At 46.5% G+C, this 72,089-nt stretch overlaps 4 non-coding genes across 4 annotated transcripts; all 4 read left to right on the top strand.

Moving 5' to 3' along the window:
• The first annotated feature begins 752 nt into the window (after positions 1 to 752).
• Positions 753 to 825, top strand: TRNAM-CAU (transfer RNA methionine (anticodon CAU)). Its single transcript has one exon. It is a non-coding gene; the product is annotated as a tRNA-Met (tRNA).
• Positions 826 to 37,279: 36,454 nt separating this feature from the next.
• TRNAM-CAU (transfer RNA methionine (anticodon CAU)) lies at positions 37,280 to 37,352 on the top strand. Its single transcript has one exon. It is a non-coding gene; the product is annotated as a tRNA-Met (tRNA).
• Positions 37,353 to 60,604: 23,252 nt separating this feature from the next.
• On the top strand, positions 60,605 to 60,677 carry TRNAM-CAU (transfer RNA methionine (anticodon CAU)). Its single transcript has one exon. It is a non-coding gene; the product is annotated as a tRNA-Met (tRNA).
• A 1,788-nt stretch (positions 60,678 to 62,465) lies between these two features.
• On the top strand, positions 62,466 to 62,537 carry TRNAE-CUC (transfer RNA glutamic acid (anticodon CUC)). Its single transcript has one exon. It is a non-coding gene; the product is annotated as a tRNA-Glu (tRNA).
• The last annotated feature ends 9,552 nt before the right edge of the window (positions 62,538 to 72,089 follow it).

The raw sequence follows: 72,089 nt of genomic DNA on the forward strand, positions 1-72,089 counted from the left end.
GCTTATCAGCTCTGGTGGCGGCTGGATATTAATGTTGATCAGAGCTGCACTGCACAGTTCAATTGTGGATTTAGCAGCCGCTCCTGTGCACTGCTTGTGGCAATAGCTTTGTGCGTTTTTGTTTTTTCCTAGTGACTTTTTCAAAGCCAGGGGTTAACAAACCTCACACCTCGTGATAACTTTTGCACAAAGTTAGCTAGAAGAGTGACAACTTTAGCATAGCATATAGTAACATAGTAACATAGTAACATAGTTAGTAAGGCCGAAAAAAGACATTTGTCCATCCAGTTCAGCCTATATTCCATCATAATAAATCCCCAGATCTACGTCCTTCTACAGAACCTAATTGTATGATACAATATTGTTCTGCTCCAGGAAGACATCCAGGCCTCTCTTGAACCCCTCGACTGAGTTCGCCATCACCACCTCCTCAGGCAAGCAATTCCAGATTCTCACTGCCCTAACAGTAAAGAATCCTCTTCTATGTTGGTGGAAAAACCTTCTCTCCTCCAGACGCAAAGAATGCCCCCTTGTGCCCGTCACCTTCCTTGGTATAAACAGATCCTCAGCGAGATATTTGTATTGTCCCCTTATATACTTATACATGGTTATTAGATCGCCCCTCAGTCATCTTTTTTCTAGACTAAATAATCCTAATTTCGCTAATCTATCTGGGTATTGTAGTTCTCCCATGTGCCTCTCTGTTTGAAATTTTGCATAGTAAATGACCTCTAGGATTCCTGATACCAGTTGCCTCGTTAGCGCAGTAGGTAGCGCGTCAGTCTCATAATCTGAAGGTCGTGAGTTCGATCCTCACACGGGGCAAGATATTTTTTATTTGTTTTTTTCCTTTTAGACATGCTACGCTTATACATTAACACAAAATTCAAGAATTGACAGCCCCTTTAAATGAAGCGTGTCTTAGAACTTGGTAGATATGGAATTCTTTTATAAAGGACCTGTGATTGCAAATGCATTCAGTTTATATTTACTTATAGCTGGTAGCAGGTGTTGCTGCGCATAATCTGTTGACAGAAGATTAGGAAGAAAAAACAACCTTAGTCAGGGCCGTATTTGCCACTAGGCACTTGAGGGCACGTGCCTAGGGCGGCGGGATGCGGGGGGGCGCCCTTGAGCTAGGTTTTTTCCTTTTTTTTTTTTTTTTTATTTTATAAAACTCCGGGGTCAAGTTTCCGCCCCCCCTCCTTCCTCCCCCCTTCCCGCCCCCCCCTCCTCCCTCCTTCCCGCCCCCCTCCCTCCCTCCCTGAAGACGTAATACTCACCTTCCTCCAGCGGTGGCTGCAACTGCGTCTCAGCGCCGTCCTGTCTTCAGCGGTCACATGGTACCGATCATTAAGGGTGATGAATATGCGCATATTCATCACCCTTAATTAGCGCTACCATGTGACCGCTGAAGACAGGAAGGAAGACGCTGAGATGCCAGGAAGTTCTGTGCTGCGCGCCGGTGAGAGGTAAGTATTACAGGGAAAAAAGTGGGGTGCCGTGCACACAGGGGAGGAGGATGGGGAGCCATGCATACAGGGGAGAAGGATGGGGAGCCGTGCATACAGGGGAGAAGGATGGGGAGTCGTGCATACAGGGGAGAATGATGGGGAGCCGTGCACACAGGGGAGAAGGATGGGGAGCCGTGCATACAGGGGAGAAGGATGGGGAGCCGTGCATACAGGGGAGGATGGGGAGTCGTGCATACAGGGGAGAAGGATGGGGAGCCGTGCACACAGGGGAGAAGGATGGGGAGCCATGTACACAGGGGAGAAGGATGGGGAGCCGTGCACACAGGGGAGAAGGTTGGGGAGCCGTGCACACAGGGGAGAAGGATGGGGAGCCGTGCACACAGGGGAGAAGGATGGGGAGCCATGTACACAGGGGAGAAGGATGGGGAGCCGTGCACACAGGGGAGAAGGATGGGGAGCCGTGCACACAGGGGAGAAGGATGGGGAGCCGTGCATACAGGGGAGAAGGATGGGGAGCCGTGCATACAGGGGAGAAGGATGGGGAGCCGTGCATACAGGGGAGAAGGATGGGGAGCCATGAACGCAGGGGAGAAGGATGGGGAGCCATGAACGCAGAGTGGGAGGATGGGGGAGCCATGAACGCAGAGTGGGAGGATGGGGGAGCCATGAACGCAGAGTGGGAGGATGGGGGAGCCATGAACGCAGGGGAGAAGGATGGGGGAGCCATGAACGCAGGGGAGAAGGATGGGGAGCCATGAACGCAGAGTGGGAGGATGGGGGAGCCATGCTTGCAGGGGAGAAGGATGGGGGAGCCATGAACGCAGGGTGGGAGGATGGGGGAGGCATGAACGCAGTGTGGGAGGATGGAGTATAAATATGGAGTATAAATACTGGGCCCTATAAGGGGGACACAGTGTGAGAGGACAGTGTGAAGAGGGGACTGGTATAGAAAGGAGAGGACAGTGTGAAGAGCATGTACCATAAGAGGGACAGTGTGGGGGTCATACTTTGTGCAGACAATATAGTGAGGGGCAATTTTTTATTTGGGAGCATTATAATGACACTTGTATCTTTAAGGGCGTCATGTGGAGACTTTCTGCAAAAGAGCGGCGAAGATGGAAGTCTGCAGAGACGGCTGTGGATGAGAAAACTCATCATGGGATCTGGACAAGATGAAGAAAAGGAGAACGGCTCCAGAGGCGACGTCATCTATCAGGTACCTGGATGTAAATGTTATTTGTGATGCTAACTCTCATGTTTTTATATATGTTAGGAGATTTAAAGGGACACTGTCACCTGAATTTGGAGGGAACAATTTTCAGCCATAGGGGTGGGGTTTTCGGGTGTTTGATTCACCCTTTCCATACCCGCTGGCTGCATGCTGGCTGCAATATTGGATTGAAGCTCATTCTCTGTCCTCCGTAGTACATACTGTACCTGCACAATCTGCAATCTTGCCTTGCGCAGGCGTGTACTATGGAGGACAGAGAATGAGCTTCAATCCAATATTGCAGCCAGCATGCAGCCAGCGGGTAAGGAAAGGGTGAATCAAACACCCGAAAGCCCCGCCCCTATGGCTGAAAATTGTTCCCTCCAAATTCAGGTGACAGAGTCCCTTTTAAAGGGGATGTCCAGGCTTGTGATGAGTCTGCAGTCATTCTTTGTGACTGCAGACTTCTGAATTCTCACAGTGCACACTGCACGCTGTCAGGATTCTCTCATGCTGGGGATTTACATTAATGCGATCACGTGCTGACTAGACATGCGTGACCTCCGTCAATGAAAATGAACTGAGCGAGGCCGGGCACATCTAGTCAGAATGTGGTCAGAAGTCTACAAATCACATACTTGTGCTGACATGACTGTCCACCGGCAAGGGAGAATCCTAAAAGTGCAGTGCATGCGTTGTGAGAATTCAGAAGCTGCGATGTCAGGATTCAGCTCTGCAAGTTCCAGTAGTCGTCACATGGACACGTCACTCATATGCGATTTTTCAGACTTAGGGTGTGTGTCCACGTTCAGGATTGCATCAGGATTTGGTCAGTATTTTACATCAGTATTTGTAGCCAAAACCAGGAGTGGGTGATAAATACAGAAGTGGAGCATATGGTTCTATTATAGTTTTCCTCTAATTGTTCCACTCCTGGTTTTGGCTACAAATACTGATGAAAAATCCTGACCAAATCCTGATGCAATCCTGAACGTGGACACATACTCTTATGGTCCTGTGAGTGACAACGAGCTTCTCTTCTGCTTCTCTTAGTTTTTCACTGAACATTGAGAGCATTAGGGAGAGGAGCTCGTGGGCACATGACTGAGTGTGCAAATCACATATGTCCTTGGCGGAGGGGGGGCACCAAAATGAATTCTTTCCCCGGGTGCCAGAAACCCTAGATACACCTCTGCTGGTATGCTACTGCGAGCGGTGATTACCGGGTGCGGTGGAGGGAGGTCTGTGCACAGGCAGTGAGGCAGGGACTGAGGGTGTGCACAGAGAGGATGGAGACCCGGAGACTGCCCGTCCCAGTCTACGCCGTAGCCTAGAGCCCTCATTATCATAGGAATATGGCAGTTAATAAATTGCTTTTCTGAAGCTTTATAGTGTAGTTTTAGGTCAGGGAGGGTTGGATAGGGATGAGCTAGCAAGGTGCAGGGACAGGTAATGATGGCTACTTGCGAACATGTGCGGCAATTGCGGTTTTGCACTTACGATGATACATAAAACACTGCTAGTAGTGTTTTTTCTCATTGCTGCAAGTACCGCATTTGCCGGATGGCGGCAAAACCGCAAGAGCCGCACATGTCTGTAAGTCCCATAGGGAATGAATGAGGCCGAACGCAGTGTTGCCCTAAGTGATCCATTACGCGGCAGATGCGGAAAAACTGTCGGATCTGCTGCAAAAGGCGACTTTCACATCAGCGATTTTTGCCAAAGTCACTGCCGATAGTGTCATACTCACCAAAGGGGGAGGCAGCACTAAAAGTGCCTAGGGCAGCAGAAACTCTAAATACGGCCCTGACCTTAGTCCTTTATTGCATAATAAAGATCATGGACAAGGTATTACGGGTAAAACAAGTGCAGGTCATGCAGGCAAATGAAGCAGGACGACGGCCGTTTCACGCAGTATGCGCTTCTACGGGTCCAGATACAGAGAATGGTAAGTCAGTTCTTTTAAATACACACATGTGATCACATTTGCATACAATTAAAAATCAGGAAAAACACATGCGGCGATGTCAGCATAACATACAAGAAGAATGTGCATTTAAAAAACTGTTCCTCAGAACAGTATAATCCAGAATGACAAAACATTCAAACATTGAATGCAAATACATAGGCTGTTTAGAGGTGATAAACCCATGTGAGACAAGTAATCTGAAAAACAGAAAAAGAAACATCAAAAAAAAAAAAAAATGTTTTCTTCAAAAAATCTTTTTTTTTAAATTCTACAAAAGATTCTACAAAAAACAAGAATAATCCAATCTCTCATTCAGTCCCAATGGACCTTGGGCATTTGCTTTAATAATCCATTTAGCTTCACGCCTTAAAAGGATTTTATTATGATCCCCCCCGCTTGGTAGTAATTTAACCACTTCCAAGCCTGCAAAACGCAGGCAGCGAGGGTTACCATCATGTTTTTCTTGAATATGCTTAATGAATCTAGGGGAGCCTTTGCCCGTTGTGACTGAATGAAAATGTTCACGGAATCTAATGAAGACTTATAGTCTTACCTATATAATAGAAGGAACATGGACAAAAAATGATATACACCACATATTTGGTTTTACATGTTATCAAGTCTCTTACATGATGATATATAGAGCCAATTTGTAACGATTTGCCTGTTTGATGATAAGAACAGAAATTGCAATCCCCACAACGAAAATTGCCTTTTGGGGTATTAGTGGAAAGCCAGTTAGTATTACGTTGAGAAATACGGTGTTTCACTAACATATCAGTTAGATTAGTCGTCCGTCTATAAGAAAAACGTGGAGCGATTTCACCGCGTTTGTGCAAGACCCCATCTGAAGCCAAAACGTGCCAATGTTTACGTATAGACGAATAAATCGCCTGATCAAGAGAATCCCGCACAAGCTTGGTATAGCAGCGGTAGAGAGAATTCTATATAACTCAAATAAATCGTCCGCATTCGTTTCCTTTATATTAGAAGGGCTTGATTTTGTATTAACTCATAACGCATTCAAATTTCTGGATCAGTGGTACCTACAAGTGGTCGGTACCGCAATGGGTACGCCCGTAGCATGCGCTTTCGCCAATTTGTTTTTGGCAGCTTTTGAGGAGAAGTTTATTACTGGTATAAAGAATCCCTTCTTGAAGCATATAAAATGCTATTTACGTTATGTGGACGATATATTTGTTATCTGGGATGGTGATATTTCTGATTTTGAAAAATTTGTGGCGTATTTGAACAACATCAATGATGAAAATATGCGCTTTACTTCTAATTTTGGATATAACAATTTGTGTTTTCTAGACATTGATATAAGTGTCAAAGATGATGTTATTATAACAAAAGTCCATAGAAAACCCACAGCTTCCAACTTAGTGTTACATTATGATTCTGCCCACCCGCACTATACGAAAAAGAGTTTGCCTTATAGCCAGATGTTGCATCTAAGGAAAATAAATAATGATGAAAGTGTGTTTCAACAGCAATTAGATGATTTAAAAACGCGGTTTGAGGCGAGGTTATCCAAAAAATGTGTTGAATGCATCTGAACGTGTTAAAAAAATATCGCAATCTGCTTTGTCGAGGAAGAAATCAGGCCGCTCCTCAATGCGTTCAGGCAGTTCACAAAGGATTTTTAACTTTTGTTTTGAACACACCTCTCTTGATCAGGCGATTTATTCGTCTATACGTAAACATTGGCACGTTTTGGCTTCAGATGGGGTCTTGCACAAACGCGGTGAAATCGCTCCACGTTTTTCTTATAGACGGACGACTAATCTAACTGATATGTTAGTGAAACACCGTATTTCTCAACGTAATACTAACTGGCTTTCCACTAATACCCCAAAAGGCAATTATCGTTGTGGGGATTGTAATTTCTGTTCTTATCATCAAACAGGCAAATCGTTACAAATTGGCTCTATATATCATCATGTAAGAGACTTGATAACATGTAAAACAAAATATGTGGTGCATATCATTTTTTGTCCATGTTCCTTCTATTATATAGGTAAGACTATAAGATCTGTCTTCATTAGATTCCGTGAACATTTTCATTCAGTCACAACGGGCAAAGGCTCCCCTAGATTCATTAAGCATATTCAAGAAAAACATGATGGTAACCCTCGCTGCCTGCGTTTTCCAGGCTTGGAAGTGGTTAAATTACCACCAAGCGGGGGGGATCATAATAAAATCCTTTTATGGCGTGAAGCTAAATGGATTATTAATAGTGTTGAGCATTCCGATACCGCAAGTATCGGGTATCGGCCGATATTTGCGGTATCGGAATTCCGATACCGAATTCCGATACTTCCCGCGTATCGGATACCGGAATCGGAAGTTCCCAGAATTCAAACTGAACGCAGCAGCCAATGAGGAATGATTGGAAGTGTGGGCACATCCTGTTTAGCATGGTGGGCATGTAAGTACTGGCAAGGCTGTGATTGGCTGCTGAAATGATGTCACTCTGCACTATAAAAAACGCTGCCGCCATTTTGCGCTCACTCTGCTGTGATTTCAGTTAGGGACAGGACGCTGTGTTCTAACTGAGGGCCAGTTGAGATAGCTAATTGCTTTATTTTCCTTTACAAAGGCTAATTTAGCAAAACGCTGTGTGTTCTTCACTGTTCACCTTGCTCTTGCCTTGCAGCGCTGTTTTAACAGCGTTCTGCAAGGTCTCTGTGTGTGTGTGTGTGTGTGTGTGTGTGTGCAGCTCTCTCTGTAGTCTGTGTGCAGCCATATACCCGGTTGTATTCAGCTCAGGGGGGGTTCACACTGCCTCACACAGTTGTCCTTTTTTGCTCATAGTGCAGCCTGCTGCACATTTTTTCTCAAATTTCCTATTAGTGTTTTTCCACCAGTCTCCAGCTAAATTGTGGAAAAACACTACATAGGATAACCTAGAGGGGGGTTTTTGGGCCTTGCAGCGCCGTTTACGGCTGTCTGCACGGTCTCCGTGTGAGCCCAGCTCGCCCTGTAGTCTGTGTGCAGCCATAGCCGGTTGGATTCAGCTCAGGGTTCGTTACTGGCTCATACCTTGAGAAAAATTTTCCTTTTTTTCAAATAGTGCAGCCTGTTTAAAAATTAAAAAAAAAATTCCCTATTAGTGTTTTTCCACCCATCTCCAGCTAAATTGTGGAAAAACACTACATAGGATAACCTAGAGGGGGGTTTTGGGGCCTTGCAGCGCCGTTTATGGCTGTCTGCACGGTCTCTGTGTGAGCGCAGCTCGCCCCGTAGTCTGTGTGCAGCCATAGCCGGTTGGATTCAGCTCAGGGTTCGTTACTGGCTCATACCTTGAGAAAAATTTTCCTTTTTTTCAAATAGTGCAGCCTGTTTAAAAATTTTAAAAAAAATTCCCTATTAGTGTTTTTCCACCCGTCTCCAGCTAAATTGTGGAAAAACACTACATAGGATAACCTAGAGGGGGGTTTTTGGGCCTTGCAGCACCGTTTACGGCTGTCTGCACGGTCTCCGTGTGAGCCCAGCTCGCCCTGTAGTCTGTGTGCAGCCATAGCCGGTTGGATTCAGCTCAGGGTTCGTTACTGGCTCATACCTTGAGAAAAATTTTCCTTTTTTTCAAATAGTGCAGCCTGTTTAAAAATTTAAAAAAAAATTCCCTATTAGTGTTTTTCCACCCGTCTCCAGCTAAATTGTGGAAAAACACTACATAGGATAACCTATAGGGGGTTTATTGGGCCTTGCAGCGCCGTTTACGGCTGTCTGCACGGTCTCTGTGTGAGCGCAGCTCGCCCTGTAGTCTGTGTGCAGCTATAGCCGGTTGGATTCAGCTCAGGGTGCGTTACTGCCTCATACCTTGAGAAAAATTTTCCTTTTTTTCAAATAGTGCAGCCTGTTTAAAATTTAAAAAAAAAAATTCCTATTAGTGTTTTTCCACCCGTCTCCAGCTAAATAGTGGAAAAACACTACATAGGATAACCTAGAGGGGGTTTTTTGGGCCTTGCAGCGCCGTTTACGGCTGTCTGCACGGTCTCTGTGTGAGCGCAGCTCGCCCTGTAGTCTGTGTGCAGCTATAGCCGGTTGGATTCAGCTCAGGGTGCGTTACTGCCTCATACCTTGAAAAACAATTTCCTTTTTTTCAAATAGTGCAGCCTGTTTAAAATTAAAAAAAAAAAATTCCTATTAGTGTCTTTCCACCCGTCTCCAGCTAAATAGTGGAAAAACACTACATAGGATAACCTAGAGGAGGGTTTTTTGGCCTTGCAGCGCCGTTTACGGCTGTCTGCACGGTCTCCGTGTGATCTAAACTAGCTCTGTAGCCCGATCTGCACAAAAAAAAAAGTTAAGTTCACCAAACACAACTTAACACTTGTGTAGGCCACATTTGAAAAATAATAAAGTTTAGTCCACACTTTACAACATTAGTGTTTCTTACACCTGTTAGGAGGAGCATTTCAGGAATAAGCACACTAAGGCCTTAGTACTTTTCTGCTTATCTTTATCTGTCAACCAGGATGAAGAGGGCAGGGAGCAAGGCACGTGGGCGTGGGCGCGGAGCAGGGAGAGGAGCAGGGAGAGGACGTGGTGATTCTGTGCCTGCTGCGGGCGCCGGTGACTCGTCGTCACTCAGTTTCAGCAGGGAACAGTCCTTCATGCGCAGCTTTGTCGGAGAGCGCCGTGCACCGCTGCTGCGTGAAGACCAAATTGAAGCCGTTGTCGGGTGGATGGCAGCTAACGCCTCGGCATCGACTTCAGTTAGTGCCACATCCTCTCAGGCACAGAGCACTGGAGAGCAGCCATCTGTCTCTTCACCACCTGCCAAATTGGCCAGGCAGTCAGAGAGCCCAGGACAGGAGCCGTCTCTACTTCTGTTCTCTGAATCTCTTGGCTTGGAAACAGGGGGCCAGCCAAGCAGCATTGGAGAAATGGAAGAAGAGGCAGTGTGCAGTGATGCCCAACAGCTTTTTCTCTCTGACTCTGAAGAGGCAGGTGGGCCAGTGCCTCCGGTGACCACAGCGCAGTACGCATCTGATGATGAAACTCAGGTGCCGCTTTCTGGTGCGTACTGTGCTGCCGAGACTACCCAGGAGGAGCAGTTGGTGGCAGAGGGTAGTGGAGATGATGAGGTCCTTGACCCATCGTGGCGTGAGGAACAGGAAGGTGGTGGGAGCAGCTCTGAGGAAGAGCTTCCCCTTATGGGCCAAAGAGGGAGAGGGAGGGGGAAGACTGCGGAGCCTGTAGCCTCCACTTTGGCACCCGTTAGGAGCCTGTCTCTTTCCAAAGCCAAAAAGGGCGCTCCCAAGACTTGCAGTGCCTGGTCCTTTTTTGACACAGTTGCAGATGACATTTGTTTTGTCAAATGCAAGCTGTGTCATCAGAAAGTAAAAAGAGGGAAAAATGTCAGCAACCTCAATACCACAAATATGTGGAAACATGTGCGGACCAGGCACGCGGTGGAGTTACAGAAACAGACTGAAGATGTAGTCCAACCAACAGCGGCAGCTACCACCTCTTCAGCTCGTGTTGCCTCTTCCTCCAGCTCACGCACAGCTGGTTTGGCTTCCTCCCAGGATCGCCATGGAAGAACCTCTGGCACTGTTGTCCAGAGACCTTGTGTAATTCCACCCACAGCACCACCTTCCCAGTCATCCTCACACTCCCAGTCTACTCTACAGCCATCGGTAGTACAGGCATGGGAGAAAAGGCGGGCATTCTCGGCCAACCACCCCCGAGCACAGGCTCTAAATGCAGGCATTGCCAAACTGTTGTCCCTGGAAATGCTCTCGTTCAGGCTGGTGGAGACTGACAGCTTCCGTGACTTGATGGCATTGGCAGTCCCACAGTACAAGGTGCCCAGCCGCTTTTACTTCAGCAGGAAGGCTGTCCCTGCCCTGCACAGGCATGTTGAGGCAAACATAAAACATGCGCTACTGAACGCCGTCAGTAGCAAGGTCCACCTCACCACCGATGCGTGGACCAGTCAGCATGGACAGGGGCGATACGTTTCCCTCACTGCCCATTGGGTTAATGTTGTTGAGCCAGGTACAGATCGTGCGAGTGGCGCAGGACGTGTCCTGCCCACTCCAAGGATTGCAGGAATCCAGTCTGTACACATCGACTCCTCCTCTTACACCAGTTCCTCAGATTCCTCTCTGCAGGATCCGTCACAGTCCACCTCCACATGGACCCGTGAACGTTTACCTATGACCGACATGAGCACAGCCGTGGCCAAACGTCAGCAGGCCGTCTTGAAACTAGTTTCATTGGGGCATCGAAGCCACACAGCGCAGGAGCTCTGGAATGCCATCAAGCAGGAGAGCGATGTGTGGTTACTGCCAGCGAATCTCCAGCCAGGCATGGTAGTGTGTGACAATGGCCAAAATCTGGTGGCAGCTTTGGCCCTTGGCAACCTCACTCACATCCCATGTCTGACACATGTGCTCAATTTGGTTGTGCAGAGTTTTCTGAGGGACTATCCGGATCTTGATGCCCTGCTGCGCAAGGTCCGCCTAGAGTGTGCTCACTTGCGGCGTTCCAGCTTGGCCAGATCCCGCATTGCTGCTCTGCAGCGCCGATTCCGCCTTCCGGAACACCGCATCATATGTGACCTACCTACCCGGTGGAATTCCACGTTACATATGTTGGAGCGGTTGTGTGAGCAGCAGCAAGCAGTTATGGAGTACCAGCTGCATCAGGCGCAAAGAAGTCGCAGTCAGCGCCGATGATCAGACTTCACAACCACAGAGTGGACCACTATGAAGGACGTCTGCCAGGTTTTGCGTCCTTTTGATTATTCCACGCGGATGGCAAGTGCAGATGAGTGCACTAGTCAGCATGACTGTCCCCCTTATCTGCCTGCTTCAGCAAACTTTGCAAGGGTTAAGGGATGATGTTGTGGAAGAGGTGGAGGATGAGGAGTCACCTTTTCCATCAGCTTCTGGAGAGTCAGCGCCACGTGGTTCCTCACAAAGGGGTACGCAGGGGCCAATTTGTGAGGAGGATGAGGAGGAGTCAATGGAGGAGGAAGAGCTCCGTCCAGAGGAGGGAGCGACACATTTGTCCAGTGGTCAGTGTGTACAGCGAGGGTGGGGTGATGACGAGCGGGCAGAGATCATGTCTCAAGCAGGGGACAGCGTTTCTGGGCCAGTTGGCACTCTGCAGCACATGGTGGATTTCATGCTGCAGTGCCTGAGAAACGACCGCCGTATCGACCACATTCTCAACATGCCTGATTATTGGGTGTTCACCCTCCTCGATCCTCCCTACCGGGACAACGTCCAAAACCTCATCCCAGCGTTGACCCGGGAGCGTAAATTGCGGGAGTACCACGACACACTGGTGAATTCCATCATCTTCTCCTGTCCAACTGAGAGGAGTGCTGCTAGTGCTTTACAAAGCAGCTCAGTGTGTCGAGGCAGTGGGGGAGGCTCTGCCCAAAGAGGGAGCAGAAGCAGTGCCTCTGCCCAAGGCAAGCCCAGTATGGCACAACTCTGGCACACTTTTGTGTGCCCGCCCCAAATGTTTACACCATCACCGGCGGCTCCAGTCAGCAGGAGGCAACGGTTCCGTCAGATGGTGACAGACTACATGGCTTGCCCTCTTACTGTACTCCCAGACGGCTCTTCCCCGTTCAAGTTTTGGGTCTCTAAGCTGGATACATGGCCAGAGCTAAGCCAGTATGCATTGGAGGTGCTGGCTTGCCCTGCGGCTAGTGTCTTATCGGAACGTGTCTTTAGTGCCGCAGGTGGTGTACTAACAGACCGTCGCATGCGACTGTCCTCCGATAACGTTGACCGGCTTACTTTCCTGAAAATGAACCAGGCCTGGATCTCGCAGGAACTTGCCACTCCTCTGCCTGATTAAGTAATTGGGTGTCATCCAGGTCTCCTGCTGTGTTCATCTTTCTACCACCTGAACTGCTATTCCTGGGCTCCAACACCGCCAGTTGCGGCTCAGAAGTGCAGGCTGCACAGTAAAAACATACGACCCAGTGTTATTGGGTTTCAGTAACGTCAGCTGATCCCCAGCTGTGTAGCCGGCAATGTGTCCTGCGACCGCCACGCTGGCACAACAACCTAAATGTAAGGGAACCTGTCCCCCCCCCCCCTGTCGTTTGTTACTGAAAGAGCCATCTTGTGCAGCAGTAATGCTGCACAAGGAAAAGGTAGCTCTTTTGGTTTAGCTCCTTGCACACGCAGAACTTAACACTTATAAAATGTGTTCACTGATACCGTTATACCGTCCCGGAGATGGGACTTTCCTTCGTAATGTGACGCAGCACAGCCGTCATTCCTACCCCCTTGGTGCCATGCGCTGCCTCCTCAGCGTTGTTTTAAGCTGTCACGGAGCCTGCGCTGTTCTGTTATCCCTTGGGCATGCCCTATTTGCGCTGCCTGTCTTCTGACTTAATTTGGTGTCAGGCTGGCTGCGCCTGTGCGGCCGCGCTGCCCGAGATCCCGCCTCGCAGTGTCTTCTGATTGAGTCACACTGCGGGCCTGGGATCCATGGGCATGCGCAGTGCATATACTAGCCTCTCACTCCCCTTCTTCACGCTTCTTCAGACTAGGCGGCGTCAGCTGATCCCCAATAGCATGCCACGGCTGTGACGCCGCACAGTCTGAAGAAGCAGGAAGGAGGTGAGTGAGAGGCGATGATATGCACTGCGCATGCCCATGGATCCAAGGCCCGCAGTGGGATTACGTTAGACAAGACTGCGAGGTGGGATCTGGAGCAGCGTGGACGCACAGGCACTGACAGCCTGACACCAAATTATGTCAGAAGACAGGCAGCGCTAATTGGGCATGGCCAAGGGCTAACAGAACAGCGCAGGCTCCGTGACAGCTTAAAACAACGCTGAGGAGGCAGCGCACGGCACCAAGGGGATAGGAATGACAGCTGTGCTGTGTCCCATTACGAAGGAAATTTGCACCTCCGGGACGGTTGAACGGTATAAGGGGACACATTTTTAGTGTTTACTTCAGTGTTTGCAAGGAGCATAATTAAAAGAGCAACCTTTTCCTTTTGCATCCTTAGTGCTGCACAAGATGGCTCTTTCAGCTACAAACGTCTTGGGGGGGGGTTAAAGGTTCCCTTTCAACTTGCTCCAATCAGGCTTCGGCCTACACTCTGTTCCTCTGCTCCTCCTGCTGACCCTGGGCTCTAACACCGCCAGTTGGTGCCTGGAAGTGCTGTGTGCACAGTTAACAGTCGCTCCTCTGTTATTGGGGTTCAGTAACGTCAGCTGATCCCCAGCTGTGTGTGCGGCAATACCTCCAATCTGCTCCTCCTGCTGTCCCTGGGCTCCAACACCGCCAGTTGGTGCCTGGAAGTGCTGTGTGCACAGTTAACAGTCGCTCCTCTGTTATTGGGGTTCAGTAACGACAGCTGATCCCCAGCTGTGTGTGCGGCAATACCTCCAATCTGCTCCTCCTGCTGTCCCTGGGCTCTAACACCGCCAGTTGGTGCCTGGAAGTGCTGTCTGCACAGTTAACAGTCGCTCCTCTGTTATTGGGGTTCAGTAACATCAGCTGATCCCCAGCTGTGTATCCGGCAACGTGTCATGCGACCGCCACGCTGGCACACCTAAAATGTAAGGGGACCTGTCCCCCCCCCCCCCTAGGCGTTTGTTACTGAAAGAGCCACCATGTGCAGCACTAATACTGCACAAGGGAAAGGTCACTCTTGAAATTATGCTCCTTGCAAACGCTGAACTACACACTCATGTAATGTGTCCCCTCACACCGTCCAACCGTCCCGAAGGTTGGACTTTCCTTTGTAATGTGACGCAGCACAGCCGTCATTGCTACCCCCTTGCCACCGTGCGCTGGCTCCTTAGCGTTGTTTGATTCCGTCATGGACCCTGCGCTGTTATGTTATCCCTTGGCCATGCACAGATTGCGCTGCCCGTCCTCTGACATCATTTGTTGTCGTCCTGGCTGCGCCTGTGCGTCCACGCTGCCCGAAATCCCACCTCGCAGTGTCATCTAATGTGATCCCACAGTGGGCCTGGTATCCATGGCCATGCGCAGTGCATATACTAGCCTCTCACTCCCCTTCTTCACGCTTCTTCAGACTAGGCGGCGTCAGCTGATCCCTAATAGCATGCCACGGCCGTGACGCCGCACAGTCTGAAGAAGCAGGAAGGAGGTGAGTGAGAGGCGATGATATGCACTTCGCATGCCCATGGATCCCTGGCCCGCAGTGGGACTACATTAGATGACACTGCAAGGTTGGATCTCGGGCAGCTTGGACGCACAGGCACTGCCAGCCTGACACCTACATGATGTCAGAAGACAGGCACCGCTAACTGTGCATGGCCAAGGGATAACATTACAGCGTGGGCTCCGTGACAGAACCAAACAACGTTGAGGAGGTGGCGCACGGCACCAAGGGGGTTGGAATGACGGCTTTGCTGTGTCACATTACAAAGGAAAGTCCCACTTCCGGGACGGTTTGACAGTGTGAGGGGACACATTATATGAGTGTGTACTTCAGCGTTTGCAAGGAGCATAATTTTAGGAGCCACCATTTTCCATGTGCAGTATTACTGCTGTACAAGATGGCTCTTTCAGCAACAAATGCCTGGGGAAGGGGGGTTAAAGGTTCCCTTTCAACTTGCTCCACTGCAGGCTTCGGCCTACACTCTGCTCCTCTTTGATTCCCTGGGTTTCAACACTGTCAGTTGCCACCTGGAAGTGTTGTCTACACAGAAAAAACACTAGGTGATGTGTCAGTGGGGTTCAGCACCGCCAGCTGTTCCCCTGCTGTGTAGTCGGCAACGTGTCCAGCACAAGCCACGCTGGCACAACAGAACTAAAGCTGCCACCAGTGCAGGCTTCGGCCTACACTCTGCTCCTCTCCTCCTCCTGCTGACCCTGGGCTTAAACACCGCTAGTTTTTGCCCGGAAGTGCTAGCTGCACAGAGAAAAACACCAGCCAATGTGTTAGTGGGGTTCAGCAACGCCAGCTGTTCCCCAGCTGTGTAGCCGGCAACGTGACCTGCAAACGCCACGCAGGCACATGAACTGAAATTAAAGGGAACCTGGCCCCACCCCCCCAGGTGTTTCTATGTATAACAGCCACCTAGTACAGCAGTACTGCTGCATTTGTACAAGGTGGCTGTTTTTTTATCCTTGCCCACGTAGAATTAAACACGTAAAATATGTGTCTCATTACAGACCATTACAATGTCCCTGAGGTGTGACTTTCCTTTTTAATGACACGCACCACCCCCCTTGGTAGCGCTGCCCGTCTTCTGACATCATTGGTTGGCTGCCTGTGCCTGTGCGTCCGCCCTGCCCGACACAACCCCCCTCGTTTCATATATTTTGGCTGCGAGGGTGTGATTGATGGGCATGTGCAGTGCATATGTTCGCCTGTCTTAACTCATCTCCTTCCGCCTTCTTCAGACTGTGCGGCCTCCTGGCCGTGGTAGGCGATAAGGGATCAGCTGAGGCCGCCCAGTCTGAAGCAGGTGTAAGGACATGTGTGAGCGGCAAACATATTTACTGCACAAGGCCATGAATCCCAGCCACGCAGTGTGATTTTTTGAAAACACACTGTGGGCCTGGGATTCATATCCATTGCTAACCGCAACGGCCAACATGAAATGAGGTGAGAAGACAGGCAGCGCTCACAGCGCATGGCCAAGGGATCACAATAGCGCAGACTCCTGTACAGCTAATACAACGCTCAGGAATCTGCGCCCACCACCTAGGTGTAAATTTTGACACCTGTGCTGCGTCTCCTTAAAAAGACAAGTCACGCCTCCACTACTGTTTGACAGTATAATGGGCTAAATAGTGTACGTGTTTTATTCAGCGTGTGCAAGGAGCAAACTAAATAGAGCAACCTTTTACTTGTGCAGCATTAATGCTGCACAAGGTGTGGCTCTTGTACCTTGCAACACCTGAGGGGGGGTTAAAGGTTACCTTTGAAATTGGTTCAACTAGGCTTCGGCCTACACTCTGCTCCTCTCCTCCTCCTGCTGACCCTGGGCTCTAACACCGCTAGTTTTTTCCCGGAAATGCGAGCTTCACAGAGAAAGACAACAGCCAATGTGTTAGTGGGGTTCAGCACAGCCAGCTGTTCCCCTGCTGTGTAGCCGGCATCGTGTCCAGCACAAGCCACGCTGGCACAACCGACCAAAAGCTGCCACCAGTGCAGGCTTCGGCCTACACTTTGCTCCTCTCCTCCTCCTGCTGACCCTGGGCTCTAACACCGCTAGTTTTTGCCCGGAAATGCGAGCTTCACAGAGAAAAACAACAGCCAATGTGTTAGTGGGGTTCAGCAACGCCAGCTGTTCCCCTGCTGTGTAGCCGGCATCGTGTCCAGCACAAGCCACGCTGGCACAACCGACCAAAAGCTGCCACCAGTGCAGGCTTCGGCCTACACTTTGCTCCTCTCCTCCTCCTGCTGACCCTGGGCTCTAACACCGCCAGTTTTTGCCCGGACATGCGAGCTGCACAGAGAAAAACACCAGTCAATGTGTCAGTGGGGTTCAGCAACGCCAGCTGCTCCCCTGCTGTGTAGCTGGCAACGTGTCCTGCAGACGCCACGCAGGCACATGAACTGAAATTGAAGGAAGCCTGCCCCCCACCCCCAGGTGTTTCTATGTATAACAGCCACCTTGTACAGCAGTACTGCTGCATTTGTACAAGGTGGCAGACTTTTTCTCCTTGCCCACGTTTAATTAAACACGTACTAAATGTGTCTCATTGAGACCATTCCACTGTCCCTGAGGTGTGACTTTCCTTTCTAATGATACGCAGCACCACCCTTGTTAGCGCTGCCCGTCTTTTGACATCATTGGTTAGCTGGCTGCGCCTGTGCGTCTGCCCTGCTCGAAACAACGCCCCTCGGTGTCTTATTTTTTTGGACAACGAGGATGTGATTGATGGGCATGTGCAGTGCATATGTTTGCCTGTGTTCACTCATCTCCTTCCGCCTTCTTCAGACTGGGTGGCCTCATGACCGCGGCATGCGATAAGGGATCAGATGAGGCCGCCCAGTCTGAAGCAGGTGTAAGGACATGTGTGAGCGGCAAACATATTTACTGCACAAGGCCACGAATCCCAGCCACGCAGTGTGATTTTTAGAAAACACACTGTGGGTCTGGGATTCATGTCCATCGCTAACCGCAACGGCCGACATCAAATGAGGTCAGAAGACAGGAAGCGCTCACAGCGCATGGCCAAGGGATAACAAGAGCGCAGACTCCTGTACAGCAAATAACAACGCTCAGGAAGCTGCGCCCATGCACCAAGGTGTTATTTTCGACACCTGTGCTGCTTTTCTTTAAAAAGACAAGTCACGCCTCCACTACTGTTCTACAGTAGAATGGGCTAAATAGTGTACGTGTTTTATTCAGCGTGTGCAAGGAGCAAAATTAAGAGAGCAACCTTTTACTTGTGCAGCATTAATGATGCACAAGGTGTGGCTCTTGTACCTTGCAACACCTGAGGGGGGGTTAAAGGTTACCTTTGAAATTGGTTCAACTAGGCTTCGGCCTACACTCTGCTCCTCTCCTCCTCCTGCTGACCCTGGGCTATAACACCGCCAGTTGTAGCCTGGAAGTGCTAGCTGCACAGAGAAAAACACCCGCCAATGTGATAGTGGGGTTCAGCACCGCCAGCTGTTCCCCTGCTGTGTAGCCGGCATCGTGTCCAGCACAAGCCACGCTGGCACAACTGACCAAAAGCTGCCACCAGTGCAGGCTTCGGCCTACACTTTGCTCCTCTCCTCCTCCTGCTGCCCCTGGGCTCAAACACCGCTAGTTTTTGCCCGGAAATGCGAGCTGCACAGAGAAAAAAAACAGCCAATGTGTTAGTGGGGTTCAGCAACGCCAGCTGTTCCCCTGCTGTGTAGCCTGCATCGTGTCCAGCACAAGCCACGCTGGCACAACTGACCAAAAGCTGCCACCAGTGCAGGCTTCGGCCTACACTCTGCTCCTCTCCTCCTCCTGCTGACCCTGGGCTCTAACAACGCTAGATTTTGCCCGGAATTGCTAGCTGCACAGAGAAAAACACCAGCCAATGTGTTACTGGGGTTCAGCACCGCCAGCTGTTCCCCAGCTGTGTAGCCGGCAACGTGACCTGCAAACGCCACGCAGGCACAACAGAACAAAAGCTGCCACCAGTGCAGGCTTCGGCCTACACTCTGCTCCTCTCCTCCTCCTGCTGACCCTGGGCTCTAACAACGCTAGTTTTTGCCCGGAATTGCTAGCTGCACAGAGAAAAACACCAGCCAATGTGTTAGTGGGGTTCAGCACCGCCAGCTGTTCCCCTGCTGTGTAGCCGGCAACGTGACCTGCAAACGCCACGCAGGCACATGAACTGAAATTGAAGTGAGCCTGCCCCCCACCCCCAGGTGTTTCTCTGTATGACAGCCACCTTGTACAGCAGTACTGCTGCATTTGTACAAGGTGGCTGACTTTTTCTCCTTGCCCACGTGGAACTCAACACGTACAAAATGTGTCTCATTAGAGACCATTACAATGTCCCTGAGGTGTGACTTTCCTTTTTAATGACACGCAGCACCCCCATTGTTAGCGCTGCCCGTCTTCAGACATCATTGGTTGGCTGGCTGTGCCTGTGCGTCCGCCCTGCCCGACACAACGCCCCTCGTTGTCTCATATATTTTGACTGCGAGGGTGTGATTGATGGGCACGAGCAGTGCATATGTTCGCCTGTCTTCACTCCCCTCCTTCCGCCTTCTTTAGACTGTGCGGCCTCATGGCTGCGGCATGCGATAAGGGATCAGATGAGGCCGCCCAGTCTGAAGTAGGTGTAAGGACATGTGTGAGCGGCAAACATATTTACTGCACAAGGCCACGAATCCCAGCACCGCAGTGTGACTTTATGGAAAGGCACTGTGGGTCTGGGATTTATGGCCATCGTTAACCGCAACGGCCAACATGAAATGAGGTCATAAGACGGCCTGCACTAACAGGGTATTGCCAAGGGATAACACAAGAGCGCACTCTCCTGTACTGCAAATAACGACGGTAAGGAGTCTGCGCCCAGCACCTAGGTGTAAATTTTGACACCTGTGCTGCGTCTTCTTCAAAAGAAAAGTCACGCCTCCACTACTGTTTGACAGTATAATGGGCTAAATAGTGTACGTGTTTTATTCAGCGTGTGCAAGGAGCAAAATGAAGAGAGCAACCTTAGACTTGTGCAGCATTAATGCTGTTCAAGGTGTTGCTCTTGTACCTTGCAACACCTGAGGGGGGGTTAAAGGTTTCCTTTGAAATTGGTTCAACTAGGCTTCGGCCTACACTCTGCTCCTCTCCTCCTCCTGCTGACCCTGGGCTCTAACACCGCCAGTTTTTGCCCGGTCGTGCTAGCTGCACAGAGAAAAACACCAGCCAATGTGTTAGTGGGGTTCAGCACTGCCAGCTGTTCCCCAGCTGTGTAGCCGGCAACGTGACCTGCAAACGCCACGCAGGCACAACAGAACAAAAGCTGCCACCAGTGCAGGCTTCGGCCTACACTCTGCTCCTCTCCTCCTCCTGCTGACCCTGGGCTCTAACACCGCTAGTTTTTGCCCAGAAATGCGAGCTTCACAGAGAAAAACACCAGCCAATGTGTTAGTGGGGTTCAGCACCGCCAGCTCTTCCCCTGCTGTGTAGCCGGCATCGTGTCCAGCACAAGCCACGCTGGCACAACCGACCAAAAGCTGCCACCAGTGCAGGCTTCGGCCTACACTTTGCTCCTCTCCTCCTCCTGCTGACCCTGGGCTCTAACACCGCTAGTTTTTGCCCGGAAATGCGAGCTTCACAGAGAAAAACAACAGCCAATGTGTTAGTGGGGTTCAGCACCGCTAGCTGTTCCCCTGCTGTGTAGCTGGCAACGTGTCCTGCAAACGCCACGCAGGCACATGAACTGAAATTGAAGGAAGCCTGCCCCCCACCCCCAGGTGTTTCTATGTATAACAGCCACCTTGTACAGCAGTACTGCTGCATTTGTACAAGGTGGCTGACTTTTTCTCCTTGCCCACGTGGAACTCAACACGTACAAAATGTGTCTCATTGAGACCATTCAACTGTCCCTGAGGTGTGACTTTCCTTTCTAATGATACGCAGCACCACCCTTGGTAGCGCTGCCCGTCTTCTGACATCATTGGTTGGCTGCCTATGCCTGTGCGTCCGCCCTGCCCAACACAACGCCCCTCGTTGTCTCATATATTTTGGCTGCGAGGGTGTTATTGATGGGCATGTGCAGTGCATATGTTCGCCTGTCTTAACTCATCTCCTTCCGCCTTCTTCAGACTGTGTGGCCTCATGGCCGCGGCATGCGATAAGGGATCAGATGAGGCCGCCCAGTCTGAAGTAGGTGTAAGGACATGTGTGAGCGGCAAACATATTAACTGCACAAGGGCACGAATCCCAGCCACGCAGTGTGATTTTTTCCAAACACACTGTGGGTCTGGGATTCATGTCCACCGCTAACCGCATCGGCCAACATGAAATGAGGTCAGAAGACAGGAAGCGCTCACAGCACATGGCCAAGGGATAACAAGAGCGCAGACTCCTGTACAGCAAATAACAATGCTCAGGAAGCTGCGCCCATGCACCAAGGTGTTATTTTCGACACCTGTGCTGCTTTTCTTTAAAAAGACAAGTCACGCCTCCACTACTGTTTTACAGTAGAATGGGCTAAATAGTGTACGTGTTTTATTCAGCGTGTGCAAGGAGCAAAATTAATAGAGCAACCTTTTACTTGTGCAGCATTAATGCTGCACGAGGTGTGGCTCTTGTACCTTGCAACACCTGAGGGGGGTTAAAGGTTACCTTTGAAATTGGTTCAACTAGGCTTCGGCCTACACTCGGCTCCTCTCCTCCTCCTGCTGACCCTGGGCTCTAACACTGCCAGTTTTTGCCCGGACGTGCTAGCTGCACAGAGAAAAACACCAGCCAATGTGTTAGTGGGGTTCAGCACCGCCAGCTGTTCCCCAGCTGTGTAGCCGGCAACGTGACCTGCAAACGCCACGCAGGCACAACAAAAGCTGCCAACAGTGCAGGCTTCGGCATACACTCTGCTCCTCTCCTCCTCCTGCTGACCCTGGGCTCTAACACCACTAGTTTTTGCCCTGAAGTGCTAGCTGCACAGAGAAAAACACCAGCCAATGTGTTAGTGGGGTTCAGCACCGCCAGCTGTTCCCCTGCTGTGTAGCCGGCAACGTGACCTGCAAATGCCACGCAGGCACATGAACTGAAATTAAAGGGACCCTGCCACCCACCCCAAGGTGTTTCTATGTATAACAGCCACCTTGTACAGCAGTACTGCTGCATTTGTACAAGGTGGCTGACTTTGTGTACTTGCCCACGTTTAATTAAACACGGAAAAAATGTGTCTCATTACAGACCATTACAATGTCCCTGAGGTGTGACTTTCCTTTTTAATGACACGCAGCACCCCCCTTGTTAGCGCTGCCCGTCTTCTGACATCTTTGGTTGGCTGGCTGCGGCTGTGCGTCCGCCCTGCCTGAAACCACGCTCCTCGTTGTCTTGCTTATTTTGACTGCGAGGGTGTGATTGATGGGCACGAGCAGTGGATATCTTCGCCTGTCTTTACTCATCTCCTTCCGCCTTCTTCAGAATGTGCGGCCTCATGGCCGCGGCATGCGAGAAGGGATCAGATGAGGCCGCCCAGTCTGATGCAGGTGTAAGGACATGAGGGACAGGCGACAAAATTTACTGCGCAAGGTCATGAATCCCAGCTCTGCAGTGTGACTTTATTAAAAGACACTGCGGGTCTGGGTTTCATGGCCATCGCTAACCGCACCGGCCAACATGAAATGAGGTGAGAAGACAGGCATCGCTCACAGCGCATGGCCAATGGATAACAAGAGCGCAGACTCCTGTACAGCAAATAACTACGCTCAGGAATCTTCGCCCAGCACCTAGGTGTAAATTTTGACACCTGTGCTGCATCTCCTTTTTTTTTTTTTTATCAGATAAATTTTTATTGAACATAATAAATGTTATCTATTCATACAACAAAGTGCATTTGTGTTTTTCATTTTAACAAGAAAATATACCCCTACTCCCCCCTCCCTCCTTCAGATAACCAACCCCAACTTCCCCCCCTCCTCCCCAAGAAGATCATTTTTATTACAGACAAATTGTATTATTAACATTATTTACCACAACCTCTTAATCATTCCCATTTAGCCATGGCTGCCATAGCTTTTGAAAAAACCCCATCCTATTCTTCTTGGTATAAATGCTTTTTTCGAGCTGGACAATATGATTCACCTGTGCGGTAAATTCTCGTCTGGTTGGAGGTTCCTCCCTAATCCAGTATCTCGCAATCACTTTCCTTGCAACGAAGAGCAATCTAGCTATTGCCATTTTGGCAGTTTCATCGGCCGACAACTCCTCCACATACCCAAGTATACAAACCACTGGATCCCTGGGAATCGCACATCCATAAAGCACTCCAATTTGGTTCAACACTGCTACCCAATATGAAAAGAGCCTGGGGCACACCCACAACATGTGGAGCATACCCGCCTCAGTCTGAGTGCACCTAGGGCACTCAGAATCCAATCTCACTCCGGCTTTGAACAACAAGTCGGGTGTCCTATAGACCCTATTAACCACATACAATTGCGAGAGCCTCCCAGGCTCACTCATTGACAATTTAGGTATGTATTCCAGAATAGACCCCCATTTGTCATCGTCTATTTCCCCCAGTTCGGCCTCCCATTTTCCTCTAGCTTTAATCGGGTAATCCTCCAAGAATGTGTGTAGTAAATCCCCATATACTTCCGATATAGCCCCCTTTGTTCCATTGTTATTTAGAATACAGTCTAACATGAGATCTTTCTGAATCACTATGGGCCCCCTCTTCCTCTGTGCCTGAAAAGCGTGCTGAACTCTCCTATATTGATACCATTTTAATCCCGGAAACTGAAATTCCTGCCGAAGCGCATCATAAGATCTAAGACTCCCACTGTGAATCAATTGTCCTAATAGCCTAATACCCTTTTCTCTCCATTCTCCCATTCCTTCCATATGGTTAAATTCTTGAAGAGATGAGTTATCCCAGATAGGTGAAAATTCTGTGAAGCCCCCAATTCCCCTAATACGCTTCAGCATCTGCCATACTCTATGAATTAAATTCATGGTGGGAAAGCCGTTCCCCAATTTCCTAAATAGTCCTGATTCCAGACCCAAACTCAAGGGCCATACCCCGCTAATATGCACCAAACTACTGTGACCCATTTCTTCCACTAACCCTTTCCCCCATCCCCTAAGATGTTGGCTCTGTGCAGCCAGAAAGTATAACCATGGGTTGGGTAACGCAAGCCCCCCCTCATCTTTGGGTCTCTGCAAAGTCTCCTGCCTAATCCTCGGGCTCTTCTTTCCCCACACCAACTCTCCAAACATCGATTTCAGCTTACGGAATGTTCTCATCGGGATCCATACCGGAGAATTATGTAGGACATACAAGATCTGAGGCATCACCACCATCTTAAGGAGATTTACTCTTCCTACCACTGACAAATTTAGCTTACTCCAAGCTGAGATCTTAGTGCGTATCTTAGTTACTAAAGGCTCGAGATTAAGTTCCTCAAATCTAGTTAAGGGAAGAGTTACCTGAATCCCCAAATATTTAAACTGAGTGACCACCCTTAATTTTGTATCTTCTTCCACCTCCCTTGTACAATCCACTTCTCTATCTATCTGCATAACGCTCGATTTGTCCCAATTAATAACTAGCCCTGAAATTTGCCCAAATCTCTCGATTAATGCTATTACATTTCTTAGTGGTTCCCCAGAGCTCTCAAGGAAAAGCAGTATGTCATCTGCATATAAGGCGATTTTTTCCTCCATCTTCCCATATAAAAACCCTTTCCCCATTTGAGACCGTCTGATAGTCGCTGCCAGTGGTTCCACCGCCAAAGCAAATAGCAGCGGGGACAACGGGCACCCCTGCCTTGTACCTCTAAAAAGCTGAAAGCTGTCTGACATCATATTGTTCACCCTGATTTTGGCCACCGGAGAGGAGTATAGGAGTCTCACCCATGACACAAAGACTGGCCCAAACCCACAACGACTCAGCACCGACCACAGGTATTGCCATTCTATACTATCAAAGGCCTTGTGTGCATCGAGGGAAACCACCACTCTCTTGCCAGCATTATCAGCCGGTATTTGCATATTAAGAAATAGCCTTCTCAAGTTAATGGCAGTTGATTTATTAGGCATAAAGCCTGATTGGTCCAAATGAACCACTTTTTCTATCACCCGGGTCAGCCTGTTCGCCAGGGCCTTAGCCAGAATCTTGACATCTGTCGTTAGGAGTGATATCGGCCTATATGACTCCGGCAATCTTGGGTTCTTGTCTGGTTTGGGGATGACCACAATAATGGCCTCCCTCATGGAATCAGGCAATATACCCCTCTCCAGTGACTCCTCAAAGACCTCCAACAACTGAGCCATCAGCTCCTCAGCAAAGTTGCCGTATAGTTCGACAGGAATGCCGTCCGCCCCCGGCGCCTTCCCTCCCGCCATGGACCTCAAGGCCCCCTCCAATTCCTCCACCGTAAACGGCCTATCCAACCAGTCTCTATCCTCTGTCTCTATTCTAGGCAAGTCTGCCACCTCTAAAAACCTGTCAATTTCTTCTTCTCCCTGTTCCAATCGTGATGTATATAGTTTGCTGTAAAAACCCTTAAATCCTTCCATAATTTGGGCCCCCTGTGTAACAATACTGCCATTTTCCAATTCTAGGGCATGTACATGTGCCGATTCCCTTTGCGCCGATGCCACCACCGACAGCAGATGCCCCACTTTCTCTCCCTCCGCATAAAATGCCTCTCTTTGGAAATTCCTTGTCCTTTCTGCTCTACGTAAGTGTAACTTATTCACCTCCTCCTGAGCCTTCTTCATACGTTTTATGGTGTCCTGTGAGCGCAGATCATTCAATGCAGCCTCCGCTACCTTCAATTCTTCCATTATCGCTTTATCAGATTCCCTTGTTCGTGTTTTGTGCCTAGATATCTCTCTAAATAATATCCCCCTCAAGAATGCCTTCATGGTATCCCACACCACATATTTCGCTGCACTACCTTTATTAATTTGAAAGAACTCCTCCAGCTCCTCCCCTATCTTTCCCATATCCAGAATTTGCAACCAGAAAGGGTTAATTTTCCACCCCCGCTTAGCTATCTCCCCCTGGCTTTCAATTTTCAGTGTTACCACAAGCGGACTATGGTCCGAGACTACCCTAGCCATATATGCCACCTCCTCCACTAGCCCGTCCATTCCTTCATTGCCCAGGGCCAAATCGATGCGAGACAACGAGCCATGTGTCGCCGAATAGCAGGAAAAGCAGTATGTGTCAATGTTACGGACTCTCCACAGATCCCTCCATGCTACTTCTTTCAAATAACTACCAAACGCTGTCTCATTCCCTTCCGCCCTCAGCTGTGCGTGTTGACCCTTATCCCAGTGATCGTTAATAATGTTATTGACATCTCCCAATATAAGCAAAGGAACTCCTCCCCATCTACCGGCTATATTAAGAATTTCCTGCAGTTTTTTCCCCGAGTACGGTGGAGGAATATATACCGACACTACACATATCAGTTTAGCGAATACTTTACACACTAGGAATACATATTGTCCATCACTGTCTATCGTCACCTCCACCTCCTCAAACGGTACGTTCGTGTGCACCAGAATCGACACCCCTCTAGCATAGTTCGAGAACGTCGCATGGTACGCCCTCCTCACCCATCTTTTATGCAGTATATCCACTTTTTCTTTTACTAAATGGGTTTCCTGAAGGCATATCAGCGAGGGCCTCTGTTTCAAGATATATTGCAAAATCGCCGTACGCTTTGTATTGTTTGATAGACCTCTAATGTTCCAGCTCAAAATTTTAACTTTATCTCCCATCATATTGCCAAACAATGAAAATATTCTTCTCCCATCCTTTGATCTTCTTCCCCCCTCCCCTAAACTGACCCCTCCCCCCCAAACCTCCCCCCCATCCCTCATTATTACAAATTAACCTAAACCTTACCTCTCCCTCCCTCAATAACCTCCTCCCTCACAAAACTCCTACTCCCTCTCTATATGAGAAAAAGGGGAACGTACTAACACTCCTACCAGTGACTTAGAATCCGACACTCACCCACAGTAAATTTCCCACTATTCAACAGTCGTTCCCCTCCCCCCGCCCATCTGAAACATAATGTAAAAACAGTTGCGCCGCCGAACACAACCAAAGCGCACTAGTCCTTCAAAACAAGTTACTCCAGTATTCTGTCACAGTGAACCCGTAGCTCAGTTAATTCTGTCAGATGAACACTTTAGACAGAAAATCACTCCTGATCCTCCTCAGCGGTTCCCTTCCGCTTCAATACGCTTCGCGTTCAGATCCAACCAGTGTGACACTTCCTCAGGGCTCTGGAAAAAGTGGACCTTATCCATAGCCACCACGCGTAGTTTTGCCGGATACAGCATAGAATAAGCCAGGCCCAGTTCACGCAGACGTCTTTTAGTCTCTCCAAACTTCATCCTAAGCCTCTGCACAATTGTGGAATAGTCAGGATAGATGGATACTCGATTTCCATCGATGGTTAATTCCTCCATATTCCTGGCCTTCCTCATCAGAATATCTCGGTCTCTATAATTCAGGATTTTAGCCAGAAAGGTCCTTGGAGGGGATCCAGGGGGCAAAGGTCTGGACGGCACCCTGTGCGCTCTTTCAACCGCGAATAACTTAGTGAGACTATCTCCTCCCACCTTAGTTTTCAACCATGTTTCAATAAATTCCGTGGGGTTGTTTCCTTCTGCCTTTTCAGGCACACCAACAATTCTCAAGTTATTCCTACGTGAGCGGTTCTCCAGATCGTCAGTTTTAAGCTCCAACTCTGAAATGCGCTGGATGTATTTTTTCTCCCTTTTAGTCATTTCGGCAATTTGGTCCTCCGCTCCCCCTACACGTTCCTCTAACAGTTCAACTCTCCCCTCCATTTTGTGCATGGCTGAGCGAAACGAGGAGACCTCCCCCTTCAGGCCATCCACCTGAGCAGTTAGGGTTGTTAAAGCAGTCTTGCAAGACAATATAGCAGAGAAAATGTCCCTCAGGGTCGGCTCCGCAGCCTCATCAATACATACAGTTCCCAGCTGTGCTGCACAATCCAGGGCCAGCCCAGCCCCCTTATCTAGTGGGGCATTGCTTATGGCTGGTGTTATGGTGAGTGCTATGCAGGATTCGCTCTCCACCACCTCCCTCTGTGCCCCAGCCTGCTCACCCGTCTGCTCCACTGAGTCTACTGCTCCTCCTGTCACCTCTCCTTCAGCTCCTTGCATCATCCGTCCTGCCTCCTCTGTTCTGGCAAACTGCTCCAGCTTTGCTAGTATTTCTAGCCGCTTCTGGTAAGCAGCGCCTGCCTTTGCCGCCTCCTCCGCTGCGCTGTCGGCGCCATCTTGGGAGCGCGTGCAGCCGGCCACCCCGGCTTCTTTCTGCCTTTTGCGCGTCATTTTCCCCCGGCTCCTGCAGCGCGCTTTTCGCTCTCCCTGCTCCCCGGCCACTCAGGAGCTGCTCCTCCGGTGTTTGGCGTTCGGCGGCGCCTTCAGAATCACTTAAATCTCCGTTCGGGCAGCGGGAGAGGTCCGGCAAGCGTCCTCTCACATCTCCTGCTAGGCCACACCCCGTGCTGCATCTCCTTAAAAAGACAAGTCACGCCTCCACTACTGTTTGACAGTATAATGGGCTAAATAGTGTACGTGTTTTATTCAGCGTGTGCAAGGAGCAAAATTAAGAGAGCAACCTTTTACTTGTGCAGCATTAATGATGCACAAGGTGTGGCTCTTGTACCTTGCAACACCTGAGGGGGGGTTAAAGGTTACCTTTGAAATTGGTTCAACTAGGCTTCGGCCTACACTCTGCTCCCCCTACCCTTTGCTCCAACACCGCTAGTTGGGGCTGTAGGAAGACAATGTTTGATAGGCAAAGCATCCGGGTTCCAGCACCGCAAGCTGGTTCTCGGCAGTGTTTTTGTCCTCTCCTGTGGGCCTTGGGGTCCACCACCTGGTTCCAGCACCGTCAGCTGGTTCCGGGCCGAGCCTTTGGCTTAGGTGCCTCCTCCTGGGTATCCGAGTTCCGCCAACGCCAGGCGGCCCTTGGTAGTGCTTTTAAGCGCGGGCACCTACAGCTTAGTAACCGGGTTCCAGCACCGTCAGCTGTTCCTTGGTCGTGCCATTGGCTCTTGCACACTGGGGCAACGCATCTGGGTTCCAGCACCGCCAGCTGGTTCTCGGCAGTGTTTTTGTCACAGGTACTCCCTCGTGCCAAACCTGGTTTCAGCACCGTCAGCTGTTTCCGGGTTGTGTCAAGCTCACTGAGACGCCTATGCTTGCCCCGTCGTGGTGCGGTCGGGTTAGCCAACTCCAGGGTGCCTCCAGTTTAGGAGCTTCCTATGTGGGCTGCGTGAACTGGTAGTCAAGGCTGGTTCTGTAGTGCCAGTAGGCCCAGCTCCCCCTGTAGGACTGTTGGGGTTCGGTAACTGCGGCTGCCTCGCGGCCTAGCTGTTCTCTCCTCTCCTGTGGGCTTTGGGGTCCACCACTTGGTTCCAGCACCGTCAGCTGGTTCCGGGCCGAGCCTTTGGCTTAGGTGCCTCCTCCTGGGTATCCGAGTTCCGCCAACGCCAGGCGGTCCTTGGTAGTGCTTTTAAGCGCGGGCACCTACAGCTTAGTAACCGGGTTCCAGCACCGTCAGCTGGTCCTCGGTCGTGCCATTGGCTCTTGCACACTGGGGCAACGCATCTGGGTTCCAGCAACGCCAGCTGGTTCTCGGCAGTGTTTTTGACACAGGTACTCCCTCGTGCCAAGCCTGGTTTCAGCACCGTCAGCTGTTTCCGGGTTGTGTCAAGCTCACTGAGACGCCTATGCTTGCCCCGTCGTGGTGCTGTCGGGTTAGCCAACTCCAGGGTGCCTCCAGTTTAGGAGCTTCCTATGTGGGCTGCGTGAACTGGTAGTCAAGGCTGGTTCTGTAGTGCCAGTAGGCCCAGCTCCCCCTGTAGGACTGTTGGGGTTCGGTAACTGCGGCTGCCTCGCGGCCTAGCTGTTCTCTCCTCTCCTGTGGGCTTTGGGGTCCACCACCTGGTTCCAGCACCGTCAGCTGGTTCCGGGCCGAGCCTTTGGCTTAGGTGCCTCCTCCTGGGTATCCGAGTTCCGCCAACGCCAGGCGGTCCTTGGTAGTGCTTTTAAGCGCGGGCACCTACAGCTTAGTAACCGGGTTCCAGCACCGTCAGCTGGTCCTCGGTCGTGCCATTGGCTCTTGCACACTGGGGCAACGCATCTGGGTTCCAGCAACGCCAGCTGGTTCTCGGCAGTGTTTTTGACACAGGTACTCCCTCGTGCCAAGCCTGGTTTCAGCACCGTCAGCTGTTTCCGGGTTGTGTCAAGCTCACTGAGACGCCTATGCTTGCCCCGTCGTGGTGCTGTCGGGTTAGCCAACTCCAGGGTGCCTCCAGTTTAGGAGCTTCCTATGTGGGCTGCGTGAACTGGTAGTCAAGGCTGGTTCTGTAGTGCCAGTAGGCCCAGCTCCCCCTGTAGGACTGTTGGGGTTCGGTAACTGCGGCTGCCTCGCGGCCTAGCTGTTCTCTCCTCTCCTGTGGGCCTTCGGGTCCACCTCCTGGTTCCAGCACCGTCAGCTGGTTCCGGGCCGAGCCTTTGGCTTAGGTGCCTCCTCCTGGGTATCCGAGTTCCGCCAACGTCAGGCGGTCCTTGGTAGTGCTTTTAAGCGCGGGCACCTACAGCTTAGTAACCAGGTTCCAGCACCGTCAGCTGGTCCTCGGTCGTGCCATTGGCTCTTGCACACTGGGGCAACGCATCTGGGTTCCAGCAACGCCAGCTGGTTCTCGGCAGTGTTTTTGACACAGGTACTCCCTCGTGCCAAGCCTGGTTTCAGCACCGTCAGCTGTTTCCGGGTTGTGTCAAGCTCACTGAGACGCCTATGCTTGCCCCGTCGTGGTGCTGTCGGGTTAGCCAACTCCAGGGTGCCTCCAGTTTAGGAGCTTCCTATGTGGGCTGCGTGAACTGGTAGTCAAGGCTGGTTCTGTAGTGCCAGTAGGCCCAGCTCCCCCTGTAGGACTGTTGGGGTTCGGTAACTGCGGCTGCCTCGCGGCCTAGCTGTTCTCTCCTCTCCTGTGGGCCTTCAGGTCCACCACCTGGTTCCAGCACCGTCAGCTGGTTCTCGGCAGTGTCTTTTGCTCTTGTACCTTCTGCTCCCCATCCTGGTTCCAGTACCGTCAGCTGGTTCCGGGCAGAGCCTTTGGCTTAGGTGCCTCCTTCTGGGTATCCAAGTTCCACCAACGTCAGGTGGTCCTTGGTAGTGCTTTCAGGCACGGGTACCTCCTGCTTAGTAACCGGGTTCCAGTAACGTCAGCTGGTCCTCGGTAGTTCCATTGGCTCTTGGACCTTCGGCTACCCATCCGGGTTCCAGTACCGTCAGCTGGTTCTCGGCAGTGTCTTTTGCTCTTGTACCTTCTGCTCCCCATCCTGGTTCCAGCACCGTCAGCTGGTTCCGAGCAGAGCCTTTGGCTTAGGTGCCTCCTTCTGGGTATCCGAGTTCCGCCAACGTCAGGCGGTCCTTGGTAGTGCTTTTTAGCATGGGTACCTCCTGCTTAGTAACCGGGTTCCAGTAACGTCAGCTGGTCCTCGGTAGTTCCATAGGCTCTTGAACCTTCGGGTAGCCATCCGAGTTCCAGTTCCATCAGCTGGTTCTTGGCATTTTCTCAGCCTTCTTGTACCTTCTGCTACATTTCCAAGTTGAAGACCCTAAAGTCGACGACCCGGAAGACCACCCCGATGACGACGACGACGACGGCGGAGACGACGACGGCGGAGACGACGACGGCTGAGACAACTACGGCGGAGATGACGACACTGGAGACGACGACCCTGGAGACGACGACATGGAAGACCGAGAAGCAGAAGAACAAGAGGCTGCAGAACAAAGAGCAGAAGAACATTAAGCATAAGACTTAATATCAGAGCAAAAGATATTATCTAAATTATATGCAGAAGAAGACTAAGCAGTGTATGGGGGTGAGTCCGTTCCTCCTCGTGGTGCCCCTGGATAAAGCCTGATGCTGCAGGCCAAACTGAACGTGGACAAATGTAACTTATGTGACTGGCAGAACAGAAGGTGTAATCTTCCAACTTTTATAGATAACAACTACGGGAATGCCTGTCACAAATGAGAATATGATGAAGAAGTAGAATAGGAAGAATAATAACAGTGGAATAAAAAGAATATGTAGAATAGGAAGAATAATAATAGTTGAATAAAATGAATATGAAGAATGTAATAAAAAAAAAAAAAAAAAGGTAAAGGATGAAGAAGAAGATGAATAAGGTGAAGAAGAAGTTGATGTCAAAGATGCTGATGATGATGAAGATGAAAGTGTGGGAAAAGAAAAAAAAAAAAAGAAAAAAAGAAGGGGAAGGGCGTGGAATAGTGAAACATCAATATCTGACAAAATAAAAAAAAAATTTACATAGTCAATATCTTTGTCACTCCGAACGTCTTAAAAAAAACCAAAAAACATGCTATTCTATTTGATTGGGATAAACCTCTATGACTTTAATGTCTCCGCCACCTCCCCAAATACATCCGGCATTATTCTTAGTTGTTTTCCTTCATGTAGAATGAACCTACAAGGCAAGAAAGGGTTTATTTTAATTCCGATATTTTGGTCCCATTGACTTGCATTGGGATCGGGTATCGGTATCGGCGATATCCGATATTTTTTGAATATCGGCCGATCCTATCCGATACCGATACTTTCCGATATCGGAAGGTATCGCTCAACACTAGTTATAGTACATGGCTTACAAGTTAGCTTAAGAAAGGGAAATATGCATATTAGTCGTAGGAACTAGTGTACAGGTTTGCATACAGTTAATGTTTGGGACCAGTCCAACATGGATAGAGATAGTTTTAGTAAGAGTTTAAGGCCAGAGAGCATGATAAATGTGCATTGTTCTGGCAGTATGAGAACATTGGCAACTTTTTTCAGCTTACATTCCTGTAACATTCGGGGTCTACAGACCAAACTAGGCACTGGGAGGATGACTGCCTTATTTCCTTCCAACAAGTGTAAATGTGACACTGGGGACTAAGCTCTACCTGTGGGGAGCTATGCCATCTAAGCTATGTTACCATCGGCCCCCTTTAAGCAGCGTTGGCCATCTCTGGCCGAATACCGCAGGTAGCGTCATGAACATTACTACATTAAACTTTATTCCCATTTACATTAACCCCCTTTTACTGGATGCCCAGGGCCATGGACCGGGTCACTGCCGCCGTGACCACCCCATTAAGAACAGAATCGGCCGGGTACCGAGTATTCCAAGGTCCTAGCAGGCAACTTGGCGTCACGAATAGGATATGTACCCAGCATCGCCGGGTGCTGTGTGCCATAGACTTTATTGGACTGTGTAATTGCTGCCATTACAGCACCACGTGGCGCGCAGGAAGCAGAAGGGGCGAGCCATCGTGGGCATCACCCAGAAGAAAGAGCATGAAGTGAAGCTCTGGCGCAGAGGAAAAGTAGGAAGCCTTGACTTAGAGACTAGAAGGAGTTCTTCCAGCCCGCCGGTGGAGCAGCAGCTGATCAAGGTAACAGAACCCCAGGCATAGCTGAGGTTAACTAGGGTTGGAGGAATATGTCCAATCTGGACAGAGATTCAGCGGCGGCCGCAGCCCCCATGGTGCCACGGGATTCAGTGGTGGCAGCCACAGACCCCATAGTACAGCAGAATCCAGATGCAGGCACAGCCGCAGCCTCTAGAGTGCCGCAAGAATTGGCGACCGCTGCCGCAGTTCCCTTAATGCCATTATCAATGCCGTACATACCGAGAGCTGCCTGATTACCACAATACTCAAGGGAGTCTCACACCCTGAGCAATTTTAAAGAGAGACTCTGCCGTTTGTTCAAAGTGAACCCCCTGTCTGAGGAGCAAAAAGTCAACATCCTTATTGGTAAGTTAACTGGTGTGGCCCAGAGGGAAGTTAAAGTTCTAGCAGGACACTGATAAAGGGACTGTCAAACAAATTTTGGCCGGGCTGAAGGACACCTTTGATACCCAAACTGCAGGAGAAATAAAAATGAGATTCTTTGGGTACAAACAAAGGGTGCAGGACAGTATACGGGACTATGCTCTTAACCTCCAAGACGCGCTGTGGGCTGTGAAGCAGGTTGACCCTGACAGCGTGCAAGATGAAGATAAGTTGCTAACAGAACAGTTTATGGAGGGACTCCTGTCTAACACCCCAAGGACGCAGCTGCGCATTATAGCTCTACAAAATCCTGGCCTGGTCTTTGCACACTTTAAAGATAGGGCCATCCGGGTGCTGCATGAACGAAATCCCAGCCTTATAGCACCCCCTAGGCGCCCAGCAGTTACATACCCCCAGGTAGCGGCATCCTTTCCACAGATCCTCATGGAAGTCGATGCGTAGACCTTAGCTAATGACCGTGCTGCAGAACTACGTCTCAAGGTCCAGGAGATGACCAAAAGTGTGGCTGCATTAACCAAAACAGTCCATGCAAGTGTCCCCAAAGGAGAAGTTCCAGCTGGCTTCCAATCCAGAAGGATGCAGGCCTGAGGACCTGCCCTGGAAAAGGAAGTAAAAGGGTTATTAATGTGATGTTTTCCACTTGAAAAATGTTTGTCACTTCTGATATGTTTGCACTTGTGTTATGTAACATTAAAGAAAAGGAAAGAAAAGCTTGATGTTTTACCTGTTGTTTGTTTGTAATTGTTCATGTTTTCTTTATGTTTTTCCCAGTCCGGGAGTATTGGATTTAACTAGGGGGAATGTGACACCCCAGGAATCCGGCTGCCACATTGGTATTGCCTGCCTCTCGGAGAGGGTGATGCCATGCCTGGAAGTGAGGAGGATCCCCTTAGCAGGTAACACTTACATACAACACTTTTCTCACTTCAGGCCAGAAGGGGGAGCTCCAGACCAGTTTCAGGGTAGCTTCCCTAGATATTCTGGCTGGAGGAGGAGTTAGAGCAGATTGTAGGAGACAGTGAAGGGAGAAGGAAGCATGTGAGGAGAGAGAAACTGGAGTGGAGCAGCGACTGGGCTCCCTCCAGGTTTAAGCACAAGAACCCAGATGCCGGGAGTCCGAGGCTATGTGGGAACTGTATGCCCCACAGCAGAAACCGGCGGGCAGGAGATTCCAAGTCTCCTGGCCACAATTACACCTGAAGGCGCAGCAGCAGATTAGAGCCCGGAGTCACCACGAGAGAGGGACATCTGTAAAAGGCTCGAGTTGCCTGCCATGCGGGTAGAGTCCCACCTGAGGGATGGATTGAGAGAGGACCTTGTAAGTCTCCGGCAGCATGGGAAAGAGAATACAGCGCAGAAAGGAAAGCTTCCAACCCCACCTGGCTAGGGGGATTCTGAACCGCTTCCAGGCTGCCCAGATTTCAAGATCACTTGTAACCTGTGCCTTGGACTGCAATTTCATCTGTAAAAGGTAAAGAGACTGCAAATCCCATGCCTTCCGATTCTTTCCTGCACCTCCACACCCATCATCCCTTAACAACCACATCGGGAGCCCTAGGGGCTAAGCTCTACCATCTAAGCTGCGTTACCATCTGCCCCAGAGGACCACAGGTGGCATCAAGAACATTACTACATTAGACTTTATTCCCATTTACATTAACCCCCTTTTACTGGATGCCCAGGGCCATGGAAAGGGTCACTGCCACCATTACCACCCCTATAAGAACAGAACCGGCCCAGTACTGAGTATCCCATGGTCCTAGTGGGCACTCCATAAGCGGGATGGGGAACCGCGAGAGGTAGACGGGACGGGTCTTGAAAATATGAACAGAAGATCTCAGGGGCTGAAGGGATAGTTCAGACTGAACAAACGGAGAACATGAAAACATTCTGTGCTTTGTCATCCATTGAACTCGGACTGTTAAAGGGAATCTGTCACCCCAAAAATCGTATATGAGCTAAGGCCACTGGCATCAGGAGCTTATCTACAGCATTCTGTAATGCTGTAGATAAGCCCCCGATGTAACCTGAAAGGTAAGAAAAACAGGTTAGATTGTACTCACCCAGGGGCGGTCCCGCTGTATTCCGGTCCGATGGGCATCACGGTCTGGCGCCTTCCATCTTCATACGATGACGTCCTCTTCTTGTCTTCCTGCTGCGGCTCCGGCGTACTTTGTCTGCCCTCAAACTACTGCAGTGCGCAGGTGCCGGGAAAGGTCAGATAGGCCCGGCGCCTGCGCACTACAGTACTTTGCTCTGCCCTCAACAGGGCAGACAAAGTACGCCTGTGCTGGAGCCGCGATAGGAAGACAGGAGGACGACGTCATCGTATGAAGATAGGAGGCGCCGTTCCCGGACCACAACGCCCATCGGACCCGAAACGAACCGGGACCGCCCCTGGGTGGTATTACCTGTTTTTCTTACTTTTCAGGTTACATCTGGGGCTTATCTGCAGCATCACAGAATGCTGTAGATAAGCCCCTGATGCCGGTGGCCTTAGCTCATATACTATTTTTGGTGTGACAGATTCCCTTTAAGTAAGGTTGAACTGGTTGAGAAGAAGGGACTGTCCCCTGATTTATGTGTGACTGTTCTTGGATCCGTAAACCTGGAGACAGCAGAGACCTGTGGCCAAAAAGTGAGTGTTCTGCATTACACACACTGCACATACAGACTGAGGCACTTTTTACTGGTAAGGAACCAGGGTGACGGGAGGCAGCTCCTCAACCATGACTATCACTCTGTGCACCATACAGCAGAAAGATTTGTGCCAAGTTTAATATACTGTACAGCATGCGCAATTTTGGTAAATTTATCTAAATAAAAGACTAACAAAAGGATAGCAGAAGTAAAAAAAATGCCAGCAAACAGTCTCTACATGATAACTTTTGTGCAAATTATGTCAGAATTTTGGAATGCTTAGCAGTACATCTTGCCCATTATTTCGCTGTTTTGGTGCATTTAATGGTCATTTTTTGTTGTTTTTTTTCTTGAGTTTTGTCTGTCTAAAGGCGACAGTGTGAAAATGCTCTTACACCTTGCAGGTATGCAGGCTTTGGTTTTGCTGTATTTTGTACAAACAGGCTCCAGTTTCTGAGCTAAGCGTTTCATCTATATAGCTTTCCATGGGTGGGTGTCTCAATGACATTATTTGACACATGGTAAGATTTTAATAATAGAGACCGGTTAGGACCGTCCCGATGGGAACACCTTGACGTGGTGGGATGGCTTTTGTGCTATTTGATCAAAATAGCATTAACTAAGCATCCAATGTTATTTACACATACTATTACTGTTTACTTAGTTACTTGCTGTAGGGTTTATGCTCATTTTTTTATTTTTGGGGGGGGTTTCTCAAGTTTAATATACTGTACAACATACACAAGTTTGATAAATTTATCTAGAAAAAAAAACATTAACAAGTTCAAATAATTCCAGCAAATAATTTCTGCATGATAACTTTGTGCAAATTCTAGTCTATTTAGCAGTGCATATTCCCCATTATTTGCTGATTTCGGTGTATGAAAATGCTGAAATATGAACCAAATTGTCCGAAAACTGTGTTGTAGACAATGGCCACCAAAGCAGAAAATCAGTTGCCTCGTTAGCGCAGTAGGTAGCGCGTCAGTCTCATAATCTGAAGGTCGTGAGTTCGATCCTCACACGGGGCAAGTTTTTTTTTTTTTTTTTTTAAAGCTATTTCAGTAAATGGAAAGGACTTTTAATTTTGTTTTAGACCTTGGTAGATATTACATTATTTTCATACTCTGAAGGACCTTGGACATTGGAATAAAATTACATTCTGTTCCTATATATAGCTGATATTTTGCTGCAATTTCCCTGCACACAATCTGATTATAGATTAGGAAGTACTTTAATCCTTTGGTGCAATTTCATAGAAATATACATGACATGAGAGGTTACTGTTACCTCTAGTGCTGCATATTTGTGGATATTGACATATTGTACATATATTAAATGTGGGTTTTTATTGTGGATATCACCTGAAATGTTGTTAAAGCTTGTTCCATATGAGAAGACAATTCATGCTGCCACACTATCACCACCATAGATGCTACAGAGGGAATCTTCCATGTTCTCAACAGTTTCCCTGGTGGTCTAGTGGTTAGGATTTGGCTGTTTTGTTGTAAATTAACACCATTAATTTACACCAATTGCAAGCTATGGTATGATTCCTTTTCTAGCAAGTCAAACATGTTTATTGGGTTATGCCTCCTTGTGAATGAAAATTCAGGATTACAAACTTGTAGGGGCAGAAAGAGAGGGAGAGGGGTTTTGTCTACCAAACGTGCTGAAGTTACTAGTCACCAAAGTAGTGGGGGACAGAGCTATCTTTCCTTGGTTGCAGATTTTGCTATTCACTGCTTTATTTAAAGGTCAAACAGAGTAAGCAATGACTGACAGCACTCGCAATCTTGGGGCGCCCGTTCAACATCCAGGGAACCGTCCCGGATATAGTCCAACCAAAGATGAATAGAAAGAACAGCGCTCCATCCGGGTGTAAATTTTCTTAGAAAAATATTTATTTAAGCCATAATCCAGCAACGTTTCGACCGATATACGGTCTTTGTCAAGCATACAATACATCAAGGGCAGCCATCTTAAATAGTATGGGTGCCACACAGTGCACCAATCACCATCAACACCGCCCCCTCACACATAATAGATAACTCCTAGAAAAAGCAGACATCAGTGTTCCATATATACATCTAACACAAATATACAATCTTATAGTATATAAAAAGTAACATAATGCCGCATAGATGCAAAGATCGTCCTGTGTTTATCCTGAATTCTTACGGTGCTCCTTCCTGTGTATCCATTCCCATGGGAACATCTAGCCAATCGCAAGGTCCAGTATCGGTACGACCATGTCTCCGGGAGCGATCATCCAATCGTATCCTCTAATGCATATAATCCCGCAGAGGTCACCCAGTTAGCACCAATAATCCATGCCGGCACAATCTATTACCCTTTCCGGGTCAGCGGATTCCCCAGTAGAAGCGCATAGAACCGCGCAGCCGCACAAGCGCTGGGGAGAGACAACGCCCCCGGCCATAGCGGCGATCAGCCCACCGGACATACCGCGCACGCGCAGCAACACAAGCACCCAGAGCCCAGGTGTCATATGTGTGCGCAGGCGCATCACGCCAGTGACCAGACACCGCCACAGACCCAAAGCAGCCGCCCATTCCCGTGTCCTAGATGCGCAGAACCCACCATATGTGCACACTATCGGCGGGTGCATAGAAGGCAACAGCGATGGTGCGCAGGCGCATCACAGCCAGGGTGAGCTCAAAAAAGAGCTCATCCCATGTGCTGGACACGGAAGCGCAACCCTCGCAAGAGACACTAACACACACCCAGCAGGCGTAGGAATCATACAGGGAATATCATACCTATGAAAACAATAAGACCCATAGGAAAACCATAACAGTCACATTGCGTAAAGGCAGGACATCAGCATAATTATACGGCACTACATGTGCAAAAACCACACTATCTTTCTAGACACTGAGGCAATCGAATAGCATAAATGGAGACAGATATAACAATAAACATCCATTTATTAATAATTTTTACAGAGCAAATCATACAGGTAATAGAAAATCCATCTCCATCAGCCATGGACCGTCCCAGTGTCTACAAAACACAAGATAAAAACATGACATTAAGAAAATTATCACATAATCAAATATCTACTTAAAAACAAGCACATAATGACGAGTCCACTGCCGCAAGGAATAAAGACCAGGTTAAACACATGATAGCAGGTTGAAATCCAAATTCAGACCCTTTGGTTGTAACGTACCCAACGTGTAGATCCATCTCATCTCTTTTTTCTTTAATATCTGCACCCTATCACCACCTCTTCTTAACATGGGAACACTATCAATGACCCTGAAGCGAAGCTGGTTCACAGAGTGTCTCATTTCCATAAAGTGTTTTGGAATTGGTAGATCTGTCAGGCCTGTCCTTATTGTACTCTTATGCTTGCTAATACGAACTTTAACTGCTGTAGTCGTCTCGCCTATATAGGCCAAGCCACACGGGCAGACAATCATGTATACTACATAGCTAGACAAGCAAGTATACCTTTCTTTTAGGCAGATCTTTTTGCCAGTATGAGGGTGATGAAAGAAATCACCCTTCAACAGATTATTGCAGCAGGCACAGCCCAGACACGGAAAATTGCCGAGTCTGGCTGTGCCCAAAAGTTGTTGCACCGGGGTCCTTTCGGAACCCACATCAGATCTAACTAATTTGTCATTTAAATTCCGCCCCCTTCTGAATGACATCATTGGCGGTGACCTAAAGCCCATAATGGACGGTAGGCCCCATTGGAGAAAAGACCAGTGTCTCTTCAGCACCCGACCAATCTGGTTACTGGCAGAATTGTAAGTAGACACAAAGGGGATACGTCCACATGGCTGTCTATTAGGTGGTTTGTTGCAAATCTCATCACGTGATATACCACGGGCCTTACTCTTAAATCCATCCACCACCGCCCTTGGGTATCCCCTTTGTAGGAACTTACCACACATCTCCTCTAGTCGTAAGTCCACCCTTTCCTCATCCGACACTATACGTCTGACACGTAGGAGCTGACTCCATGGAAGGGAACCCACCATTTTCCTAGGGTGATTGCTGTCAAACAATAAAAGGCTATTTCTATCGGTCCCCTTAATGTAGATGTCAGTCCTCAGTGTACCTCCTTCTTTGTAGACCAAGGTGTCCAGAAACTGTATCTGAGTAGCAGAGTGAGTAAGGGTGAACTGTAATTCAGGGTATACATTGTTAATCTCCCCCCAAAAGTCCTCCAGTCCTTTCAAATCACCATCCCATATGACAAAGATATCATCAATATATCGCCACCAGGCTCTGACGTGGCGCCAGAAGGTGGAACTGTACACAAACCTGTCCTCGAATACCGCCATGTAGATGTTGGCATAAGTGGGGGCCACATTGGACCCCATGGCGGTACCCCTAAGCTGCTGGAAAAATTCATCACCAAAGAGGAAATAATTCCTCCTTAAGATGAACTCCAGCAGCGTGAGGACAAGCTGTGCACACTCCGGGGCCACGTCAGAGCCTGATAGCGCACTGGATACCGCTTCTAGCCCCTTCTCATGCTCAATGGACGTATACAATGACGTCACATCGAACGAGGCCAGAATAGTAGAGTCAGAGACTGTTGTTTCACGGATTTTGCCAAGAAAATCACTCGTATCCCTGATAAACGATTTTGTACTCACAGCAAAGGGTCGTAACACTTTATCCAAAAAAATAGCAGTCTTGTTAAACAATGAACCCCTCCCGGATACTATCGGTCTACCGGGTGGATCGTTTAGATCTTTGTGGATCTTAGGTAATGTATATATAACCGGCACAATAGGTGCATCAACAATCAAGTATTCAGACAACTTGTGGTCAATGAGTCCCATGGCAAGGGAATCACTGACCACAAGTTGTAATTCTCTCTGAAGACGAGGGGTGGGGTTAGATGGCAATTTCTCATACACAAGGTGGTCACTCAGCTGTCTACGAATTTCCGCCTTGTATTTGTCCGTGTCCATAACTACCACCGCCCCGCCTTTATCGGCTGGTTTGATGGTCAATGCGGTATTTTTCGCTAATTTATCAAGAGTCGACTTTTCTAACAAGGTCATGTTGTGTCTGGGACTAGGTTTAAAGGTACTTCTAATCTTATCAATGTCCCTTTGTACAAGCTCAATATAGGACTCCACAAAGTGGTTCCTATTTGGTGGTTGAAATTTACTTTTACTATATAGTCCCACCCGTTGTAATGAGAAGGTGTTCATCGGCTCCTCGGCCTCAGCATTGCTTGCCACTGCCTTGTCGGAGAAAAAGGACGTCAGCCTCAGTCTCCTATAAAAGGCCTGTAAATCGACCTCAATATTAAACCAGTCGGGACCATTAGACGGACAGAACGATAGGCCCTTAGACAGTACTTTAAGTTCTACCTGTGATAGTTCAACAGATGAAATATTTACCACCAGTCTGTCATCAGTCACTGGATCTCCCTCATGGTCCTTGTCCTCATCGCAGTATTGCGCATTTGACGTTGATCCTTCGATGCTCCTTTGTTTCCTGTGCCTCCGGCCCCCTCGGCGACCCCGTCTCCTGGAGTGGTTTTGTCGACTGGTCCTCTCCCTAAAAAATGGGTAGGCCTGGTGTTGCTTCCTGTTATGGATTCATCCGTAGAATCCGACTCTGCCGTTGTAAAGCCAAAATTAGAATGCTTCCTCCCCTGTTGTTTCTTATATTTCTTTTGGGTCATCGATCTCCCACGCCCATTGCCGGGATTCTGGTTAGTTCTTGTCTGCCAAGAGAAGACACGGCCCACTCTGTAATCCTCCGCATCCCGAAACCACTTATTCCTTTTCGTGGTCTCGATCTCGCTCCTATATTTCACGAGATTTTCCTCGATCTTAGTTTTAAGGGGACCCCAGATCTGTGCTGTCAGTTGTGTTGTTATCTGTACCTCGAGATCACTTATGCTTTTCTTAAGTAATTCCATCTCCTTTTTCAGAAATTCAATATTTAGGAGCATAATATCAAAAGCATATTTGTTGGAGATAGACTCAAACCTCATACAGAACTGTATATTATCGGGTAGCAGAGTTGGTCTCAGGTGTGGCCGAAGCCCCCTCGGAATCCTCCGTATTTTATAATATTCCATCAGGGTTACAACATGGAGTTCCAGAGAGATCAATCTTCTCCTCTCAGTCTCCCATTTTCTCTTAAGCATATCTGTCGTCGGTGTACTCAAGAAGGCAGTATCCAAGCCAGACCCAGATAAAATACGTGCAGCATCATCGTCAGTATATGAAAAAAACATGGCATTTTCTAGATCACCCATTTCTAGATTAGCACTTGCCTCCATAATAATGTCCAGGGTGCACGTCAGTCCAGGTTCCAACAGTCCAAACAGAGTAAGCAATGACTGACAGCACTCGCAATCTTGGGGCGCCCGTTCAACATCCAGGGAACCGTCCCGGATATAGTCCAACCAAAGATGAATAGAAAGAACAGCGCTCCATCCGGGTGTAAATTTTCTTAGAAAAATATTTATTTAAGCCATAATCCAGCAACGTTTCGACCGATATACGGTCTTTGTCAAGCATACAATACATCAAGGGCAGCCATCTTAAATAGTATGGGTGCCACACAGTGCACAATCACCATCAACACCGCCCCCCCACACATAATAGATAACTCCTAGAAAAAGCAGACATCAGTGTTCCATATATACATCTAACACAAATATACAATCTTATAGTATATAAAAAGTAACATAATGCCGCATAGATGCAAAGATCGTCCTGTGTTTATCCTGAATTCTTACGGTGCTCCTTCCTGTGTATCCATTCCCATGGGAACATCTAGCCAATCGCAAGGTCCAGTATCGGTACGACCATGTCTCCGGGAGCGATCATCCAATCGTATCCTCTAATGCATATAATCCCGCAGAGGTCACCCAGTTAGCACCAATAATCCATGCCGGCACAATCTATTACCCTTTCCGGGTCAGCGGATTCCCCAGTAGAAGCGCATAGAACCGCGCAGCCGCACAAGCGCTGGGGAGAGACAACGCCCCCGGCCATAGCGGCGATCAGCCCACCGGACATACCGTGCACGCGCAGCAACACAAGCACCCAGAGCCCAGGTGTCATATGTGTGCGCAGGCGCATCACACCAGTGACCAGACACCGCCACAAACCCGAAGCAGCCGCCCATTCCCGTGTCCTAGATGCGCAGAACCCACCATATGTGCACACTATCGGCGGGTGCATAGAAGGCAACAGCGATGGTGCGCAGGCGCATCACAGCCAGGGTGAGCTCAAAAAAGAGCTCATCCCATGTGCTGGACACGGAAGCGCAACCCTCGCAAGAGACACTAACACACACCCAGCAGGCGTAGGAATCATACAGGGAATATCATACCTATGAAAACAATAAGACCCATAGGAAAACCATAACAGTCACATTGCGTAAAGGCAGGACATCAGCATAATTATACGGCACTACATGTGCAAAAACCACACTATCTTTCTAGACACTGAGGCAATCGAATAGCATAAATGGAGACAGATATAACAATAAACATCCATTTATTAATAATTTTTACAGAGCAAATCATACAGGTAATAGAAAATCCATCTCCATCAGCCATCGACCGTCCCAGTGTCTACAAAACACAAGATAAAAACATGACATTAAGAAAATTATCACATAATCAAATATCTACTTAAAAACAAGCACATAATGACGAGTCCACTGCCGCAAGGAATAAAGACCAGGTTAAACACATGATAGCAGGTTGAAATCCAAATTCAGACCCTTTCCAGCAGCTTAGGGGTACCGCCATGGGGTCCAATGTGGCCCCCACTTATGCCAACATCTACATGGCGGTATTCAAGGACAGGTTTGTGTACAGTTCCACCTTCTGGCGCCACGTCAGAGCCTGGTGGCGATATATTGATGATATCTTTGTCATATGGGATGGTGATTTGAAAGGACTGGAGGACTTTTGGGGGGAGATTAACAATGTATACCCTGAATTACAGTTCACCCTTACTCACTCTGCTACTCAGATACAGTTTCTGGACACCTTGGTCTACAAAGAAGGAGGTACACTGAGGACTGACATCTACATTAAGGGGACCGATAGAAATAGCCTTTTATTGTTTGACAGCAATCACCCTAGGAAAATGGTGGGTTCCCTTCCATGGAGTCAGCTCCTACGTGTCAGACGTATAGTGTCGGATGAGGAAAGGGTGGACTTACGACTAGAGGAGATGTGTGGTAAGTTCCTACAAAGGGGATACCCAAGGGCGGTGGTGGATGGATTTAAGAGTAAGGCCCGTGGTATATCACGTGATGAGATTTGCAACAAACCACCTAATAGACAGCCATGTGGACGTATCCCCTTTGTGTCTACTTACAATTCTGCCAGTAACCAGATTGGTCGGGTGCTGAAGAGACACTGGTCTTTTCTCCAACGGGGCCTACCGTCCATTATGGGCTTTAGGTCACCGCCAATGATGTCATTCAGAAGGGGGCGGAATTTAAATGACAAATTAGTTAGATCTGATGTGGGTTCCGAAAGGACCCCGGTGCAACAACTTTTGGGCACAGCCAGACCCGGCAATTTTCCGTGTCTGGGCTGTGCCTGCTGCAATAATCTGTTGAAGGGTGATTTCTTTCATCACCGTCATACTGGCAAAAAGATCTGCCTAAAAGAAAGGTATACTTGCTTGTCTAGCTATGTAGTATACATGATTGTCTGCCCGTGTGGCTTGGCCTATATAGGCGAGACGACTACAGCAGTTAAAGTTCGTATTAGCAAGCATAAGAGTACAATAAGGACAGGCCTGACAGATCTACCAATTCCAAAACACTTTATGGAAATGAGACACTCTGTGAACCAGCTTCGCTTCAGGGTCATTGATAGTGTTCCCATGTTAAGAAGAGGTGGTGATAGGGTGCAGATATTAAAGAAAAAAGAGATGAGATGGATCTACACGTTGGGTACGTTACAACCAAAGGGTCTGAATTTGGATTTCAACCTGCTATCATGTGTTTAACCTGGTCTTTATTCCTTGCGGCAGTGGACTCGTCATTATGTGCTTGTTTTTAAGTAGATATTTGATTATGTGATAATTTTCTTAATGTCATGTTTTTATCTTGTGTTTTGTAGACACTGGGACGGTCGATGGCTGATGGAGATGGATTTTCTATTACCTGTATGATTTGCTCTGTAAAAATTATTAATAAATGGATGTTTATTGTTATATCTGTCTCCATTTATGCTATTCGATTGCCTCAGTGTCTAGAAAGATAGTGTGGTTTTTGCACATGTAGTGCCGTATAATTATGCTGATGTCCTGCCTTTACGCAATGTGACTGTTATGGTTTTCCTATGGGTCTTATTGTTTTCATAGGTATGATATTCCCTGTATGATTCCTACGCCTGCTGGGTGTGTGTTAGTGTCTCTTGCGAGGGTTGCGCTTCCGTGTCCAGCACATGGGATGAGCTCTTTTTTGAGCTCACCCTGGCTGTGATGCGCCTGCGCACCATCGCTGTTGCCTTCTATGCACCCGCCGATAGTGTGCACATATGGTGGGTTCTGCGCATCTAGGACACGGGAATGGGCAGCTGCTTCGGGTCTGTGGCGGTGTCTGGTCACTGGCGTGATGCGCCTGCGCACACATATGACACCTGGGCTCTGGGTGCTTGTGTTGCTGCGCGTGCGCAGTATGTCCGGTGGGCTGATCGCCGCTATGGCCGGGGGCGTTGTCTCTCCCCAGCGCTTGTGCGGCTGCGCGGTTCTATGCGCTTCTACTGGGGAATCCGCTGACCCGGAAAGGGTAATAGATTGTGCCGGCATGGATTATTGGTGCTAACTGGGTGACCTCTGCGGGATTATATGCATTAGAGGATACGATTGGATGATCGCTCCCGGAGACATGGTCGTACCGATACTGGACCTTGCGATTGGCTAGATGTTCCCATGGGAATGGATACACAGGAAGGAGCACCGTAAGAATTCAGGATAAACACAGGACGATCTTTGCATCTATGCGGCATTATGTTACTTTTTATATACTATAAGATTGTATATTTGTGTTAGATGTATATATGGAACACTGATGTCTGCTTTTTCTAGGAGTTATCTATTATGTGTGAGGGGGCGGTGTTGATGGTGATTGGTGCACTGTGTGGCACCCATACTATTTAAGATGGCTGCCCTTGATGTATTGTATGCTTGACAAAGACCGTATATCGGTCGAAAAGTTGCTGGATTATGGCTTAAATAAATCTTTTTCTAAGAAAATTTACACCCGGATGGAGCGCTGTTCTTTCTATTCATCTTTGCTTTATTTAAAGGGTCACCAGGTAATTTTAGTGGGGACATCATGTTATATGGGGGACTGTGTGGGGGAAATCATTCTGAGGGCTATGGGGGACATTATACTGTATATGTGGCTGTAGCGACCATACTGTATAAGGGCTGTGGTGACCACACTGTACTGGGAGCCTTATATTTGGGTCTTTGATGTCTATATTATACAGGAGCTGCGTGAGACGTTATACTGGGGTCTATGGTGACCATATTATGTAAGGCACTGTGGGAGACATTATACTGGGGGTTGTGGTGACCATACCGTATAGGGAGCTGTGGTGACCGTAAAGACTAGTGTCTTTGATCATCTATCCACCCCCTGGTGTGTTGGAGCAGCTGCCAAATTATCCCAAACCAGCTCCCACAATCCCTCTCTCCTGACCCTGTAGTGTGGCCTATGAATCTAGAAGCATTGTAACATTGTGCATGCAGTGCGGGTGCACGCATCCCCTCAGCAAAGCATCCCAGAAGCTAAGCATCAAGAAAAAGCAGTTAATCCATGGCAGTTAGTCAGGGCAGGAGACAGGTAACCCACACTTTGCTCTTTCTTTGAACCATGTGATTTATTTCTTCCCTCCTGTGTTCCCTTGCCATCCAAATTCACCGCTTCATCCCCCCTCCATCACGACTCACACATACACATCAGTCCCTCTATACTTCCCTCTCCCATGTACAGCTCCCATGCACTTCTAACCATCCTGAAAAACCTCAACCTATCTTGCCTAAACACACCACACAAAATATTTTTTTACAATTGCAATAACAACTTGATCTTTATCTTCCTACTCCAACTGGTTTTGGGGGACATCTCCCCCAACTCTGGTCCACCATTCCCCAACCTCAACCCCTACCCTACCTTACATCGAAACCTTACAAACCTTATTAATATTAGTTGCACTCCTTCATCTCCTTCTTTTAATTGTGCAAACTGGAATCCAAGGTCTGTATGTAATAAGCTTCCTTTCCTGCACAATTACTTTTTGAACTCTCTTAATAAATTGGCCCTCACTGAAACCTGGATTCAGGATTCTGACAATGTCTCCTCTGCTGCCATTTCCCGTGATGGCTTACAATTCTCCCATTCCCCGAGACCCACAAACAGACTTGGTTTTGGAGTCGGCATAATGCACTTTCCAGGTCATCCCCCCAGTTCCATCACTTTCATTCCCTTATTTTGATGTCCACACCATCAGGCACTTCCGTCCTCTCTCCCTCAGAGTAGAGGTCATATACTGGCCCCCAGGCTCACCCACCCACTTCCTTGACCATTTCTCTGTCTGGCTGCCGTACTTCATGTCCTCAGAACTCCCAACCCTTATCCTGGGAGACTTCAACATCCCCATTACCAGCCCCGCTGCATGCCAGCTTCTGTCACTAACCACTTGTCTCTGCCTCTCACAGCTCTCAACTTTTGAGACACACAAAGACGATAACACTTTTGACCTGGTCTTTGTCCAGCTCTGTTCAATCTCCCACCTAGATAACACACCACTTCCCCTCTCTGACCACAACATTCTCTCCTTCACACTCACAATTCCTCGCCCACCCCAGCACACTCCTACCTACCACACATTCAGAAATCTACAAACCATTAACACTCATACACTTACAGACTCCCTGCACTCATCACTGTCCCCAATCTCCTCTTTTTCCTGTCATGTTCTGGCTGTTATCACTAGAATGACACTCTTATAAGCACCCTTGACCAAGTAGCGCCCCTCACCCTCAGAACCTCCAAGCACAGAGTAAAACAGCCCTGGCTCATATCACAAACTCGATTTCTCCAGCGATGCTCTAGGAGTGCTGAACGCTTATGGAGGAAAACTTGCACACCAGAAGACTTCATCCACTTTAAATTTATGCTAAGAACCTATAACTCTGCCCTTCACCTCACCAAACAGACCTACTTCACCATCCTGATCTCCTCACTATCCAACAACCCCAAGAAACTTTTTGACACCTTTCACTCCCTCCTCAGGCTGAAAGTACGAGCCCCTATCACAGACATTTGTGCTGATGACCTGGCCTCCCAATTTATAGAGAAAATAGATAATATCCATCAGGAAATCTTCTCCCAGCCACCATGTGCCATGACTCCCATCCCTCCCTGCATCTTCCCTGGCTCACTCTCCACATTTGATCCCAACACAGAAAAAGAAGTCTCTAGCCTCCTCTCTTGTACGACTGCATACACTACTGGCACCATTCCCTCACATCACCTCCAGTCTCTCTCTCCAGTCGTGACAACTCACCTAACTACAAACTTTAATCTCTCCCTCTCCTCGAGCATTTTCCCCACTTCCTTCAAACACTATCGTTACTCTATTATTAAAGAAACCCGCTCTCAACCCATCCTGCACAAACAACTACAGACCAATCTCCAATCTCCCCTCCATCTCTAAACTCTTGGAATGGGGATGCTGGTCTTCTCCCACCTTACCCGTTACCTCTCCACTCGCTCCCTCCTAGACCCTTCACAGTCCGGCTTCTGCCCCCTACATTCGACAGAAACTGCACTCATCTGTTGGCACTGTTGACCACCATCTTCTACTCTCTAGGCTCCAGTTACTAGGCATTAAGGACACTGCTCTCTCCTGGTTCTCTTCCTATCTTTCTGACCGCTCCTTCAGTGTTTTGTTCACTGGCTCTACTTCATCCCTTCTTCCTCTCACTGTTGGGGACCTCAGGGCTCAGTCTTTGGCCCGCTTCTCTTCTCTCTCTACACAGCCCCAATTGGACAGACCATCAGCAGATTTGGCTTTCAGTGCCATCTTTATGCTGATGACACAATTATACAGGTCATCCCCTGACCTTGTCTTACAGAATGCCAGTGACTCTCTGTCTGCAGTTTCCAACATTATGTCAACTCTCTATCTGAAACTCAACCATTCCTAAACTGAACGTCTTCTGCTCCCGCCATCTACTAACCTCCCTAAATCTGACATTTCCCTCTCCATGGGTGGCACCATAATAACACCCCGGCAGCAGGTGTGCTGTCTGGGTGTTATGTTTGATACTAATCTCTCCTTCACGTCCCATATACAATCTCTTGCCCGCTCTTGCCGCTTACACCAAAAGAACATCTCTAGAATCCGCCCTTTTCTCACCATGGAGACAACAAGAACCCTCACTGTTGCCCTGATCCACTCCTGCCCGGACTTCTGTAATGCTCTATTAATTGGCCTCCCCCTCACTCGACTTTCCCCTCTCCAGTCCATCCTTAATGCAGCAGCCAGGGTTGTCCATCTGGCTAATTGGTACTCAGATGCGTTTGCTCTTCGCCAGTCGTTACACTGGCTGCCCATTCATCATAGGATCCAATTCAAAGTACTTGTTCTCACCCACAAAGCTCTCCACAGTGTGGCATCCCCTTACATCTCCTCCCTCATTTCTGTCTATTGGCCGATCGCTGCACTCTGCAAACGACTTTCGACTAACCTCTGCACTATTCTGTACATCCCACTCCCAACTCCAAGACTTCTCCTGTGTTGCGCCAATCCTCTGGAATGCTCTACCCCAAAAAATTAGGACCAGCCACAACTTGCACAGTTTTAGGTGCTCCCTCAAAACACATTTGTTCAGAGCGGCCTATCACGTTCCCTAATCAAAGTCATTTTATGTGTAAAGGTAGCGTCACATTTAGCGATGCTGCAGCGATATAGACAACGAGCCGATCGCTGCAGCGTCGCTGTTTAGGTCGCTAGGAGACGTCAAACACCGGCAACAGCTGAGCGATGCAGGAGTGATCCAGTGACGTACTTATCGTTCTTGCTGGTTGTTCGCTCCATGAAAAACCATTGCAGGCATCGTTGCTTTTGCTGTCAAACATGATGAATCACGCCGAGCTGACGACCAAATAAAGTTCCAGATTTCTAGCTCCGACCAGCGATGTCACAGCAGGATCCTGATCACTGCTGCGTGTCAAACATAACGAGATCGCTACCCAGGACGTTGCAACGTCCCGGATTGCTGTCGTTCTCGTTGGAAAGTTGCTCAGTGTGAAGGTACCTTTAGAGTGTGTAGCCCATTCACTATCTCTAGCTATCCCCCGCTCTCCTAAGATGGCTGGACCATCATTGTACATACATACCTGTACTTTGTATCTCCCACACTTCATTGTAGATTGTAAGCTCTCACGAGCAGGGTTGTTTTATTTTGCTTTAATTATTTTATTATTGTTAACAGTGTTACTATAAATAAAGATTATTATTATTATCATTATTATTAATCCAATTGTCCAGAGTAACGCATTCCAGAAAACGGGTGCAGCATGAGAGAAGTCTTGGAGACAGAAATGGGACGTTTGGATTATGGAGGATGTTAGTCTTAGATCAGTCGAAGAATGCGGATAAGGTGATAGGCAGAGATGAGGGATGAGATGTATTGTACAGAACTACGGAGAGCCTTGTGTGTGAGAGTGATAAGGTTTTATTGTACACTGTAGCGGAATGACTTGCAGAAGGTGGAGGTGAACATGTGCAGCGCGCCTCTGCAGCTGGGTGAACTCTTCCTGACTTCACAGGCGCACTGCGCTTGTCCAGAAGTTTAGAAGATGGCTTCCTGTCATGCGTAGTGTCCGCCTCTGAAGCCGGGAAGTCTATACCTGGCTTCAGAGAGAAGCAGTGATGCTGCCAGAATGAGCGGCGCGCATGCCCGAGATTTGCATAAGTGGCGATGACACCGCTCATGCTAATTATGCTATCATGCCCACAGGGGTGTGATAACATGAAAAGAGGGGTGACTAGTCTGGGGAACTAACACCCCATCGACCAGTCAAAGTCCTCATTAACATAGGAAACGGGGATATTATAAATGTTTTTTTAAACCTCATTGTTACAGAAAAACGTTATACAGGGCTGGTTAGGCAGGGAATGTACTCATAAATATAAAGTAAGTCAGTGATCTTCACAATCATTGAGTGCTGAAATAATCTGTTTTCTGATCAAAGCACTTACTAAAAATGAAAGGGGTAAAGGAGAGATAAAAGGCAATTTTTGTTTTCGTTTTTTCCAGAAACGCCTCCATTTTTAACTAAGGACTCTAAATTTGCTACTTCTCTCCACTTAATGGATTAATCCAATCATCTACCTTCAGAAGCGCACCACTCCCCAGCCTCCTGACTTCCTCATTGCTGAGGAGCGAGCACTCCCAAATGATTGACAGATCAGGAGAGCAGTATTGTTGCACAACTGACCTAACATGCGCGTCCTACGCAAGATCGGAGAAGTGTAGCATAATAACAGGCAATATATGTCCCAACAGACATCTAATCACATAAATAAGTGCAAGACTGATCTTCACCCATCATGGTCGTAGTGTGGAAGTGGAATACCAGCCCCTACGCGCGTTTCACGAAGTCTTCTTCGTTATTATACGGCCTACATACTTTAAGAACCTGATACCTCGGGTCGGATTCCTTTTACTAGTGTGGAGTTGTGGATGTGTTACCAGTGTCCTTCATTTATGTAGTTACCCTGAGATGATTGTACGCTTTTACTATATTGTTGTAAATGGTGACTTTAATATGCTATTTTGTTATTGAATAAATACTATCTATTTCCCAAAGACAATAGTTTTGACTCCAATTGTTCTAATTTTACATGTGGCTGGGAGTTTCTGTCATGGCTTGCAGTTGGTTCTAAATGATTCTGTTGCTCTGATCTATATAATTATATCCATATTAATATTACATAGAAGCAAAAGTAAATTTGTGTACTAGAGTCAGACTATTTTTGCATGTAACTGAACAGTAGGCTCCAAGAATCAATGTTACGGGTGGGCCTTTGCCAACCCAGTCAGACACTGGGTATACAACAAATATCTGAAGAATATTAGCAATAAAGGACCATATATCAATCACACTAAAGGGCTAAACTTGTTTGATATACTACAACAAAAGAAAGTAGGAAGAAAACCTACTTTTATGCGTTAAAAAAAAGTCTCCTGACGAAGAGTTAACGAAACATGCGTTGGGGCGGTGGGAGCGCTGCAGGCAGCTGGTGACAGTTACATGTAAGTTTATATACTGTTACCCTAGCTCCCCTTCCGTTGCACATATGTGTTGGAAAGTTTTAACCAATTAATCACAGCATATTTAGGGGACTGTTATACTAATGCTACACTTTACCTGTCCTTTCACCTCCTGCATATGCCTATGTTCCCCTGCATGTGTATCCCACCAAGGACAACATCTGCAAGGAGTTTGTATGTTCTCTCCGTGTTTGCGTGGGTTTCCTCCGGGTTCTCTGGTTTCCTCCCACATTCTAAAGACATACTGATAGGGAATTTAAATTGTGAGCCCCAATGGAGACAGCGATGATAATGTGTGCAAACTGTAAAGCGCTGTGGAGTATGTTAGCGCCATATAAAAATAAAGATGATGATGATAAATATGTGAATGCCGCTGGGTTGGAGGCATGGGGGCCTGACAGGTTCCCTTTAAGTCCTTGAAATCATGTGCAATATCCCACTCCCATCCAACACATTCAGAGTTTCAGTTCAGATGCCCCTCTTTTCACAATCCCTAAATTTATGGTATATAAATTAGCCATACTTCGATATTGCTGATTTTCTGTCTTTTTCAGTGTCCTCATGTGGAGAACATAGATTCCTGAGCTGGCAACAGAATTAAGATGCGCATATTGTCAGTGGTTGAGAGTGTGGTCTATTGGGATTCACTCTTTGTGGGCGTTGAATCATTTGCACTGCTATGGGATCATTTTCTCCCGCAGAGAAGGAAAAAGAAAGGACTGTTGTATCCGCTCCTTCACTATCACAATGACACAAGGAAAGCCCATGCTGATTAGTCTTTCTCACAGGTGCAGTGTGTTTATTGCCTGTACTTTTTTTTCACATGTATTGTGTTTGTAGTGATCTTTTCTGTGTGTACTTTATTACATTTATTAAAATAGAAGAAAGGAAAAAGAAAAGAAAAGAAGAAAAAGATTTGAAAATTTCAAAATTTTGAAGAAAATAAAAATATGAAAATCAGTTCACATTAAGTTATTAATCAGGCTATGCAATTCTATGCAATGTTCAAAATGTTATCAGATTAAGCGAGTTTACAAATAACTTTCTTTACATAAGTTTTCTTTAGCGTTATGCGAATACAAGCGCAGAGAAATATATACCGTATTTGCTTTTTGCAAGTAACTTTCTGTACATTATAAACATGGATGTAGAAATGTGCTCAAAATCTTAACTAACTATAAGTTTACGCCATCTCTTGCAGTGTAATAATGAACCCCCTGTACTGTAAGACCTCATTCACATGTCTGTTTTGTGTTTTATTTATGTTTTTCAGAGCACGTACCCAATATATGTGATGAGCCTTTTCACATGCATGTTTTTTGGTTTTTTTTTTACACACCATTATTACACAAATAACGACAAAGACATGGTATGATTTTGATTCATTTTGAACTAAAATCATCTAATCACAGCAATACAGTGGCATGTATAAATGTTGGCACCCCTGGTCAAAACTACTGTTATTGTGAACAGTTAAAGCACGTTGAAGATGAAATGATCTCTAAAAGGCCTAAAGTTAAAGATGACACATTTCTTCTGTATTGTAAGCAAAAAATATATATTGTCATTGTTTTTCCATTGTAAAAATTACATACAGGAAAATGGGTCAAAGCAAAAGTTTTGGCACCCTGCATGGTTGGTACCTAGTAGCACCCCCTTTTACAGCTGTGAACGCTTTTTGTAGTCACCCAAGAGTCTTTCAACTCATGTTTGAGTGATTTTCATCCATTCTTTCTTGGAATATTCTTAGTGTATGTTTCCACGTTCAGGAAACGCTGCCTTTTTGACGCTGCGTTGAGCTGCAGCGTCAAAAACGCAGCGTCCAGATGTTACAGCATAGTGGAGGGGATGTAATGAAATCCCGTCTCCACTATGCAGTAAAAAACGCATGCGGCATAGCCGCAAAAACGCACATGCGGCGCATCTTTTCAGAACGCAGCATGTCGTTACAATGAGCAAAACACGCAAGAACACTGCAGGTGACCTGCCAGTGACCTCAGGTGCAGATTTGATCAGGATTTTACCTGCATAAAATCCTGACCAAATCCTGAAGCAAGCCTGAACGTGGACACATACCTTTACAGTTCTGAGAGATTCCGGGGTCGTCTTGCATCTGTAACGTGGTGTGGGATGGTAGCCATGGGTGAGGCACCCGTCTCCTGTGCGCTGGCACGTTACATAAAAGTGCAGGTCCTGTCTTGGTGTGTGGACTTGTGTCGTAGGGTTGGTATGCTCGTGCAGGCCATGTGTAGCCGATGACTGCCAGGACGAGATGTTAACCAGTTCATCAAAGGAGACCACCATTTCAAATTAAACTTTTTCATTGAAGAATAACTTGATATGAACTATAGACAGCAGACAGTAGGCATTTATCTTCAAAGACGTTTCTTTAATCACAAGCAATATGAACACACACATCTCCTTCTTCCCTGAAAACACTCTTCTTCTTTGCTTATTTCCTCTACTCTTTGCACAGCCCAGCACACTACCTTGGGAGGTTCCATTTTCCTCTGTAGAGAATGCATGGGTCCATATGTACCGCTGCGGCCACTCACAGCTACTCTCAGTTTACAGTCCACAAGAATCATAGACTCCATCCTGTAGCAACACGTCCCGTGATTTCTCTATAGGAGACAATGTGTCCCAACATGGCGACACTTGATTTTCTTTGCTGTAGACGCTTAGTAGCTACAATGATAGACATATTCTCTTTCTTCCCTTTACTTTTGCCTTCCGTTACCTCTCAGACGAAGACTCCGTAACGTCTTGCTAAGCTTCCTGCCTCAGGCCCCTTAATTCTCTCACTCTCTCTGTCCGAATTCTGGACTTCTACTCTCTACTTCTCTTTACTGCTATCTCTTCAGCTCGGGCTTCCTCTTCATTTTAGATTAGTCCAAAGGTGTTGACAGTGACGCCAGTGCTGATTGGGCCCCGGCATCACATGTCACAACAACAGTATGGGAGTCCCGGGAGAGTAAGTGCCGACTCTGTGAAAATGGCACAGGTACAGGAGGTGAGTAGGGTTGAGTGACTTTTACTTTTATAGGATCGGGTCGGGTTTCACGAAACCGGACTTTTTCAAAAGTCGGGTCGAGTGAAATTGGCCGATCCTATAAAAAAGTCGGGGTCGGGGTCGGCCGAAACTCGAAACCCAATGCAGTGCATTGGGTTTCCAATGGTTCCCAGGGTCTGAAGGAGAGGAAACTCTCCTTCAGGCCCTGCGATCCATATTTAAGTGTAAAATAAAGAATTAAAATAAAAAATATCGCTATACTCACCCTCGGACGTGCCCTGGTACTAACCGGGAACCTTCCTTCCTTCGAATCAGCGCTTGCAGGACCTTGCGGTGACGTCGCGGCTTGTGATTGGTCATGTGACCGCTCGCGCGACCAATCACAAGCCGCGACGTCACCGCAAGGTCCTGCAAGCGCTGATTCTTAGGAAGGAAGGCTGCCGAAATGAAGCAGGGCGCGTCCGAGGGTCAGTATATACCACATGGTCACATGGGCGGTCACGCGACCAATCACAAGCTGCGATGTCACCGCAAGGTCCTGCAAGCGCTGATTCGAAGGAAGAAAGGCTGCCGGTTAGTACCAGGGCGCATCAGAGGGTAAGTATAGCGATATTTTTTATTTTAATTCTTTATTTTACACTTAAATATGGATTCTGATACCGATTTCCGATATTGCAAACATATCGGAACTCGGGATCGGAATTCCGATACCAGATTCAGAAGATCGCCGACTTCATGGCCGACCCCACACAGGGGTCGGGTCGGGTTTCATGAAACCCGACTTTGCCAAAAGTCGGCGACTTCTGAAAATGGCCGACCCGTTTCACTCAACCCTAGAGGTGAGTTTAGGCTTGATTATTGTATCGGGGCTACGTGAGGGGTATGAGAAAAAGTTGTCCAAGTAGTGGAAAATGTCTTTAACTCTATTTTTCCCTAACTGTCTGGTGCCGAGAAGGCTATAACAAAGTTATTGCCATCTTGTGGCCATTATACTTAACATCACATAACATTACATGTCATACAGTACACACTACACATTACACTGTACAATATTACAAGAAGGTTTCTCAAGGGACATGGAGAACATGCTCATTCCCCTACACATGCACTGCTATTTTGAGGTTCAGCCACAGATTTTCAATGATGTTTTGATCAGGGGACTGTGAGGGCCATTGTAAATCCTTCAGCGCCTTTTGCAGTAGCCTATTGATGATTTTGACGTGTGTTTAGGATCATTATCCATTTGTAGAAGCCATCCTCTTTTCATCTTCAACTTTTTACAGATGATGTCATGTTTGCATCAAGAATTTGTTGAAATTTCATTGAATCCGTTCTTCCCTCTACCCTTGAAATGTTCCCCTTGACATTGGCAGCTACACAACCCCAAAACCTGATTGATCCACCCCCATGCTTAATGGTTGGCGAAATGTTATTTTCCTGAAATTCTGTGCCCTTTTTTCTTCATGCATCATTGTGGCCGAAGAATTCTATTTTAACCTCATGTGTCCACAGGACTTGTTCCAAAATGTATAAGGCTTGTTTAGATGTTGTTTGCATACTTCTGACGCTTAATGTTATAGTGAGAAACTAAAAAGCTAAGCTTTTTGCAGGGCACTACTCCCATATATACAGGGATCTACCATAACATTACGGAAAAAAGAACAAAAATAAACAAGAAAAAATAAATTTGTATACAAAAGTGATCACCTAGAGATGTTATTAAACATAACTACAATGACAACCCCCAAGCAATAATTAAAAACATTTAAAAAGACCATAAATGGCCATGATATCGGGATGCAGGTGAGGACACGCAAGAGGTTTTGTTCTGATTACTCTTCCATGAAAGCCATATTTGTACAGGACAGCAGAACTATGTACCACAACTCCAGAATCTTCTAAATCTTTTGAGGGACTTTTGCAATCAAGCGAGGATTATGATTTGCCTATCTAGCAATCCTAAGAGCTGCTCTCACTGAAATTTTGCTTGGTCTTCTAGACCAGGGGTCCCCAACTCCAGTCCTCAAGGCCCACCAACATGTCATGTTTTCAGGATTTCCTTAGTCTTGCCCAGGTAATAATTGCATCACCTGTGCAATGCAAAGGAAATCCTGAAAACATGACCTGTTGGTGGGCCTTGAGGACTGGAGTTGGGGACCCCTGTTCTAGACCATATCTTGACTTCCACTGCTCCTGTTAATTGCCATTTCTTAATTACATTTCAAACTGAGGAAAGGGCAACTTCAAAATGCTTTGCTTTCTTTGTATAGCCTTCTCCTGCTTTGTGGGCCTCCACCATTTTCATTTTCAGAGTACTATGCAGCTGCTTAGAATAACCCATGGCTGCTGTTTTTGGCACATGGTTTTATAAAGCTGGGCAATTTGATCACCCGGCCTTTCCTAACAATGATAGTGAACAAGCCATAACCCTAAAAGACTAATTAAGGTCTGAAACCTTGGTCAAAGTTATCTGAGCACACAAATCTCCAAGGGTCCCAAAACTTTTGCATTAGCCCATTTTCCTTTTTTGTAATTTTTAAAATGTAAAAAAATTACAATATATTTCGGAGGGGCTAAAATACAAAGGAAATATGTCATCTTTAACTTTAGCCCTTTTAGAGATCATTCCATCTTTAGCTTTCTTAACTGTTCACAATAACAGTAATTTTACCCAGGGGTGACCAAACTTTCACATGCCACTGTAGATCCCTGACTAAAGAAACGGACAGCTGAGGGATGCCATCCATGTTTCATCTTAGTTCTGTCCATTTTTCACTGTCCAATGGTTAAGAGAAGCTTGGACACTTTCATTCTATTTTTTTAATGCGAAATAGAAAATGGGTGCTACACACACGGTAAAAAAAAAATTAGAAACACAAACCAAAAATCTAGAAAAAAATGCCTACAGGTCAAAATGGATGTGTGAATTATTATTATTATCATTATTTATTTATATAGCACCATTGATTCCATGGTGCTGTACATGTGAATGAGGCCTAATATGCAGAAATTGGATGAAATGTGATGTTCATTCATTAAGGTTGTTGAACCTCTTTTTGTAATTAATATTTTGTCTTCAGAAGTTTTTAAAGCTGCTTTTGTCTCCACTTTCATCTGGTGTATGCATGTTAAATTTGTTGACTTTTATTACAAATGTGGTAAGAGTGTTTTGAGGTTTACTTGTTCTCTTCACTTTTATAAAATGAGATTGAAATGCGCCAGTTTGATAAATTGTTCCAAAATTTAATGGCTAACATAATTCTAAGACAAATAAAAAAATGGCACCAAAGAAACCTTTTGTGCCAATTAAACTAGGCTTTTTTATAGTTAGCAATCCACCCTCCCCGTACTTTCAGTGCACGTGTTGTATTCAATGGCCACAAGGATGACCAGTGCCCAGTTGCCTCGTTGGGCTTTAGTGCCCCCAGACTTTGGACCCTTATCCTCACTGGTCTTGCTCATTAGGTATTTATTAGGTATTTATTCCTTGGGGTAAAGCATTCTCCAGCCTGATTTAAAGCTTTAGTCAATCTCTTTCATGTTGTGAAGCTGCAACAACTTGTTTCTTATTTTGCACACATGGACATGTGAGCGGGTTTTGGCCATTCCTGCTCTTGTTTCATCCATTGCACTAGGCACTTTATGTCCTTTGCAGTTGATCACTCATTTCTTACATCCATTCTTATTGCAAGTTTTGGCACAGCATTTTGTATTTCCCCCTTGTTTCTTTAATGCATGGTCCAGTTTTGCTATATGATTATTGTCAGTATTTTTGATGTTATATCTTGAATTATCTAACTGGGTGTATCTAGTTTTTTGTCCGGCGGCTGGTCCAACTGTTGGGATGTATATTACTGTTTTTTAAATGTTTTTTAAATAATTTTTTTTGGTGTTTGTGGTGTTTGATAAACTTTATTATTGTATACATTTTGGTGTTTTTTTTTGTTTTCTGTTACTGTTGTGACTAGTGTTGAGCATTCCGATACCGCAAGTATCGGGTATCGGCCGATACTTGCGGTATCGGAATTCCGATACCGAGATCCGATATTTTTGTGATATCGGGTATCGGTATCGGATCAATAGAAATGTGTAAAATAAAGAATTAAAATAAAAAATATTGATATGCTCACCTCTCCGGCGGCCCCTGGACATCACGCTGCTAACCGGGAGGCTTCTTTGTTTAAAATGCGCGCCTTTAGGACCTGCGAATGACGTCCCGGCTTCTGATTGGTCGCGTGCCGCCCATGTGACCGCCACGCGACCAATCAGAAGCCGTGACGTCATTCGCAGGTCCTCAATTCCTAGAATTAGGAGTTTAGTGAATGAGAATGACGTCGCGGCTTCTGATTGGTCGCGTGCCGCCCATGTGACCGGCACGCGACCAATCAGAAGCCGCGACGTCATTCTCATTCACAAAAACTCCTAATTCTAGGAATTGAGGACCTGCGAATGACGTTGCGGCTTCTGATTGGTCGCGTGCCGGTCACATGGGCGGCACGCGACCAATCAGAAGCCGGGACGTCATTCGCAGGTCCTAAAGGCGCGCATTTTAAACAAAGAAGCCTCCCGGTTAGCAGCGTGATGTCCAGGGGCCGCCGGAGAGGTGAGCATATCAATATTTTTTATTTTAATTCTTTATTTTACACATCCCTATGGATCCCAGGGCCTGAAGGAGAGTTTCCTCTCCTTCAGACCCTGGGAACCATGAGAATACCTTCTGATACTTGATGTCTCATTGACTTGTATTGGTATCGGATATCGGTATCGGCGATATCCGATATTTTTCGGGTATCGGCCGATACTATCCGATACCGATACTTTCAAGTATCGGACGGTATCGCTCAACACTAGTTGTGACATGTTCCCGGTAGATCCCAACAATCTGATATAGTAGATGGTGCCCTCCGCTGTTTTGAGTTTTCCAGTTGCCTCGTTAGCGCAGTAGGTAGCGCGTCAGTCTCATAATCTGAAGGTCGTGAGTTCGATCCTCACACGGGGCAAAATAAATTTTTGCTTGTTTTTTTTTTCTTCTCTTTTTAATGCCATAAATTTGTAAACATTTCAAGGCATAGAAAGCCCATGTTAAATGAAACATGTTTTACATCTTGATAGATATAAAATTATTTTCAAACTTTGAAAAATCTGGGATTAAAGTTGTATTGAGTTTCTATATTTAGCTGGCATCGTGTTTCGCTGCAGTAGTCCTACACATAATTTGTTTACAATAGACTAGAAACTGCTTTAAGCTTTTGAAATTATTTCACATAAAGATATACGACACTGAAAGCTTGTTGTTTGCGTTGAGTGCTTTATTTTTACCGTAATGTGATTGTGAGTGCAGAGCTGTGGAGTCACCGGGACCGCCAACAGGGCATTGCTGTCCTTACTGCCCTTTTGCTTCTGCTCACCGGGCCCAAGGGTATAATAATGCATTCTTTGCTGGCGCACCACCTTCGGCAATGCACATGTCGGTGCTGGGAGCTTTCCTGGAGCTCCAAGACCGTCCAGGCAAGCTGTCGCCACCTCTTCTGTGTCGTTCTGTTGACAGTACCTATGCAATGACGTCTTTGCATAGTTGACGACTTGCACTCATGCCAGAATACCAGCTCAGAAGTGGAGCTGCATGGGATCGGATGAGAGGTAAGTATGAATAACATTTTTTTTAATAAAATGAATTAACTGGCTGTGGGGTAGCAAATGATGATGAACTGAGGGTGGGAGACAGCAAATGATGATAAATTGAGAGTGGATTATGGTGGGGGCAGCAAATGATGAATTGAAAGTGAGGGACAGCAAATGATGATGAATTGAGGGTGGGGTACGGGAGACAGCAAATGATGAATTGAGGTAGGGGACAGGGCAGCAAATGATGTATTAAAGGTGGGGTATGCGGGACAGCAAATGATGAATTGATGGTGGGGACAAAGGAAAGCAAACAATGTATTGAAGGTGGGGGATGGGGGACAGCAAATGATGTATTGAAGGTGGGGGACGGGGGACAGCAAATTATGCTTCGAAGGTGGGGGTTTGGAACAGCAAATGATGACTTGAGCATGGGGGGACGGGGAGAGCAAATAATGATGAATTGAGAGTGTGGGGGAGTAAATGATGTATTGACACTAGGATATGCCTTGCACAGGCGTGTACTACGGAGGACAGATAATGAACTTCAATCCAATATTGCGGCCAGCATGCAGCCAGCGGGTAAGGAAAGGGTGAATCAAACACCCGAAAACTCCGCCCATATGACCGAAAACCGGTCCCGCCAAATTCAGGTGACAGGTTATCTTTAACCAACAATTGGCTTTTGAGTCCTTTGTGTTCTTGTTGGTCGACAAACCACTGGGAATTAATAACCCCATGGGTGAACTAACACAATTTTGCTCAATATTGACCAGAATTCACATAGCAGCTAATTGAAGTGGTCAAATAAAGTGTTCATAATATTTTACATTAAAAAAAAGCCACAAGAGCTGACGGCAGAGAGATTTTTGATAAAATGTGGAATCTGTGGATACAAAACTCTTCCTTCCCCAAGTAACCAATCTGCCTTTCAACTTTCCTGCTACACACTGATGCTGTTAGTCCACTTCCCTCTTCCATTCTATAATTCTTACTGTGAGTGGCACTAGACAACCCTGTAAATATTTCACCAAATGTTCTGTCGGATCACTCCAGCTTTCTATGCAGGTTCCACTTGACTAATTACCCTACTTGAGTATACAATTAGTGCTGCACAATTGGTTAGGCAGAGACCTAGAATGCCCTCCTCAGGTCAGCAAGCAGGTTCCCTGGTGGTCTAGTGGTTAGGATTCGGCGCTCTCACCGCCGCGGCCCGGGTTCGATTCCCGGTCAGGGAAGATCATCTTTTGACTTAGGTTTACACTAACAAGTTGGCTTTCTTCGAGCTAATAAACACTGGTCAACGCAATTTTTCTGGCAAAAGGTTTTAAAACATTTTAAGTCAATTTCGGCTGCTGATTACGAATATGAACTCCGTTTTTGGCTATCACATCAGGATTTCGAGATATTTTCCATTTTTGATGAAAATTACTCCTATCTAATGTTTTATGATAAAAACACATGATTTTTGATACTACATTGTATATTTTTAATCAAGGAATAACAAAGATTACAAAGTCTATGTGCAGCAAATCAAATATACTTACAGAATTAAACTACAAAATATAAAAACACATATATATGGCACACAGATGAATGACAAAAGGCAGTTATTTGAACTTTCTTTTCTTGGCTGATCTGTGATGTACAGCTTCTGGGTTGTCTCTCACAAGCTCCAGCAATAGTCGCCATCATATGTGAGTCCCACCGGCCTCGATACCGTTCTTCCATTGTTTTAATGTCCTGATGAAAACGCTCCCCTTGTTCCTCGCTCACATCCCCAAGGTTCTCTGGAAAAAAGTCCAAATGGCTGTGTAAATAGTGAATCTTGATCCTCATTCTACATCCAAGATTTCGCAGACTCATCAGTAGCTCTTCCACAATCTCTTCATAGTTGTCTGCTTTCTTATTCCCTAGGAAATTCTGCACCACATTACCAAATGCATTCCAAGCTCTTTCTTCTGTCTTATTTATTGATGTGATAAAATTTGGGTCTCTCATAAGTGTTCCTATTTGAGGTCCATCAAATATTCCAGCCTTTTTCTTCTCTTCACTAAGACCAGGAAAAGTTGAACATATACAGTTAAAGCATTCTCCACTGTGATTGAGAGCTTTGACGAACTGCTTCATCAATCCAAGTTTTATGTGTAAAGGAGGAAAGACAATGTCCTTCCTATCTACTAGAGGATCATGGATGACATTCTTATCGCCAGATGCCAAACTTTGTCGCTGAGGCCATTCAGTTTTCACCCAATGCTCTGCTGTAGCTCTACTGTCCCAGTAGCACAGAAAACAAGGGTGTTATCATAACAAATGGGAATTATGCATGTTCAAAGAAAACAAAGATATTCTCACATTTATTGGGAGACTAAATGAAAACTACATTTACCTTAGTGAACCGTATAAACCGGCACTTTTCATACACTACTTATATTTATCATGGAATTCTTGAAAATGGGCTATAAACCTATAGCGCAAAAACGTGATGTGATAGAGAAATTATAAGATCAGATTTGAATTCAGCAGCCTCAAATTAGTCTAAAACTGTTCTTAAAGTCCACGCCAGAAAAAAATTTTTTTGTAGACCAGTGTAATTAGCAGTAAATTTTGTTACATGGTCTCGTAAGCTAGGCCACAACCTCTTTCCTCAAAAGTCATACCCACTTTCCATTAGGCCACACCCTGTTGCCAAACATCCCAGAAATAGTATCTTAAACATGGGGCAATTTTTCTTTGATAGTTTTAGAGTGGTTTTTATTCTTCCTTTTTATCATATTTTTTATTTGATTTGTTTCACACGTTGGTAAATACTATGTTTGTTTTTATTCTGTACTTTTTATTCGGGTGTGTACAACAAAATTCAAAATAACAATATTCTATGTTTATTCATCACTTCCTGCATTTTTTATTCGTTTCCCTCTTATTTGATGCATTTGAAGCAGAGTTTTTAATTTTTTTTTAACTCCACAGAAAAACTTTAATTCTGCACTTAAAAAAGTAATAGCATTTTTTTCAAAAATTTTTGCTGTCAGGAGTTTTCATAAAATCACATCCGATTTGCTTGGATAGTTGAAAGCAGCAGAATTACTCTGCAAAAAAACACAGCACAAAAAAAGGCAGCATTAACGCTATGTGTGAACAGAGCCTATATGTCCAAGCAAAGTGGGTGTGATTTCATGAAAACTTTCACCCACTGTGCTTCTTTTCTCTACAGGCTTCAACGTGGAACTTGATGAAAATGTCACTCACATAATGAAAAATACCTAAAACCAGTTCGCCTGCCGCTTCCACTCCTGGACATCTTAAAACCGCAACTCTACTAAACAAGAGAAAAGAAAAAAGTGCACAAGCCAACTGAATACAATATAGTCACCTCTACCATATACACGTATGCAATCAGCGTTTTCAGAGGAAGAGGACTTGAATCCAGCACCACCTATTAGGAGTAGCAATCTTAAAAGTCAATTTCGACCCTTTATGAGATAAATTTGAGATAAAAGTCAAACCAGACACTTCATTTATAGATTTTCAGCTATTAGCCTAATAAATAAATACATGAAAATCATGACGTAGGGTCTCCGCGTTTTTAGTAACCAGCAAAGGTAAAGCAGATAGTTGAGACCTGATGTTATCAGACTGGGTAGGGCCATGGTTATTGGGCCCTTCCCAGCCTAAAATAACAGCCCACAGCTGCCCCAGAGGTGGAGCATCACATGAGATGCTCCAATTCTCATGCTTCACCTTTGGCTGTTCCCGATACCCTGATGCTTTGGAAATCAGGGTAATGGTACTTGGGGTTGATGTCAGCTGTGAAGTGGCTAAAAACACAGCTGACATCAAGCACTGGTACTAATAATGGAGAGGTGTCTATCAGACACCCCCATTACTAAGTAATAAAAAGGAAACACACAAAAAAATTATTGAAATGAATAATCCCCAACACTTTCCCTGGTTCACCACTTTATTAAAGAATCTCATGCAGGTCCTACGTAGACTACCAAACCCAACATAGTCCAGTGAATCCACCGTACATAGCCTATGGAACCTCGTTCTGACGCTCCATGGGCTTTGCAAACAACCACTTACGGGTCACGCAATGCTGCACTAGTTCCTGAATAGTGGTGACGTCAGTAACATTGCCAATCCTCAAAGTCACCAGGTGATGTACACATACCAAGACAAGGACATGTGAATGGGGCCTTATGTCATTAGTTACGTCTCCTATTCTACAGCATATATATCTTAGGCCTTCTTCACACATTTTGGTGATTCCATTACTGGTGAGATCTGTGGTCTGTGTTCATGTGTGTGAACATATAATCCCTACTAGCCCTGTGTCAGGAAACACTGATAGATGGGAAGACAGGCAAAACTAGAAATCCCCGGCTCGTTAATCCATACCAAGAGACCCCATATACATATCTATATATATAATTGTCAAAGGTCTATTTCCATTTCTTTGTCCATTTCTTTGTCTGTACTATATACTATGTGGACTGTGTTATATACTATGTGGACTGTGCTATATACTATGTGGGCTGTGTTATATACTATGTGGCTGCTATATACTGCGTGGCTGTGCTATACACTATGTGGGCTGTGCCTGTGCTATATACTATATGGCTGTGCTATATACTATGTGGCTGTGCTATATACTACGTGGATTGTGCTATATACTATGTGGGCTGTGTTATATACTACGTGGGCTGTGTTATATACTATGTGGACTGTGCTATATACTACGTGGATTGTGCTATATACTACATGGACTGCTATATACTACGTGTCTGTGTTATATACTATGTGGACTGTACTATACACTACGTCGACTGTACTATATACTACGTGGATTGTGCTATATACTACGTGGACTGTACTATATACTACGTGGGCTGTGTTATATGCTACGTGGGCTGTTAGATACTACATGGCTGTGCTATATACTATGTGGACTGTATATGCTACGTGGCTGTGCTATATGCTATGTGGCTGTGCTATATACTACGTGGGCTGTTATATACTATGTGGCTGTGCTATATGCTATGTGGCTGTGCTATATACTACATGGCTGTGCTATATATTACGTTGCTATGTTATATACTACGTGGCTGTGCTATATACTACGTGTGCTGTTATATGCTACGTGGCTGTGCTATATGCTATGTGGGTTGTTATATGCTACGTGGCTGTGCTATATACTATGTGGCTGTGTTATATACAACGTGGTTGTGCTATATACTACGTGGGCTGTTATATGCTACGTGGCTGTGCTATTTGCTATGTGGCTGTGTTATATACTACGTGGCTGTGCTATATGCTACGTGGGCTGTGTTATATGCTACGTGGCTGTGCTATATGCTACGCTACATGGGCTGTGCTATATGCTACGTGGGCTGTTCTATGCTACGTTTATGTTTACTGAACAAGTTCTGTCATACATATTCTAGAATACCGATTCGTTAGAATCGGGCCACCATCTAGTAAAGACATAATAGTCCAAAAGAATATACAGTCGTCTAAAGGGTCGTAATGAATGAGATGGACTTATCATGAAACTCGGCTGTTCCTCAACTCATTTCTCCATCAAATCGGTTCATCAGGAGGTCAGTTCGATGGATAGTACAAATGATGCAGGAGGGAGAGGACGTCACCGGCCTAGTAGTGGAAGCCTTTTTTGTGAAGTGCTTCAGCTGGGGATGGCATTAGGATGTTGACATAAATGTTTGACAGAATGAAGATGAAAAAGAAAAAGGCTGCAGACAGACATCAGTGGTATGTAAATATTTATAGGTACTGTACAGGGGTATATTTACATGGACCGACCAATGGCACTAAACGATCACCAATCAATAAATTAGTCGTCGGCAGTCGTTTATTGCAGTCTGTCTTTTTAAATCAGCTATCAAAGGGGTGGTCTGAAACAAAATGTTATTGTCATCCTAAATTTCTATTTATTGACAAATATTCAAAATTAAGAGTCCTCAGTGGTTGATACCTTTTAGGCTATGTGCACACGTTGCAGATTTGGCTGCAGATCCGCATCGGATTTGGCCCTGTGGATCCGCAGCAGTTTTCCATGCGGTGTACAGTACCATGTAAACCTATGGAAATTCAAAAACGCTGTGCACATGTCACTGTTCTATAGGGGAGATCGTCGTGGGACACTCGTTATTAATTGGACTGCGTCGGACAGGGAGTATACGGTTGGTTTATTAATTTTTATTTTTGACAGGCGATCGAGGGCATCGCAGAAATTAGATGTGCTTGTTAGTATGGTGAAATTACGAATATTAGAATACCTTTCTTCTGGCTGTGTCTTTATTTAGCACTTTCACTACTATAGGATTAGTAATGGATAGGTGTTTTATTGACGCCTCTCCATTAGTAACAGGGCTTAATGTCACCTTACAATACAAAGGTGACATTTACCCCTTATTACCCCTTGTGCCACCATTACAGGGCAGTGGGAAGAGAGAGGCTAAGTGTCGGAATTGGCGCATCTTACAGATGCGCCATTTCTGGGGCGGTTGGGAGCTGGTATTTGTAGCCGGGGGGGCAATATCCATGTCCCCTTCCTAAGCTATAAATATCAACCCACAGCTGTCTGCATAGCCTATCTGGCTATAAAATATATAGGGGGACCCCACGTCATTTCTTTGGGGGGTCTCCCTACAGTAAAGGCTATGCAGACAGCTGTGGGCCGATATTCATAGCCTAGGAAGGGGCATGGGTGTTACCCCCTTCCCAGGCTCCAAATATTGGCCCCCGGCCATCGGCTTTCCCCCTCTGGCACAGAAAATTGCACGGAAGCCCACGCCATTTTTTTTTCACATTTTTTTTTTCAAAATTAAATTGATCATTAATAAACATTGGCCTTGCTGTTATATATCTATAGATATATCTATAGATGAATATCTATGGATATTTTCTATAGATATATCTATATATAACTATGGATATATCTATCTATAGTATAGATATATCTATAGATACATAGATGTATCTATCCATATATCTATCTAACTATCCATATTTCTATCTACATCTATCCATAGATATATCTATCTATAGATATATATATCTATAGATAGAGAAAAAAACCAACCAGCACTCCTAATGTGAACACGTGCAAGCTGCATCATATAGATAAAGAAGAACACAGCAGCACATGTACATGAATCTAGGCCATGTGAAAACACAAACAAATATTCAATATGAATTATACTTCTCAAAAATATTTTTCATAAAAAAATTTTCAAAACATTTTTTTTCATAAAACTTACAGTTAAAGATAAAATGAAGATTCTTAGCACATAAATTGGCCAATTCATGTGTGCCCATCAACCACGGCAAGGTGATCTCCCTTTGATGGGTCCTACACTACCATACATGCCAATTTTGGGCCACCAGCCTACAACTCTGGACAAAACATGTCACTTCGGGCTAAACCTACAATTTATGGGCAGGTAGAGTAGATTACCACCACCTGCAAGGTCAATGGGAGGAGTGCACGATCAGTGGGGATGCAGCCGCATCCATACATCAAATAGAGAAAAAAACAACCAGCACTACTAATATGAACACGTGCAAGCTGCATCTATATCTATAGATAGATATGTGAATAGATATATCTATCTCATTCCTTCTATCTATCTATCTATCTATAGATAGATAAAAGGAATGAGATGTATAGATAGATGGAGTGATGAGATAGATCTATACATAGATAGATCTATACATAGATCGATAGATATTATCTATCTATCTATCCCATATCTATCTACCTATCTATGTGTCTATCTATCTATCTATCTATCTATCCATCTATCTATGTGTAATGGAGTATGGGTTGGACAAATGCAAAAGAGGAGGTTGGACTAGAAATTACATCACAAATCTTTTTTTTGTGTTCAATAATAGATGTTTATTTAGCTTTCGAAAATGCATAAAAAAAACGCATCAAATCCGCACAAAAAAAACACATCAAAAATGCGCGGAAAAATCCACAAGCAAATCGGCAACGTGTGCACATACCCTAAATGGCTAACTGAAAGATGGTAACAAATTGCAAGCTTTCGAGACTATGCATGTCCCTTCATCAGGCATAGACTAATACAAATTCTGAAAAAAACCCACATATTTATGCAATATCAGAATTTGTATTAGTCTTTGCCTGATGAAGGGACCTAAGTAGTCTAGAAAGCTTGCAAATTGTTACCATCTTTTCAGTTAGCCATTAAAAGGTATCAACCACTGAGGACTCTCAATTCTAAATATTTTTCTATCTACTGGCTAACACGGTACCAAGATAGATATCTTTCCTGTATTTATTGACATAATCTAATCTTTTTTCTAATGAACTTCAATTAAAATTACCTATCCTTCCCTCACTACTCTATATAATTGCTTTATTTTTATCTACTACTTCCTGTTTGATGACGCCTCATTTGAGAAGCCCAGTGCATGATGGGATACTCAAACGAAGCGTCATCAGGGGGCTCCCACCTCTCTAAAACGAAGCGTCATCAGTAACCTTCATTTCAGGGGCATACGTTGATTTGCAGTTCTGAGAGATGCCCAGTAGATTCCTGTCCTTGTTCTTCTCAGTGCACAGTGATGGTGCGCTCTCTCGTCGGCTCTGATCAGAAGTGACGTCACTTGCTGGGGAAGATCTGGCCTCAGCTCTCTTGTTCTCTCTTTACAAAGTGCGCACTGTTGCCGGCTCGTCACTTCTGATCAGAGCTGGGTGTTGCACCACACCGATCAGACACTGATGACCTATCCCAAGGAGAAGCCATCAGTTGATTCAGGGCAACCCCTTTAATGCTTAGTCGTGCGTCAAGGTGTCATGAAGCTGCAGTGCAATACAGCGCAACCTTCACCAGGGGGAATTTAATAGGGACGCGAGACTGCACACACTGAGCAGCTGAACAGATGCCACCTGGTGGCAAGAGAGTAGTCAGAAAAAGCCGAGTCAGGGCACAAGATAACACGTCAGTACAAAAAGGATTAAAACAGAAAGGATAGTCAGGATGTAGCAAGAGATCAGTAAACCATGGCGAGCAAAATACGGTACAATAGGGATAAATCAAGAAAGAGTCAATAGCCAAGCCAGGAGATCAGAATCAGAGAATCAATCAGAACAGACAAACACAGGGAAAGGGCAGACAGAGGGGGATATAACAGACACAGGACAAGTCAGGGTTCACAGCAGGACAAACCAAGGGTTTCCAGAGTCAGGTTCGCAAGCCGAAGACAGAATTATAACTGACACTGCCAGCAAGATTCATGGGCGCTAAATAGCAAACCCGAACCCAGAATGAGGCAGAGCAAAGTTAACCCTTGATACGATCCATTCAAAAAAGGGCAGACACTAATAAACCCTGGAACGGATCATGACACAAGGACCAACAATGAACAGTAGATGGTGCCAACACCTCACTCTACAGTGCCCAGCACAGGAAACATGCTACAATCAGTGTTTTGTGTACAGTCATGGCCAAAATTTTTGAGAATGACACCAAAATTATATTTTCACATAATCAGCTGCCCCCTGGTTTTTATTAGTGTTTGTCTGATGCTTATATCACATACAGGGCAGCACGGTGGCTCAGTGGATAGCACTGCAGCCTTGCAGCGCTGGGGTCCTGGGTTCGAATCCCACCAAGGACAACATCTGCAAAGAGTTTGTATGTTCTCTCCGTGTTTGCGTGGGTTTCCTCCGGGTACTCCGGTTTCCTCCCACATTCCAAAGACATACTGATAGGGCATCTAGATTGTGAGCCCCATCGGGGACAGTGATGATAATGTGTGCAAAACTGTAAAGCGCTGCGGAATATGTTGGCGCTATATAAAAATAAAGATTATTATTAAAAAATAAAGATTATTATTATACAGAAATATAATTGCAATCATATTATGAGTGCCAATAGGTTATATTGACAGTTAGAATGAGTTAATGCAGCAAGTCAATATTTGCAGTGTTGACCCTTCTTCTTCAAGACCTCTGCAATTCTCCCTGGCATGCTCTCAATCAACTTCTGGACCAAATCCTGACTGATAGCAGTCCATTCTTGCATAATCAATGCTTACATTTTGCCAGAATTTGTTGGTTTTTGTTTGTCCACCCGTCTCTTGATGGTTGACCACAAGTTCTCAATGGGATTAAGATCTGGGGAGTTTCCAGGCCATGGACCCAAAATCTCTATGTTTTGTTCCATGAGCCATTTAGTTATCACCTTTGCTTTATGGCAAGATGCTCCATCATGCTGGAAAAGGCATTGTTGGGCGCCAAACTGCTCTTGGACGGTTGGGAGAAGTTGCTCTTGGAGGACATTCTGGTACCATTCTTTATTCATGGCTGTGTTTTTAGGCAAGACTGTGAGTGAGCCGATTCCCTTGGCTGAGAAGCAACCCCAGACATGAATGGTTTCAGGATGCTTTACAGTTGGCATGAGACAAGACTGGTGGTATCGCTCACCTCTTCTTCTCCGAATAAGCTGTTTTCCAGATGTCCCAAACAATCGAAAAGGGGATTCAGAGAAAATGACTTTGCCCCAGTCCTCAGCAGTCCACTCCCTGTACCTTTTGCAGAAAATCAGTCGGTCCCTGATGTTTTTTCTGGAGAGAAGTGGCTTCTTTGCTGCCCTCCTTGAAACCAGGCCTTGCTCAAAGAGTCTCCGCCTCACAGTGCGTGCAGAAGCACTCACACCAGCCTGCTGCCATAGCTGAGCAAGCTCGGCACTGCTGGTAGTCCGATCCCGCAGCTGAAACAGTTTTAAGATACGGTC

This window comes from Ranitomeya imitator, chromosome 4 (assembly GCF_032444005.1).
Source record: "Ranitomeya imitator isolate aRanImi1 chromosome 4, aRanImi1.pri, whole genome shotgun sequence".
NCBI lineage: Eukaryota > Metazoa > Chordata > Amphibia > Anura > Dendrobatidae > Ranitomeya > Ranitomeya imitator.